At 45.1% G+C, this 72,089-nt stretch overlaps 3 long non-coding RNA genes across 3 annotated transcripts; all 3 read right to left on the reverse strand.

The window, feature by feature from the left end:
* Positions 1–20,981: 20,981 nt before the first annotated feature.
* On the reverse strand, positions 20,982–25,948 carry LOC140693862 (uncharacterized). The gene is made up of 3 exons (XR_012069565.1): positions 25,822–25,948; positions 22,549–22,621; positions 20,982–21,175 (listed from the first exon to the last, which is right to left on the reverse strand). It is a non-coding gene; the product is annotated as an uncharacterized lncRNA (long non-coding RNA).
* A 10,909-nt stretch (positions 25,949–36,857) lies between these two features.
* Positions 36,858–41,781, reverse strand: LOC140693864 (uncharacterized). The gene is made up of 3 exons (XR_012069567.1): positions 41,698–41,781; positions 38,425–38,497; positions 36,858–37,051 (listed from the first exon to the last, which is right to left on the reverse strand). It is a non-coding gene; the product is annotated as an uncharacterized lncRNA (long non-coding RNA).
* A 5,660-nt stretch (positions 41,782–47,441) lies between these two features.
* Positions 47,442–52,386, reverse strand: LOC140693863 (uncharacterized). The gene is made up of 3 exons (XR_012069566.1): positions 52,282–52,386; positions 49,009–49,081; positions 47,442–47,635 (listed from the first exon to the last, which is right to left on the reverse strand). It is a non-coding gene; the product is annotated as an uncharacterized lncRNA (long non-coding RNA).
* Positions 52,387–72,089: the final 19,703 nt, after the last annotated feature.

The raw sequence follows: 72,089 nt of genomic DNA on the forward strand, positions 1-72,089 counted from the left end.
CCTGACGTCTGCAAGAGAAGAGATGGCCGAGATGATCAAAACGCTCCTGTTCTTGGAAGAGGTCATGGGAATCCACACTTCCCAAGGGGCCTTCCCAAGCCATTCAGACCAGAATTCACCAAGCCCAGGTAAGCCTTTTCCCAGGTTTGGGCCTAGCTAGCAAGCACTTGCCTTCCCTCCCCTCCACACAGGCATCCATTTTGAAGGATCAGTAGCTGAGCTGCAATGAAGCCATTACGAGTAAAACAAGCCCCTCCTAGAATCAGAGTTCCTCCAGCTTCACACTCTGTGAACAACAGTGAACTCCTTAAAGGTCCAATAAACTTGGCTGAAATAGATAGGAATTGAATACTTAGCTCACACCTAGAAACGATGGCCTTCCGCTAGATTCAGCAAATGTTGTGCTTATGTCTTCCCTGGGGTGAAGGGAGTGTGGTAAGAGAGGGGAATCTGACTGAACTTGAATCTGTATTAGGCCTCAATTTTTCAAGACAGTATAGGTAAATAGTACAAGTCAGAAAGAGAACTGTACTGTAAAAGTCGCCAATGATATAAAAGACACAGCTTATGTGGATCGTCTTTCACTTGAGTCAAGCCCCCGTGGGCACTATATCATGCGGGTGCAGACTTGGTTGCGTTAAATGGCTTTACCCAACATGATCGGATGATTAAGCGTTCTCATCACTGATAGAAGAACACCTGGTTCTCCATAGACTAGCATAATTGCAGCAGGGTTCTCCTAGCTAGAATGCCTCTAGGTGCTTTTGGATTCAAACCTAAATGTATATATTTGGTTTCTTTCCTCTTGTACTTTCCTAGAGAGGGATGTTACCCCTTGAAATGCCAATATTGGCCAGTAGGTGTCATTGGGAGTAAAGGGCACCAATGCACAAGTGTATCCAAGTTTGGGGGTTATTTCAAGTTTCCAATAGTTATTTCATGGTTCCTGTTGGTTTCGGAGGCTTCAACCGTAAAGAGCCGACATGAACCCTTTAACAGTTTGGACTGCCAATTTGCATTCTATCTGTCTAGGTTTTCCGTCGAGCTGACAAAATGTTACCAAAATTGACAAGTCTGGCTTCTAGGTCGATTGAGTGTGTTTCAAAAAATAACTTCATTTTCGTATAACTCCCAAAACATGTAAATGAATTCTTTTAAACTTCTTAAAGACTGCAAATGAGATATCAACACAATGTCAAAACAGGTGTATTCGGACCATCCCTCCCACCACGGCTGTATAGAAACAAAGAGCTAAGCAAATATCACATTTCTGTGAAATGTATCTGGATAGTGTTGATTCATCGATGCCCAGTTGGCAGAGAAGAAGTGCAACCTGCACTCACTCGCTCCCATGAACAGAGCAATGGAAACATCCACTCACCCAGCCCTTGGCACAGGACACTTGCCGAAGAGAGGTCTGTTACTTCCAAAGACAGGATGAGGCCTCAGGACACCTGGAAGCAGGAGAAGGCAAAGCAGGAAATGGAATCCAGTGAGGGTCTGACCCCTGGTGATGGAGCAACAAGGGTGAAACTCTGTTTAACTTGGACGCACACTCTCAAGCGGACAGGAGACATGGGATAGAAGGTGATGTGCTGAGATTTACAAGAGTGCACAGCAGATGCTTGGCTGACAGAACTCAAAGAAACCAGCGCAAAATATCCCCACAGTTGATTCGGAGTCCAAGATCCCAGCTGCCACATTTGAGGTAGCAGAGGCAACGTTCTGTGAGGGATAGGGCTACGAATGATGGCACACGCTGAGTCTCAGGGATCTGGAGTGCATTGTGGGATGTGGTGGGTCGAATCAAGAGAGCAAACCAAAATGTGTACCAATGATAAAGCATCAAAACTGGTCACGTGGTTGAGATTACCAATATGTCCCATGGCCACACCCAGTGCATCTGCAGGACCAGGGACCAATTGGGCATTTTGCCAATAGAGCACGTGTGGGGCTGAATCAGAGATATCGTTCATCTGGTCTGAGGGATCCAGGGGGCCTTGGTTTTGAAATCAGAATGAAAAGCCTTAGGATCTGCTACATTCATAACCTGGGCTGGGATTATGGTTTGGTTTGAGGCACAGGATGCGCAACAGCTGTGTGGTTGCCTTCGTGCACCCGTGCCACAAGGATGAGAGGACAAGGAAGAGTGGTCCAAGTCCACAGCGTTAGAAGAGGAAGCATTACCTACAGCATTATCTCCCTAAAGCGGATGCTACATTTTGGATGGCACCAGCACGGTACGGCACCGAGGACACCAAGGTAGGTCTGCGGGATCATTCCAGCAGGCCCTGATATGTGACATCCATAGATATGCTTCCACTGGTGTTTCTGTAGACAGAGAAGCTCTGAGAAGAACTGCTTTCATTGGGACATTCCCGTGGAACTACAAAGCACAAGCGCACTCTCAGTTTGCTGTTTTGGAAACACTCCAAAATGACATAGAGCAGAATGCAGAGCTGAGAACCTTTAAAAGCTTCATTTCCACAAGAGGAAGTGTCCTGCGCACTTTCAGAATTGTGAGATAAGCATTATCAAAATGAAGTTATGCAAATCGAAATAGTATTGGTTTTTCATCAAAACTAATGCAACAACAGCAATTGGAGATATACCAGACAACACACACAGGAACACGATATGGCATCAATGTCTAGGAGAAATTGTCCGCACAGAAATCCCATGGAATTGCGTAGAGCCAAAAGTCTAAAATTTTCACTTAACAAAGCCCTAGAAGTCCACATTACATACCTGATATTACCTGAGCAGTAGAGGTGAAGAATACAGTAAAAGAAACAGGAAGTACCATTTTCAGTTCCAAAGATATTGAAGGCCCAAAAGATAAGCTTTCAAACAACTAGACTGCAAAACGCTATCCAGACCATGTGTTGAAAATGGAGGTCAGGAAATCACTGAAAAACAACAGTGTCTCAGAATCACATAAGGCAGAATACCGGAAAAGGGGAAGAGAAAGTCTAAAGACGAGCCAAAAAATATCAGGAAACTCAATGGATGTGATAATATCAGGGCTAAAATTTAGTCGTAAGCAGACTAGATAATGCAGAGGGACGCGTGAATGACTGTGAAGACATGGGATCAGAAAAACCTCGGTCAGAAGCAGACATAGGAAAGCAAGTGCAAAGCAATGTAAACATTGCTGTTGAACCCTGGGTTAAGACAGGGCATGAAAGACTAGAATTCATAAGGGTCCCAGATGGAAAAGCAAGAGATAAGGAAACAAAAAATGTCTGAAAATTTATCTGTAGAAAAATCAGATTGAAACTTCCTGAAAGCCAAGAAAGAATCATGTATGCGAATTCAGGAATTACACAGCATCCAAAGGAGGTGGAATCCCAATAGACCTACCAGCAGCTGTATGATTCAAATCAACAAAGCTCACGAATATCACAGTGATTTAAAATGCACCTGGAGGAAACAACATAGTCACAAGGGAACCTCAAGAGGGGATTCAGCTGATATCTCGGCAGCAATATTGCAGGAGAGGGAGGAGTGCCAGGACACAGACCATATCCTGAATGGCCAAATGCTGCCACCTAGGGGAGCCTATGCCACATGACCGCCAGTCCTAATAACGGCAGAGCTAGAAAATTCCACAAACCGGCAAATCTTAAAAGAATTCAGCAGTTCAAAACTTATCCTACAAGAATGGTTGAGAAATCTACCCTGAATAGAAAAGCAGCAAGATGAAATGGAAAGAAGAAACCATTATTGGAAATGCAAGAAGAGCATGAGTGGCAAAGAAGAAACAAGAAGAAGGCAAGGAGGACATCAAAACCCTAAAGATGGGAGAGGGAAGCAGGAAATCATAGGTGATTGGAAGCACTCTCTTAAGTGAATCAGCTTATTTGACTCTCTGTTTCAAGCTTAAGGAGAGATGCATGGCCTGTCGTGTTTGCAATACAAGCGAGAAGCAGACCAACAAAGAATCAAACCAACAAACAAACACCAAAATGGTACGGTTGGCTGATATTTACCAAGGGAACCATGATTATTCAAAAGAAAATACTTAAGGTGATGTCAAGGATCATTCAGCATGCATCGACCCATTATCGCGGCTTGCATGTACTCAGCACACTTGTATTCGGAGGCGTGCATTCATATTCGTAAATTTTGATTCATAAGAACATATCGTGACCTAACCCTAATGCCGATTTGGAATCAAATGGATTCCTAGTCCGTGATGTAGACTTGTATGTCTTCCAACAGGAAGAAGGAATGCCATATTCTAGGCTACGTAGAGAAGAATTGTAAGAAGCCTATAACAAAGGCAAGTAGCTCTGCCAAAGTGTACTAAGAGCAAAAGAGACTGACAGCAAAGTGCACATTGGGGTTGGTTTCATTTCTTGGAATTTCAGCCCCCATGAAACCAATGGATCCATGTCCTGAGAGTGCGGGTGTTTCAGCAGAAATCAGGCGACGCATATGTATTCCGGGTGTACGGATATTATAGGAACATAAGTCTCCTTTAGTGGGTCTCTGTGTACTGTGAACTGTTAGAAAGTTTAAAGACGTGTGAAACCATCAACTGAAAAGGGACACACTTCCCTCCATTGGTACTGTGCATAGAGATCTGAACAAAAGGAAAGAGGGAAGAAGAAAGGCCCATGGGACGCTAGTGGGTAGAATCACATTTACCTTAGGAACTTCTCGTCGGATGCAGCCCCTCCCCCAACACTGACAAGATGCAGCAGCCATTGGGGATGGCAGTTAGCGGTTGGATTCCAGGTGGAATGTTGGTGTGTACCGCGAGGCTTGTTGTGGCTGTTGGATCCTAGGTAACCGGGCAGAGTTCTGTGGGTGGATCAGTGTGATGGAGGGGCTGCCGCCCTCTGTGGAGCTTGGCTTAGGTGTTTGGTCCGGGAAGCTGTGTAAGTTCGAGATACTGCTGCTGCCCAAAGACCTGAGGTCACAGGTCAGTTTCCAGAACCTGAAAGGGCAGACAGTGGAAGATCTGCCTGTCATCAGCTTACTGGTGAGGCTCCGAGGTACTTTCAGACTTGCCCAGTCCTGGTGAAGTCAACTTTAGGGGAGACACGAAGAGAAGCTGGCCGAAAAGCTGGCTGAACGGATTGAGGAGAGATGCGAACACATGGATGAGAGATGTTCTGCTACAATGGAGAATACTGGCGTGGAGACAGCTGTAGAGGATACCAGGCTCAAAAGACATTCATGAGACATATTGAACCTCGCTGATACTGGCAGAAACATACGGAGTGCCAACGTGGACTTGAGGAAGTTCCTCAATTCTCTTCTCCAAGAACGGGTCCAAGGTCCCTGACGTCTGCAAGAGAAGAGATGGCCGAGATGATCAAAACGCTCCTGTTCTTGGAAGAGGTCATGGGAATCCACACTTCCCAAGGGGCCTTCCCAAGCCATTCAGACCAGAATTCACCAAGCCCAGGTAAGCCTTTTCCCAGGTTTGGGCCTAGCTAGCAAGCACTTGCCTTCCCTCCCCTCCACACAGGCATCCATTTTGAAGGATCAGTAGCTGAGCTGCAATGAAGCCATTACGAGTAAAACAAGCCCCTCCTAGAATCAGAGTTCCTCCAGCTTCACACTCTGTGAACAACAGTGAACTCCTTAAAGGTCCAATAAACTTGGCTGAAATAGATAGGAATTGAATACTTAGCTCACACCTAGAAACGATGGCCTTCCGCTAGATTCAGCAAATGTTGTGCTTATGTCTTCCCTGGGGTGAAGGGAGTGTGGTAAGAGAGGGGAATCTGACTGAACTTGAATCTGTATTAGGCCTCAATTTTTCAAGACAGTATAGGTAAATAGTACAAGTCAGAAAGAGAACTGTACTGTAAAAGTCGCCAATGATATAAAAGACACAGCTTATGTGGATCGTCTTTCACTTGAGTCAAGCCCCCGTGGGCACTATATCATGCGGGTGCAGACTTGGTTGCGTTAAATGGCTTTACCCAACATGATCGGATGATTAAGCGTTCTCATCACTGATAGAAGAACACCTGGTTCTCCATAGACTAGCATAATTGCAGCAGGGTTCTCCTAGCTAGAATGCCTCTAGGTGCTTTTGGATTCAAACCTAAATGTATATATTTGGTTTCTTTCCTCTTGTATTTACCTAGAGAGGGATGTTACCCCTTGAAATGCCAATATTGGCCAGTAGGTGTCATTGGGAGTAAAGGGCACCAATGCACAAGTGTATCCAAGTTTGGGGGTTATTTCAAGTTTCCAATAGTTATTTCATGGTTCCTGTTGGTTTCGGAGGCTTCAACCGTAAAGAGCCGACATGAACCCTTTAACAGTTTGGACTGCCAATTTGCATTCTATCTGTCTAGGTTTTCCGTCGAGCTGACAAAATGTTACCAAAATTGACAAGTCTGGCTTCTAGGTCGATTGAGTGTGTTTCAAAAAATAACTTCATTTTCATATAACTCCCAAAACATGTAAATGAATTCTTTTAAACTTCTTAAAGACTGCAAATGAGATATCAACACAATGTCCAAACAGGTGTATTCGGACCATCCCTCCCACCACGGCTGTATAGAAACAAAGAGCTAAGCAAATATCACATTTCTGTGAAATGTATCTGGATAGTGTTGATTCATCGATGCCCAGTTGGCAGAGAAGAAGTGCAACCTGCACTCACTCGCTCCCATGAACAGAGCAATGGAAACATCCACTCACCCAGCCCTTGGCACAGGACACTTGCCGAAGAGAGGTCTGTTACTTCCAAAGACAGGATGAGGCCTCAGGACACCTGGAAGCAGGAGAAGGCAAAGCAGGAAATGGAATCCAGTGAGGGTCTGACCCCTGGTGATGGAGCAACAAGGGTGAAACTCTGTTTAACTTGGACGCACACTCTCAAGCGGACAGGAGACATGGGATAGAAGGTGATGTGCTGAGATTTACAAGAGTGCACAGCAGATGCTTGGCTGACAGAACTCAAAGAAACCAGCGCAAAATATCCCCACAGTTGATTCGGAGTCCAAGATCCCAGCTGCCACATTTGAGGTAGCAGAGGCAACGTTCTGTGAGGGATAGGGCTACGAATGATGGCACACGCTGAGTCTCAGGGATCTGGAGTGCATTGTGGGATGTGGTGGGTCGAATCAAGAGAGCAAACCAAAATGTGTACCAATGATAAAGCATCAAAACTGGTCACGTGGTTGAGATTACCAATATGTCCCATGGCCACACCCAGTGCATCTGCAGGACCAGGGACCAATTGGGCATTTTGCCAATAGAGCACGTGTGGGGCTGAATCAGAGATATCGTTCATCTGGTCTGAGGGATCCAGGGGGCCTTGGTTTTGAAATCAGAATGAAAAGCCTTAGGATCTGCTACATTCATAACCTGGGCTGGGATTATGGTTTGGTTTGAGGCACAGGATGCGCAACAGCTGTGTGGTTGCCTTCGTGCACCCGTGCCACAAGGATGAGAGGACAAGGAAGAGTGGTCCAAGTCCACAGCGTTAGAAGAGGAAGCATTACCTACAGCATTATCTCCCTAAAGCGGATGCTACATTTTGGATGGCACCAGCACGGTACGGCACCGAGGACACCAAGGTAGGTCTGCGAGATCATTCCAGCAGGCCCTGATATGTGACATCCATAGATATGCTTCCACTGGTGTTTCTGTAGACAGAGAAGCTCTGAGAAGAACTGCTTTCATTGGGACATTCCCGTGGAACTACAAAGCACAAGCGCACTCTCAGTTTGCTGTTTTGGAAACACTCCAAAACGACATAGAGCAGAATGCAGAGCTGAGAACCTTTAAAAGCTTCATTTCCACAAGAGGAAGTGTCCTGCGCACTTTCAGAATTGTGAGATAAGCATTATCAAAATGAAGTTATGCAAATCGAAATAGTATTGGTTTTTCATCAAAACTAATGCAACAACAGCAATTGGAGATATACCAGACAACACACACAGGAACACGATATGGCATCAATGTCTAGGAGAAATTGTCCGCACAGAAATCCCATGGAATTGCGTAGAGCCAAAAGTCTAAAATTTTCACTTAACAAAGCCCTAGAAGTCCACATTACATACCTGATATTACCTGAGCAGTAGAGGTGAAGAAGTACAGTAAAAGAAACAGGAAGTACCATTTTCAGTTCCAAAGATATTGAAGGCCCAAAAGATAAGCTTTCAAACAACTAGACTGCAAAACGCTATCCAGACCATGTGTTGAAAATGGAGGTCAGGAAATCACTGAAAAACAACAGTGTCTCAGAATCACATAAGGCAGAATACCGGAAAAGGGGAAGAGAAAGTCTAAAGACGAGCCAAAAAATATCAGGAAACTCAATGGATGTGATAATATCAGGGCTAAAATTTAGTCGTAAGCAGACTAGATAATGCAGAGGGACGCGTGAATGACTGTGAAGACATGGGATCAGAAAAACCTCGGTCAGAAGCAGACATAGGAAAGCAAGTGCAAAGCAATGTAAACATTGCTGTTGAACCCTGGGTTAAGACAGGGCATGAAAGACTAGAATTCATAAGGGTCCCAGATGGAAAAGCAAGAGATAAGGAAACAAAAAATGTCTGAAAATTTATCTGTAGAAAAATCAGATTGAAACTTCCTGAAAGCCAAGAAAGAATCATGTATGCGAATTCAGGAATTACACAGCATCCAAAGGAGGTGGAATCCCAATAGACCTACCAGCAGCTGTATGATTCAAATCAACAAAGCTCACGAATATCACAGTGATTTAAAATGCACCTGGAGGAAACAACATAGTCACAAGGGAACCTCAAGAGGGGATTCAGCTGATATCTCGGCAGCAATATTGCAGGAGAGGGAGGAGTGCCAGGACACAGACCATATCCTGAATGGCCAAATGCTGCCACCTAGGGGAGCCTATGCCACATGACCGCCAGTCCTAATAACGGCAGAGCTAGAAAATTCCACAAACCGGCAAATCTTAAAAGAATTCAGCAGTTCAAAACTTATCCTACAAGAATGGTTAAGAAATCTACCCTGAATAGAAAAGCAGCAAGATGAAATGGAAAGAAGAAACCATTATTGGAAATGCAAGAAGAGCATGAGTGGCAAAGAAGAAACAAGAAGAAGGCAAGGAGGACATCAAAACCCTAAAGATGGGAGAGGGAAGCAGGAAATCATAGGTGATTGGAAGCACTCTCTTAAGTGAATCAGCTTATTTGACTCTCTGTTTCAAGCTTAAGGAGAGATGCATGGCCTGTCGTGTTTGCAATACAAGCGAGAAGCAGACCAACAAAGAATCAAACCAACAAACAAACACCAAAATGGTACGGTTGGCTGATATTTACCAAGGGAACCATGATTATTCAAAAGAAAATACTTAAGGTGATGTCAAGGATCATTCAGCATGCATCGACCCATTATCGCGGCTTGCATGTACTCAGCACACTTGTATTCGGAGGCGTGCATTCATATTCGTAAATTTTGATTCATAAGAACATATCGTGACCTAACCCTAATGCCGATTTGGAATCAAATGGATTCCTAGTCCGTGATGTAGACTTGTATGTCTTCCAACAGGATGAAGGAATGCCATATTCTAGGCTACGTAGAGAAGAATTGTAAGAAGCCTATAACAAAGGCAAGTAGCTCTGCCAAAGTGTACTAAGAGCAAAAGAGACTGACAGCAAAGTGCACATTGGGGTTGGTTTCATTTCTTGGAATTTCAGCCCCCATGAAACCAATGGATCCATGTCCTGAGAGTGCGGGTGTTTCAGCAGAAATCAGGCGACGCATATGTATTCCGGGTGTACGGATATTATAGGAACATAAGTCTCCTTTAGTGGGTCTCTGTGTACTGTGAACTGTTAGAAAGTTTAAAGACGTGTGAAACCATCAACTGAAAAGGGACACACTTCCCTCCATTGGTACTGTGCATAGAGATCTGAACAAAAGGAAAGAGGGAAGAAGAAAGGCCCATGGGACGCTAGTGGGTAGAATCACATTTACCTTAGGAACTTCTCGTCGGATGCAGCCCCTCCCCCAACACTGACAAGATGCAGCAGCCATTGGGGATGGCAGTTAGCGGTTGGATTCCAGGTGGAATGTTGGTGTGTACCGCGAGGCTTGTTGTGGCTGTTGGATCCTAGGTAACCGGGCAGAGTTCTGTGGGTGGATCAGTGTGATGGAGGGGCTGCCGCCCTCTGTGGAGCTTGGCTTAGGTGTTTGGTCCGGGAAGCTGTGTAAGTTCGAGATACTGCTGCTGCCCAAAGACCTGAGGTCACAGGTCAGTTTCCAGAACCTGAAAGGGCAGACAGTGGAAGATCTGCCTGTCATCAGCTTACTGGTGAGGCTCCGAGGTACTTTCAGACTTGCCCAGTCCTGGTGAAGTCAACTTTAGGGGAGACACGAAGAGAAGCTGGCCGAAAAGCTGGCTGAACGGATTGAGGAGAGATGCGAACACATGGATGAGAGATGTTCTGCTACAATGGAGAATACTGGCGTGGAGACAGCTGTAGAGGATACCAGGCTCAAAAGACATTCATGAGACATATTGAACCTCGCTGATACTGGCAGAAACATACGGAGTGCCAACGTGGACTTGAGGAAGTTCCTCAATTCTCTTCTCCAAGAACGGGTCCAAGGTCCCTGACGTCTGCAAGAGAAGAGATGGCCGAGATGATCAAAACGCTCCTGTTCTTGGAAGAGGTCATGGGAATCCACACTTCCCAAGGGGCCTTCCCAAGCCATTCAGACCAGAATTCACCAAGCCCAGGTAAGCCTTTTCCCAGGTTTGGGCCTAGCTAGCAAGCACTTGCCTTCCCTCCCCTCCACACAGGCATCCATTTTGAAGGATCAGTAGCTGAGCTGCAATGAAGCCATTACGAGTAAAACAAGCCCCTCCTAGAATCAGAGTTCCTCCAGCTTCACACTCTGTGAACAACAGTGAACTCCTTAAAGGTCCAATAAACTTGGCTGAAATAGATAGGAATTGAATACTTAGCTCACACCTAGAAACGATGGCCTTCCGCTAGATTCAGCAAATGTTGTGCTTATGTCTTCCCTGGGGTGAAGGGAGTGTGGTAAGAGAGGGGAATCTGACTGAACTTGAATCTGTATTAGGCCTCAATTTTTCAAGACAGTATAGGTAAAGAGTACAAGTCAGAAAGAGAACTGTACTGTAAAAGTCGCCAATGATATAAAAGACACAGCTTATGTGGATCGTCTTTCACTTGAGTCAAGCCCCCGTGGGCACTATATCATGCGGGTGCAGACTTGGTTGCGTTAAATGGCTTTACCCAACATGATCGGATGATTAAGCGTTCTCATCACTGATAGAAGAACACCTGGTTCTCCATAGACTAGCATAATTGCAGCAGGGTTCTCCTAGCTAGAATGCCTCTAGGTGCTTTTGGATTCAAACCTAAATGTATATATTTGGTTTCTTTCCTCTTGTATTTACCTAGAGAGGGATGTTACCCCTTGAAATGCCAATATTGGCCAGTAGGTGTCATTGGGAGTAAAGGGCACCAATGCACAAGTGTATCCAAGTTTGGGGGTTATTTCAAGTTTCCAATAGTTATTTCATGGTTCCTGTTGGTTTCGGAGGCTTCAACCGTAAAGAGCCGACATGAACCCTTTAACAGTTTGGACTGCCAATTTGCATTGTATCTGTCTAGGTTTTCCGTCGAGCTGACAAAATGTTACCAAAATTGACAAGTCTGGCTTCTAGGTCGATTGAGTGTGTTTCAAAAAATAACTTCATTTCCGTATAACTCCCAAAACATGTAAATGAATTCTTTTAAACTTCTTAAAGACTGCAAATGAGATATCAACACAATGTCAAAACAGGTGTATTCGGACCATCCCTCCCACCACGGCTGTATAGAAACAAAGAGCTAAGCAAATATCACATTTCTGTGAAATGTATCTGGATAGTGTTGATTCATCGATGCCCAGTTGGCAGAGAAGAAGTGCAACCTGCACTCACTCGCTCCCATGAACAGAGCAATGGAAACATCCACTCACCCAGCCCTTGGCACAGGACACTTGCCGAAGAGAGGTCTGTTACTTCCAAAGACAGGATGAGGCCTCAGGACACCTGGAAGCAGGAGAAGGCAAAGCAGGAAATGGAATCCAGTGAGGGTCTGACCCCTGGTGATGGAGCAACAAGGGTGAAACTCTGTTTAACTTGGACGCACACTCTCAAGCGGACAGGAGACATGGGATAGAAGGTGATGTGCTGAGATTTACAAGAGTGCACAGCAGATGCTTGGCTGACAGAACTCAAAGAAACCAGCGCAAAATATCCCCACAGTTGATTCGGAGTCCAAGATCCCAGCTGCCACATTTGAGGTAGCAGAGGCAACGTTCTGTGAGGGATAGGGCTACGAATGATGGCACACGCTGAGTCTCAGGGATCTGGAGTGCATTGTGGGATGTGGTGGGTCGAATCAAGAGAGCAAACCAAAATGTGTACCAATGATAAAGCATCAAAACTGGTCACGTGGTTGAGATTACCAATATGTCCCATGGCCACACCCAGTGCATCTGCAGGACCAGGGACCAATTGGGCATTTTGCCAATAGAGCACGTGTGGGGCTGAATCAGAGATATCGTTCATCTGGTCTGAGGGATCCAGGGGGCCTTGGTTTTGAAATCAGAATGAAAAGCCTTAGGATCTGCTACATTCATAACCTGGGCTGGGATTATGGTTTGGTTTGAGGCACAGGATGCGCAACAGCTGTGTGGTTGCCTTCGTGCACCCGTGCCACAAGGATGAGAGGACAAGGAAGAGTGGTCCAAGTCCACAGCGTTAGAAGAGGAAGCATTACCTACAGCATTATCTCCCTAAAGCGGATGCTACATTTTGGATGGCACCAGCACGGTACGGCACCGAGGACACCAAGGTAGGTCTGCGGGATCATTCCAGCAGGCCCTGATATGTGACATCCATAGATATGCTTCCACTGGTGTTTCTGTAGACAGAGAAGCTCTGAGAAGAACTGCTTTCATTGGGACATTCCCGTGGAACTACAAAGCACAAGCGCACTCTCAGTTTGCTGTTTTGGAAACACTCCAAAATGACCTAGAGCAGAATGCAGAGCTGAGAACCTTTAAAAGCTTCATTTCCACAAGAGGAAGTGTCCTGCGCACTTTCAGAATTGTGAGATAAGCATTATCAAAATGAAGTTATGCAAATCGAAATAGTATTGGTTTTTCATCAAAACTAATGCAACAACAGCAATTGGAGATATACCAGACAACACACACAGGAACACGATATGGCATCAATGTCTAGGAGAAATTGTCCGCACAGAAATCCCATGGAATTGCGTAGAGCCAAAAGTCTAAAATTTTCACTTAACAAAGCCCTAGAAGTCCACATTACATACCTGATATTACCTGAGCAGTAGAGGTGAAGAAGTACAGTAAAAGAAACAGGAAGTACCATTTTCAGTTCCAAAGATATTGAAGGCCCAAAAGATAAGCTTTCAAACAACTAGACTGCAAAACGCTATCCAGACCATGTGTTGAAAATGGAGGTCAGGAAATCACTGAAAAACAACAGTGTCTCAGAATCACATAAGGCAGAATACCGGAAAAGGGGAAGAGAAAGTCTAAAGACGAGCCAAAAAATATCAGGAAACTCAATGGATGTGATAATATCAGGGCTAAAATTTAGTCGTAAGCAGACTAGATAATGCAGAGGGACGCGTGAATGACTGTGAAGACATGGGATCAGAAAAACCTCGGTCAGAAGCAGACATAGGAAAGCAAGTGCAAAGCAATGTAAACATTGCTGTTGAACCCTGGGTTAAGACAGGGCATGAAAGACTAGAATTCATAAGGGTCCCAGATGGAAAAGCAAGAGATAAGGAAACAAAAAATGTCTGAAAATTTATCTGTAGGAAAATCAGACTGAAACTTCCTGAAAGCCAAGAAAGAATCATGTATGCGAATTCAGGAATTACACAGCATCCAAAGGAGGTGGAATCCCAATAGACCTACCAGCAGCTGTATGATTCAAATCAACAAAGCTCACGAATATCACAGTGATTTAAAATGCACCTGGAGGAAACAACATCGTCACAAGGGAACCTCAAGAGGGGATTCAGCTGATATCTCGGCAGCAATATTGCAGGAGAGGGAGGAGTGCCAGGACACAGACCATATCCTGAATGGCCAAATGCTGCCACCTAGGGGAGCCTATGCCACATGACCGCCAGTCCTAATAACGGCAGAGCTAGAAAATTCCACAAACCGGCAAATCTTAAAAGAATTCAGCAGTTCAAAACTTATCCTACAAGAATGGTTGAGAAATCTACCCTGAATAGAAAAGCAGCAAGATGAAATGGAAAGAAGAAACCATTATTGGAAATGCAAGAAGAGCAGGAGTGGCAAAGAAGAAACAAGAAGAAGGGAAGGAGGACATCAAAACCCTAAAGATGGGAGAGGGAAGCAGGAAATCATAGGTGATTGGAAGCACTCTCTTAAGTGAATCAGCTTATTTGACTCTCTGTTTCAAGCTTAAGGAGAGATGCATGGCCTGTCGTGTTTGCAATACAAGCGAGAAGCAGACCAACAAAGAATCAAACCAACAAACAAACACCAAAATGGTACGGTTGGCTGATATTTACCAAGGGAACCATGATTATTCAAAAGAAAATACTTAAGGTGATGTCAAGGATCATTCAGCATGCATCGACCCATTATCGCGGCTTGCATGTACTCAGCACACTTGTATTCGGAGGCGTGCATTCATATTCGTAAATTTTGATTCATAAGAACATAGCGTGACCTAACCCTAATGCCGATTTGGAATCAAATGGATTCCTAGTCCGTGATGTAGACTTGTATGTCTTCCAACAGGATGAAGGAATGCCATATTCTAGGCTACGTAGAGAAGAATTGTAAGAAGCCTATAACAAAGGCAAGTAGCTCTGCCAAAGTGTACTAAGAGCAAAAGAGACTGACAGCAAAGTGCACATTGGGGTTGGTTTCATTTCTTGGAATTTCAGCCCCCATGAAACCAATGGATCCATGTCCTGAGAGTGCGGGTGTTTCAGCAGAAATCAGGCGACGCATATGTATTCCGGGTGTACGGATATTATAGGAACATAAGTCTCCTTTAGTGGGTCTCTGTGTACTGTGAACTGTTAGAAAGTTTAAAGACGTGTGAAACCATCAACTGAAAAGGGACACACTTCCCTCCATTGGTACTGTGCATAGAGATCTGAACAAAAGGAAAGAGGGAAGAAGAAAGGCCCATGGGACGCTAGTGGGTAGAATCACATTTACCTTAGGAACTTCTCGTCGGATGCAGCCCCTCCCCCAACACTGACAAGATGCAGCAGCCATTGGGGATGGCAGTTAGCGGTTGGATTCCAGGTGGAATGTTGGTGTGTACCGCGAGGCTTGTTGTGGCTGTTGGATCCTAGGTAACCGGGCAGAGTTCTGTGGGTGGATCAGTGTGATGGAGGGGCTGCCGCCCTCTGTGGAGCTTGGCTTAGGTGTTTGGTCCGGGAAGCTGTGTAAGTTCGAGATACTGCTGCTGCCCAAAGACCTGAGGTCACAGGTCAGTTTCCAGAACCTGAAAGGGCAGACAGTGGAAGATCTGCCTGTCATCAGCTTACTGGTGAGGCTCCGAGGTACTTTCAGACTTGCCCAGTCCTGGTGAAGTCAACTTTAGGGGAGACACGAAGAGAAGCTGGCCGAAAAGCTGGCTGAACGGATTGAGGAGAGATGCGAACACATGGATGAGAGATGTTCTGCTACAATGGAGAATACTGGCGTGGAGACAGCTGTAGAGGATACCAGGCTCAAAAGACATTCATGAGACATATTGAACCTCGCTGATACTGGCAGAAACATACGGAGTGCCAACGTGGACTTGAGGAAGTTCCTCAATTCTCTTCTCCAAGAACGGGTCCAAGGTCCCTGACGTCTGCAAGAGAAGAGATGGCAGAGATGATCAAAACGCTCCTGTTCTTGGAAGAGGTCATGGGAATCCACACTTCCCAAGGGGCCTTCCCAAGCCATTCAGACCAGAATTCACCAAGCCCAGGTAAGCCTTTTCCCAGGTTTGGGCCTAGCTAGCAAGCACTTGCCTTCCCTCCCCTCCACACAGGCATCCATTTTGAAGGATCAGTAGCTGAGCTGCAATGAAGCCATTACGAGTAAAACAAGCCCCTCCTAGAATCAGAGTTCCTCCAGCTTCACACTCTGTGAACAACAGTGAACTCCTTAAAGGTCCAATAAACTTGGCTGAAATAGATAGGAATTGAATACTTAGCTCACACCTAGAAATGATGGCCTTCCGCTAGATTCAGCAAATGTTGTGTTTATGTCTTCCCTGGGGTGAAGGGAGTGTGGTAAGAGAGGGGAATCTGACTGAACTTGAATCTGTATTAGGCCTCAATTTTTCAAGACAGTATAGGTAAAGAGTACAAGTCAGAAAGAGAACTGTACTGTAAAAGTCGCCAATGATATAAAAGACACAGCTTATGTGGATCGTCTTTCACTTGAGTCAAGCCCCCGTGGGCACTATATCATGCGGGTGCAGACTTGGTTGCGTTAAATGGCTTTACCCAACATGATCGGATGATTAAGCGTTCTCATCACTGATAGAAGAACACCTGGTTCTCCATAGACTAGCATAATTGCAGCAGGGTTCTCCTAGCTAGAATGCCTCTAGGTGCTTTTGGATTCAAACCTAAATGTATATATTTGGTTTCTTTCCTCTTGTATTTTCCTAGAGAGGGATGTTACCCCTTGAAATGCCAATATTGGCCAGTAGGTGTCATTGGGAGTAAAGGGCACCAATGCACAAGTGTATCCAAGTTTGGGGGTTATTTCAAGTTTCCAATAGTTATTTCATAGTTCCTGTTGGTTTCGGAGGCTTCAACCGTAAAGAGCCGACATGAACCCTTTAACAGTTTGGACTGCCAATTTACATTCTATCTGTCTAGGTTTTCCGTCGAGCTGACAAAATGTTACCAAAATTGACAAGTCTGGCTTCTAGGTCGATTGAGTGTGTTTCAAAAAATAACTTCATTTCCGTATAACTCCCAAAACATGTAAATGAATTCTTTTAAACTTCTTAAAGACTGCAAATGAGATATCAACACAATGTCAAAACAGGTGTATTCGGACCATCCCTCCCACCACGGCTGTATAGAAACAAAGAGCTAAGCAAATATCACATTTCTGTGAAATGTATCTGGATAGTGTTGATTCATCGATGCCCAGTTGGCAGAGAAGAAGTGCAACCTGCACTCACTCGCTCCCATGAACAGAGCAATGGAAACATCCACTCACCCAGCCCTTGGCACAGGACACTTGCCGAAGAGAGGTCTGTTACTTCCAAAGACAGGATGAGGCCTCAGGACACCTGGAAGCAGGAGAAGGCAAAGCAGGAAATGGAATCCAGTGAGGGTCTGACCCCTGGTGATGGAGCAACAAGGGTGAAACTCTGTTTAACTTGGACGCACACTCTCAAGCGGACAGGAGACATGGGATAGAAGGTGATGTGCTGAGATTTACAAGAGTGCACAGCAGATGCTTGGCTGACAGAACTCAAAGAAACCAGCGCAAAATATCCCCACAGTTGATTCGGAGTCCAAGATCCCAGCTGCCACATTTGAGGTAGCAGAGGCAACGTTCTGTGAGGGATAGGGCTACGAATGATGGCACACGCTGAGTCTCAGGGATCTGGAGTGCATTGTGGGATGTGGTGGGTCGAATCAAGAGAGCAAACCAAAATGTGTACCAATGATAAAGCATCAAAACTGGTCACGTGGTTGAGATTACCAATATGTCCCATGGCCACACCCAGTGCATCTGCAGGACCAGGGACCAATTGGGCATTTTGCCAATAGAGCACGTGTGGGGCTGAATCAGAGATATCGTTCATCTGGTCTGAGGGATCCAGGGGGCCTTGGTTTTGAAATCAGAATGAAAAGCCTTAGGATCTGCTACATTCATAACCTGGGCTGGGATTATGGTTTGGTTTGAGGCACAGGATGCGCAACAGCTGTGTGGTTGCCTTCGTGCACCCGTGCCACAAGGATGAGAGGACAAGGAAGAGTGGTCCAAGTCCACAGCGTTAGAAGAGGAAGCATTACCTACAGCATTATCTCCCTAAAGCGGATGCTACATTTTGGATGGCACCAGCACGGTACGGCACCGAGGACACCAAGGTAGGTCTGCGGGATCATTCCAGCAGGCCCTGATATGTGACATCCATAGATATGCTTCCACTGGTGTTTCTGTAGACAGAGAAGCTCTGAGAAGAACTGCTTTCATTGGGACATTCCCGTGGAACTACAAAGCACAAGCGCACTCTCAGTTTGCTGTTTTGGAAACACTCCAAAACGACATAGAGCAGAATGCAGAGCTGAGAACCTTTAAAAGCTTCATTTCCACAAGAGGAAGTGTCCTGCGCACTTTCAGAATTGTGAGATAAGCATTATCAAAATGAAGTTATGCAAATCGAAATAGTATTGGTTTTTCATCAAAACTAATGCAACAACAGCAATTGGAGATATACCAGACAACACACACAGGAACACGATATGGCATCAATGTCTAGGAGAAATTGTCCGCACAGAAATCCCATGGAATTGCGTAGAGCCAAAAGTCTAAAATTTTCACTTAACAAAGCCCTAGAAGTCCACATTACATACCTGATATTACCTGAGCAGTAGAGGTGAAGAAGTACAGTAAAAGAAACAGGAAGTACCATTTTCAGTTCCAAAGATATTGAAGGCCCAAAAGATAAGCTTTCAAACAACTAGACTGCAAAACGCTATCCAGACCATGTGTTGAAAATGGAGGTCAGGAAATCACTGAAAAACAACAGTGTCTCAGAATCACATAAGGCAGAATACCGGAAAAGGGGAAGAGAAAGTCTAAAGACGAGCCAAAAAATATCAGGAAACTCAATGGATGTGATAATATCAGGGCTAAAATTTAGTCGTAAGCAGACTAGATAATGCAGAGGGACGCGTGAATGACTGTGAAGACATGGGATCAGAAAAACCTCGGTCAGAAGCAGACATAGGAAAGCAAGTGCAAAGCAATGTAAACATTGCTGTTGAACCCTGGGTTAAGACAGGGCATGAAAGACTAGAATTCATAAGGGTCCCAGATGGAAAAGCAAGAGATAAGGAAACAAAAAATGTCTGAAAATTTATCTGTAGAAAAATCAGACTGAAACTTCCTGAAAGCCAAGAAAGAATCATGTATGCGAATTCAGGAATTACACAGCATCCAAAGGAGGTGGAATCCCAATAGACCTACCAGCAGCTGTATGATTCAAATCAACAAAGCTCACGAATATCACAGTGATTTAAAATGCACCTGGAGGAAACAACATAGTCACAAGGGAACCTCAAGCGGGGATTCAGCTGATATCTCGGCAGCAATATTGCAGGAGAGGGAGGAGTGCCAGGACACAGACCATATCCTGAATGGCCAAATGCTGCCACCTAGGGGAGCCTATGCCACATGACCGCCAGTCCTAATAACGGCAGAGCTAGAAAATTCCACAAACCGGCAAATCTTAAAAGAATTCAGCAGTTCAAAACTTATCCTACAAGAATGGTTGAGAAATCTACCCTGAATAGAAAAGCAGCAAGATGAAATGGAAAGAAGAAACCATTATTGGAAATGCAAGAAGAGCAGGAGTGGCAAAGAAGAAACAAGAAGAAGGCAAGGAGGACATCAAAACCCTAAAGATGGGAGAGGGAAGCAGGAAATCATAGGTGATTGGAAGCACTCTCTTAAGTGAATCAGCTTATTTGACTCTCTGTTTCAAGCTTAAGGAGAGATGCATGGCCTGTCGTGTTTGCAATACAAGCGAGAAGCAGACCAACAAAGAATCAAACCAACAAACAAACACCAAAATGGTACGGTTGGCTGATATTTACCAAGGGAACCATGATTATTCAAAAGAAAATACTTAAGGTGATGTCAAGGATCATTCAGCATGCATCGACCCATTATCGCGGCTTGCATGTACTCAGCACACTTGTATTCGGAGGCGTGCATTCATATTCGTAAATTTTGATTCATAAGAACATAGCGTGACCTAACCCTAATGCCGATTTGGAATCAAATGGATTCCTAGTCCGTGATGTAGACTTGTATGTCTTCCAACAGGATGAAGGAATGCCATATTCTAGGCTACGTAGAGAAGAATTGTAAGAAGCCTATAACAAAGGCAAGTAGCTCTGCCAAAGTGTACTAAGAGCAAAAGAGACTGACAGCAAAGTGCACATTGGGGTTGGTTTCATTTCTTGGAATTTCAGCCCCCATGAAACCAATGGATCCATGTCCTGAGAGTGCGGGTGTTTCAGCAGAAATCAGGCGACGCATATGTATTCCGGGTGTACGGATATTATAGGAACATAAGTCTCCTTTAGTGGGTCTCTGTGTACTGTGAACTGTTAGAAAGTTTAAAGACGTGTGAAACCATCAACTGAAAAGGGACACACTTCCCTCCATTGGTACTGTGCATAGAGATCTGAACAAAAGGAAAGAGGGAAGAAGAAAGGCCCATGGGACGCTAGTGGGTAGAATCACATTTACCTTAGGAACTTCTCGTCGGATGCAGCCCCTCCCCCAACACTGACAAGATGCAGCAGCCATTGGGGATGGCAGTTAGCGGTTGGATTCCAGGTGGAATGTTGGTGTGTACCGCGAGGCTTGTTGTGGCTGTTGGATCCTAGGTAACCGGGCAGAGTTCTGTGGGTGGATCAGTGTGATGGAGGGGCTGCCGCCCTCTGTGGAGCTTGGCTTAGGTGTTTGGTCCGGGAAGCTGTGTAAGTTCGAGATACTGCTGCTGCCCAAAGACCTGAGGTCACAGGTCAGTTTCCAGAACCTGAAAGGGCAGACAGTGGAAGATCTGCCTGTCATCAGCTTACTGGTGAGGCTCCGAGGTACTTTCAGACTTGCCCAGTCCTGGTGAAGTCAACTTTAGGGGAGACACGAAGAGAAGCTGGCCGAAAAGCTGGCTGAACGGATTGAGGAGAGATGCGAACACATGGATGAGAGATGTTCTGCTACAATGGAGAATACTGGCGTGGAGACAGCTGTAGAGGATACCAGGCTCAAAAGACACTCATGAGACATATTGAACCTCGCTGATACTGGCAGAAACATACGGAGTGCCAACGTGGACTTGAGGAAGTTCCTCAATTCTCTTCTCCAAGAACGGGTCCAAGGTCCCTGACGTCTGCAAGAGAAGAGATGGCAGAGATGATCAAAACGCTCCTGTTCTTGGAAGAGGTCATGGGAATCCACACTTCCCAAGGGGCCTTCCCAAGCCATTCAGACCAGAATTCACCAAGCCCAGGTAAGCCTTTTCCCAGGTTTGGGCCTAGCTAGCAAGCACTTGCCTTCCCTCCCCTCCACACAGGCATCCATTTTGAAGGATCAGTAGCTGAGCTGCAATGAAGCCATTACGAGTAAAACAAGCCCCTCCTAGAATCAGAGTTCCTCCAGCTTCACACTCTGTGAACAACAGTGAACTCCTTAAAGGTCCAATAAACTTGGCTGAAATAGATAGGAATTGAATACTTAGCTCACACCTAGAAACGATGGCCTTCCGCTAGATTCAGCAAATGTTGTGCTTATGTCTTCCCTGGGGTGAAGGGAGTGTGGTAAGAGAGGGGAATCTGACTGAACTTGAATCTGTATTAGGCCTCAATTTTTCAAGACAGTATAGGTAAAGAGTACAAGTCAGAAAGAGAACTGTACTGTAAAAGTCGCCAATGATATAAAAGACACAGCTTATGTGGATCGTCTTTCACTTGAGTCAAGCCCCCGTGGGCACTATATCATGCGGGTGCAGACTTGGTTGCGTTAAATGGCTTTACCCAACATGATCGGATGATTAAGCGTTCTCATCACTGATAGAAGAACACCTGGTTCTCCATAGACTAGCATAATTGCAGCAGGGTTCTCCTAGCTAGAATGCCTCTAGGTGCTTTTGGATTCAAACCTAAATGTATATATTTGGTTTCTTTCCTCTTGTATTTTCCTAGAGAGGGATGTTACCCCTTGAAATGCCAATATTGGCCAGTAGGTGTCATTGGGAGTAAAGGGCACCAATGCACAAGTGTATCCAAGTTTGGGGGTTATTTCAAGTTTCCAATAGTTATTTCATGGTTCCTGTTGGTTTCGGAGGCTTCAACCGTAAAGAGCCGACATGAACCCTTTAACAGTTTGGACTGCCAATTTGCATTCTATCTGTCTAGGTTTTCCGTCGAGCTGACAAAATGTTACCAAAATTGACAAGTCTGGCTTCTAGGTCGATTGAGTGTGTTTCAAAAAATAACTTCATTTCCGTATAACTCCCAAAACATGTAAATGAATTCTTTTAAACTTCTTAAAGACTGCAAATGAGATATCAACACAATGTCAAAACAGGTGTATTCGGACCATCCCTCCCACCACGGCTGTATAGAAACAAAGAGCTAAGCAAATATCACATTTCTGTGAAATGTATCTGGATAGTGTTGATTCATCGATGCCCAGTTGGCAGAGAAGAAGTGCAACCTGCACTCACTCGCTCCCATGAACAGAGCAATGGAAACATCCACTCACCCAGCCCTTGGCACAGGACACTTGCCGAAGAGAGGTCTGTTACTTCCAAAGACAGGATGAGGCCTCAGGACACCTGGAAGCAGGAGAAGGCAAAGCAGGAAATGGAATCCAGTGAGGGTCTGACCCCTGGTGATGGAGCAACAAGGGTGAAACTCTGTTTAACTTGGACGCACACTCTCAAGCGGACAGGAGACATGGGATAGAAGGTGATGTGCTGAGATTTACAAGAGTGCACAGCAGATGCTTGGCTGACAGAACTCAAAGAAACCAGCGCAAAATATCCCCACAGTTGATTCGGAGTCCAAGATCCCAGCTGCCACATTTGAGGTAGCAGAGGCAACGTTCTGTGAGGGATAGGGCTACGAATGATGGCACACGCTGAGTCTCAGGGATCTGGAGTGCATTGTGGGATGTGGTGGGTCGAATCAAGAGAGCAAACCAAAATGTGTACCAATGATAAAGCATCAAAACTGGTCACGTGGTTGAGATTACCAATATGTCCCATGGCCACACCCAGTGCATCTGCAGGACCAGGGACCAATTGGGCATTTTGCCAATAGAGCACGTGTGGGGCTGAATCAGAGATATCGTTCATCTGGTCTGAGGGATCCAGGGGGCCTTGGTTTTGAAATCAGAATGAAAAGCCTTAGGATCTGCTACATTCATAACCTGGGCTGGGATTATGGTTTGGTTTGAGGCACAGGATGCGCAACAGCTGTGTGGTTGCCTTCGTGCACCCGTGCCACAAGGATGAGAGGACAAGGAAGAGTGGTCCAAGTCCACAGCGTTAGAAGAGGAAGCATTACCTACAGCATTATCTCCCTAAAGCGGATGCTACCTTTTGGATGGCACCAGCACGGTACGGCACCGAGGACACCAAGGTAGGTCTGCGGGATCATTCCAGCAGGCCCTGATATGTGACATCCATAGATATGCTTCCACTGGTGTTTCTGTAGACAGAGAAGCTCTGAGAAGAACTGCTTTCATTGGGACATTCCCGTGGAACTACAAAGCACAAGCGCACTCTCAGTTTGCTGTTTTGGAAACACTCCAAAATGACCTAGAGCAGAATGCAGAGCTGAGAACCTTTAAAAGCTTCATTTCCACAAGAGGAAGTGTCCTGCGCACTTTCAGAATTGTGAGATAAGCATTATCAAAATGAAGTTATGCAAATCGAAATAGTATTGGTTTTTCATCAAAACTAATGCAACAACAGCAATTGGAGATATACCAGACAACACACACAGGAACACGATATGGCATCAATGTCTAGGAGAAATTGTCCGCACAGAAATCCCATGGAATTGCGTAGAGCCAAAAGTCTAAAATTTTCACTTAACAAAGCCCTAGAAGTCCACATTACATACCTGATATTACCTGAGCAGTAGAGGTGAAGAAGTACAGTAAAAGAAACAGGAAGTACCATTTTCAGTTCCAAAGATATTGAAGGCCCAAAAGATAAGCTTTCAAACAACTAGACTGCAAAACGCTATCCAGACCATGTGTTGAAAATGGAGGTCAGGAAATCACTGAAAAACAACAGTGTCTCAGAATCACATAAGGCAGAATACCGGAAAAGGGGAAGAGAAAGTCTAAAGACGAGCCAAAAAATATCAGGAAACTCAATGGATGTGATAATATCAGGGCTAAAATTTAGTCGTAAGCAGACTAGATAATGCAGAGGGACGCGTGAATGACTGTGAAGACATGGGATCAGAAAAACCTCGGTCAGAAGCAGACATAGGAAAGCAAGTGCAAAGCAATGTAAACATTGCTGTTGAACCCTGGGTTAAGACAGGGCATGAAAGACTAGAATTCATAAGGGTCCCAGATGGAAAAGCAAGAGATAAGGAAACAAAAAATGTCTGAAAATTTATCTGTAGAAAAATCAGACTGAAACTTCCTGAAAGCCAAGAAAGAATCATGTATGCGAATTCAGGAATTACACAGCATCCAAAGGAGGTGGAATCCCAATAGACCTACCAGCAGCTGTATGATTCAAATCAACAAAGCTCACGAATATCACAGTGATTTAAAATGCACCTGGAGGAAACAACATAGTCACAAGGGAACCTCAAGAGGGGATTCAGCTGATATCTCGGCAGCAATATTGCAGGAGAGGGAGGAGTGCCAGGACACAGACCATATCCTGAATGGCCAAATGCTGCCACCTAGGGGAGCCTATGCCACATGACCGCCAGTCCTAATAACGGCAGAGCTAGAAAATTCCACAAACCGGCAAATCTTAAAAGAATTCAGCAGTTCAAAACTTATCCTACAAGAATGGTTGAGAAATCTACCCTGAATAGAAAAGCAGCAAGATGAAATGGAAAGAAGAAACCATTATTGGAAATGCAAGAAGAGCATGAGTGGCAAAGAAGAAACAAGAAGAAGGCAAGGAGGACATCAAAACCCTAAAGATGGGAGAGGGAAGCAGGAAATCATAGGTGATTGGAAGCACTCTCTTAAGTGAATCAGCTTATTTGACTCTCTGTTTCAAGCTTAAGGAGAGATGCATGGCCTGTCGTGTTTGCAATACAAGCGAGAAGCAGACCAACAAAGAATCAAACCAACAAACAAACACCAAAATGGTACGGTTGGCTGATATTTACCAAGGGAACCATGATTATTCAAAAGAAAATACTTAAGGTGATGTCAAGGATCATTCAGCATGCATCGACCCATTATCGCGGCTTGCATGTACTCAGCACACTTGTATTCGGAGGCGTGCATTCATATTCGTAAATTTTGATTCATAAGAACATAGCGTGACCTAACCCTAATGCCGATTTGGAATCAAATGGATTCCTAGTCCGTGATGTAGACTTGTATGTCTTCCAACAGGATGAAGGAATGCCATATTCTAGGCTACGTAGAGAAGAATTGTAAGAAGCCTATAACAAAGGCAAGTAGCTCTGCCAAAGTGTACTAAGAGCAAAAGAGACTGACAGCAAAGTGCACATTGGGGTTGGTTTCATTTCTTGGAATTTCAGCCCCCATGAAACCAATGGATCCATGTCCTGAGAGTGCGGGTGTTTCAGCAGAAATCAGGCGACGCATATGTATTCCGGGTGTACGGATATTATAGGAACATAAGTCTCCTTTAGTGGGTCTCTGTGTACTGTGAACTGTTAGAAAGTTTAAAGACGTGTGAAACCATCAACTGAAAAGGGACACACTTCCCTCCATTGGTACTGTGCATAGAGATCTGAACAAAAGGAAAGAGGGAAGAAGAAAGGCCCATGGGACGCTAGTGGGTAGAATCACATTTACCTTAGGAACTTCTCGTCGGATGCAGCCCCTCCCCCAACACTGACAAGATGCAGCAGCCATTGGGGATGGCAGTTAGCGGTTGGATTCCAGGTGGAATGTTGGTGTGTACCGCGAGGCTTGTTGTGGCTGTTGGATCCTAGGTAACCGGGCAGAGTTCTGTGGGTGGATCAGTGTGATGGAGGGGCTGCCGCCCTCTGTGGAGCTTGGCTTAGGTGTTTGGTCCGGGAAGCTGTGTAAGTTCGAGATACTGCTGCTGCCCAAAGACCTGAGGTCACAGGTCAGTTTCCAGAACCTGAAAGGGCAGACAGTGGAAGATCTGCCTGTCATCAGCTTACTGGTGAGGCTCCGAGGTACTTTCAGACTTGCCCAGTCCTGGTGAAGTCAACTTTAGGGGAGACACGAAGAGAAGCTGGCCGAAAAGCTGGCTGAACGGATTGAGGAGAGATGCGAACACATGGATGAGAGATGTTCTGCTACAATGGAGAATACTGGCGTGGAGACAGCTGTAGAGGATACCAGGCTCAAAAGACATTCATGAGACATATTGAACCTCGCTGATACTGGCAGAAACATACGGAGTGCCAACGTGGACTTGAGGAAGTTCCTCAATTCTCTTCTCCAAGAACGGGTCCAAGGTCCCTGACGTCTGCAAGAGAAGAGATGGCAGAGATGATCAAAACGCTCCTGTTCTTGGAAGAGGTCATGGGAATCCACACTTCCCAAGGGGCCTTCCCAAGCCATTCAGACCAGAATTCACCAAGCCCAGGTAAGCCTTTTCCCAGGTTTGGGCCTAGCTAGCAAGCACTTGCCTTCCCTCCCCTCCACACAGGCATCCATTTTGAAGGATCAGTAGCTGAGCTGCAATGAAGCCATTACGAGTAAAACAAGCCCCTCCTAGAATCAGAGTTCCTCCAGCTTCACACTCTGTGAACAACAGTGAACTCCTTAAAGGTCCAATAAACTTGGCTGAAATAGATAGGAATTGAATACTTAGCTCACACCTAGAAACGATGGCCTTCCGCTAGATTCAGCAAATGTTGTGCTTATGTCTTCCCTGGGGTGAAGGGAGTGTGGTAAGAGAGGGGAATCTGACTGAACTTGAATCTGTATTAGGCCTCAATTTTTCAAGACAGTATAGGTAAAGAGTACAAGTCAGAAAGAGAACTGTACTGTAAAAGTCGCCAATGATATAAAAGACACAGCTTATGTGGATCGTCTTTCACTTGAGTCAAGCCCCCGTGGGCACTATATCATGCGGGTGCAGACTTGGTTGCGTTAAATGGCTTTACCCAACATGATCGGATGATTAAGCGTTCTCATCACTGATAGAAGAACACCTGGTTCTCCATAGACTAGCATAATTGCAGCAGGGTTCTCCTAGCTAGAATGCCTCTAGGTGCTTTTGGATTCAAACCTAAATGTATATATTTGGTTTCTTTCCTCTTGTATTTACCTAGAGAGGGATGTTACCCCTTGAAATGCCAATATTGGCCAGTAGGTGTCATTGGGAGTAAAGGGCACCAATGCACAAGTGTATCCAAGTTTGGGGGTTATTTCAAGTTTCCAATAGTTATTTCATGGTTCCTGTTGGTTTCGGAGGCTTCAACCGTAAAGAGCCGACATGAACCCTTTAACAGTTTGGACTGCCAATTTGCATTCTATCTGTCTAGGTTTTCCGTCGAGCTGACAAAATGTTACCAAAATTGACAAGTCTGGCTTCTAGGTCGATTGAGTGTGTTTCAAAAAATAACTTCATTTCCGTATAACTCCCAAAACATGTAAATGAATTCTTTTAAACTTCTTAAAGACTGCAAATGAGATATCAACACAATGTCAAAACAGGTGTATTCGGACCATCCCTCCCACCACGGCTGTATAGAAACAAAGAGCTAAGCAAATATCACATTTCTGTGAAATGTATCTGGATAGTGTTGATTCATCGATGCCCAGTTGGCAGAGAAGAAGTGCAACCTGCACTCACTCGCTCCCATGAACAGAGCAATGGAAACATCCACTCACCCAGCCCTTGGCACAGGACACTTGCCGAAGAGAGGTCTGTTACTTCCAAAGACAGGATGAGGCCTCAGGACACCTGGAAGCAGGAGAATGCAAAGCAGGAAATGGAATCCAGTGAGGGTCTGACCCCTGGTGATGGAGCAACAAGGGTGAAACTCTGTTTAACTTGGATGCACACTCTCAAGCGGACAGGAGACATGGGATAGAAGGTGATGTGCTGAGATTTACAAGAGTGCACAGCAGATGCTTGGCTGACAGAACTCAAAGAAACCAGCGCAAAATATCCCCACAGTTGATTCGGAGTCCAAGATCCCAGCTGCCACATTTGAGGTAGCAGAGGCAACGTTCTGTGAGGGATAGGGCTACGAATGATGGCACACGCTGAGTCTCAGGGATCTGGAGTGCATTGTGGGATGTGGTGGGTCGAATCAAGAGAGCAAACCAAAATGTGTACCAATGATAAAGCATCAAAACTGGTCACGTGGTTGAGATTACCAATATGTCCCATGGCCACACCCAGTGCATCTGCAGGACCAGGGACCAATTGGGCATTTTGCCAATAGAGCACGTGTGGGGCTGAATCAGAGATATCGTTCATCTGGTCTGAGGGATCCAGGGGGCCTTGGTTTTGAAATCAGAATGAAAAGCCTTAGGATCTGCTACATTCATAACCTGGGCTGGGATTATGGTTTGGTTTGAGGCACAGGATGCGCAACAGCTGTGTGGTTGCCTTCGTTCACCCGTGCCACAAGGATGAGAGGACAAGGAAGAGTGGTCCAAGTCCACAGCGTTAGAAGAGGAAGCATTACCTACAGCATTATCTCCCTAAAGCGGATGCTACATTTTGGATGGCACCAGCACGGTACGGCACCGAGGACACCAAGGTAGGTCTGCGGGATCATTCCAGCAGGCCCTGATATGTGACATCCATAGATATGCTTCCACTGGTGTTTCTGTAGACAGAGAAGCTCTGAGAAGAACTGCTTTCATTGGGACATTCCCGTGGAACTACAAAGCACAAGCGCACTCTCAGTTTGCTGTTTTGGAAACACTCCAAAATGACCTAGAGCAGAATGCAGAGCTGAGAACCTTTAAAAGCTTCATTTCCACAAGAGCAAGTGTCCTGCGCACTTTCAGAATTGTGAGATAAGCATTATCAAAATGAAGTTATGCAAATCGAAATAGTATTGGTTTTTCATCAAAACTAACGCAACAACAGCAATTGGAGATATACCAGACAACACACACAGGAACACGATATGGCATCAATGTCTAGGAGAAATTGTCCGCACAGAAATCCCATGGAATTGCGTAGAGCCAAAAGTCTAAAATTTTCACTTAACAAAGCCCTAGAAATCCACATTACATACCTGATATTACCTGAGCAGTAGAGGTGAAGAAGTACAGTAAAAGAAACAGGAAGTACCATTTTCAGTTCCAAAGATATTGAAGGCCCAAAAGATAAGCTTTCAAACAACTAGACTGCAAAACGCTATCCAGACCATGTGTTGAAAATGGAGGTCAGGAAATCACTGAAAAACAACAGTGTCTCAGAATCACATAAGGCAGAATACCGGAAAAGGGGAAGAGAAAGTCTAAAGACGAGCCAAAAAATATCAGGAAACTCAATGGATGTGATAATATCAGGGCTAAAATTTAGTCGTAAGCAGACTAGATAATGCAGAGGGACGCGTGAATGACTGTGAAGACATGGGATCAGAAAAACCTCGGTCAGAAGCAGACATAGGAAAGCAAGTGCAAAGCAATGTAAACATTGCTGTTGAACCCTGGGTTAAGACAGGGCATGAAAGACTAGAATTCATAAGGGTCCCAGATGGAAAAGCAAGAGATAAGGAAACAAAAAATGTCTGAAAATTTATCTGTAGAAAAATCAGACTGAAACTTCCTGAAAGCCAAGAAAGAATCATGTATGCGAATTCAGGAATTACACAGCATCCAAAGGAGGTGGAATCCCAATAGACCTACCAGCAGCTGTATGATTCAAATCAACAAAGCTCACGAATATCACAGTGATTTAAAATGCACCTGGAGGAAACAACATAGTCACAAGGGAACCTCAAGAGGGGATTCAGCTGATATCTCGGCAGCAATATTGCAGGAGAGGGAGGAGTGCCAGGACACAGACCATATCCTGAATGGCCAAATGCTGCCACCTAGGGGAGCCTATGCCACATGACCGCCAGTCCTAATAACGGCAGAGCTAGAAAATTCCACAAACCGGCAAATCTTAAAAGAATTCAGCAGTTCAAAACTTATCCTACAAGAATGGTTGAGAAATCTACCCTGAATAGAAAAGCAGCAAGATGAAATGGAAAGAAGAAACCATTATTGGAAATGCAAGAAGAGCATGAGTGGCAAAGAAGAAACAAGAAGAAGGCAAGGAGGACATCAAAACCCTAAAGATGGGAGAGGGAAGCAGGAAATCATAGGTGATTGGAAGCACTCTCTTAAGTGAATCAGCTTATTTGACTCTCTGTTTCAAGCTTAAGGAGAGATGCATGGCCTGTCGTGTTTGCAATACAAGCGAGAAGCAGACCAACAAAGAATCAAACCAACAAACAAACACCAAAATGGTACGGTTGGCTGATATTTACCAAGGGAACCATGATTATTCAAAAGAAAATACTTAAGGTGATGTCAAGGATCATTCAGCATGCATCGACCCATTATCGCGGCTTGCATGTACTCAGCACACTTGTATTCGGAGGCGTGCATTCATATTCGTAAATTTTGATTCATAAGAACATATCGTGACCTAACCCTAATGCCGATTTGGAATCAAATGGATTCCTAGTCCGTGATGTAGACTTGTATGTCTTCCAACAGGATGAAGGAATGCCATATTCTAGGCTACGTAGAGAAGAATTGTAAGAAGCCTATAACAAAGGCAAGTAGCTCTGCCAAAGTGTACTAAGAGCAAAAGAGACTGACAGCAAAGTGCACATTGGGGTTGGTTTCATTTCTTGGAATTTCAGCCCCCATGAAACCAATGGATCCATGTCCTGAGAGTGCGGGTGTTTCAGCAGAAATCAGGCGACGCATATGTATTCCGGGTGTACGGATATTATAGGAACATAAGTCTCCTTTAGTGGGTCTCTGTGTACTGTGAACTGTTAGAAAGTTTAAAGACGTGTGAAACCATCAACTGAAAAGGGACACACTTCCCTCCATTGGTACTGTGCATAGAGATCTGAACAAAAGGAAAGAGGGAAGAAGAAAGGCCCATGGGACGCTAGTGGGTAGAATCACATTTACCTTAGGAACTTCTCGTCGGATGCAGCCCCTCCCCCAACACTGACAAGATGCAGCAGCCATTGGGGATGGCAGTTAGCGGTTGGATTCCAGGTGGAATGTTGGTGTGTACCGCGAGGCTTGTTGTGGCTGTTGGATCCTAGGTAACCGGGCAGAGTTCTGTGGGTGGATCAGTGTGATGGAGGGGCTGCCGCCCTCTGTGGAGCTTGGCTTAGGTGTTTGGTCCGGGAAGCTGTGTAAGTTCGAGATACTGCTGCTGCCCAAAGACCTGAGGTCACAGGTCAGTTTCCAGAACCTGAAAGGGCAGACAGTGGAAGATCTGCCTGTCATCAGCTTACTGGTGAGGCTCCGAGGTACTTTCAGACTTGCCCAGTCCTGGTGAAGTCAACTTTAGGGGAGACACGAAGAGAAGCTGGCCGAAAAGCTGGCTGAACGGATTGAGGAGAGATGCGAACACATGGATGAGAGATGTTCTGCTACAATGGAGAATACTGGCGTGGAGACAGCTGTAGAGGATACCAGGCTCAAAAGACATTCATGAGACATATTGAACCTCGCTGATACTGGCAGAAACATACGGAGTGCCAACGTGGACTTGAGGAAGTTCCTCAATTCTCTTCTCCAAGAACGGGTCCAAGGTCCCTGACGTCTGCAAGAGAAGAGATGGCCGAGATGATCAAAACGCTCCTGTTCTTGGAAGAGGTCATGGGAATCCACACTTCCCAAGGGGCCTTCCCAAGCCATTCAGACCAGAATTCACCAAGCCCAGGTAAGCCTTTTCCCAGGTTTGGGCCTAGCTAGCAAGCACTTGCCTTCCCTCCCCTCCACACAGGCATCCATTTTGAAGGATCAGTAGCTGAGCTGCAATGAAGCCATTACGAGTAAAACAAGCCCCTCCTAGAATCAGAGTTCCTCCAGCTTCACACTCTGTGAACAACAGTGAACTCCTTAAAGGTCCAATAAACTTGGCTGAAATAGATAGGAATTGAATACTTAGCTCACACCTAGAAACGATGGCCTTCCGCTAGATTCAGCAAATGTTGTGCTTATGTCTTCCCTGGGGTGAAGGGAGTGTGGTAAGAGAGGGGAATCTGACTGAACTTGAATCTGTATTAGGCCTCAATTTTTCAAGACAGTATAGGTAAAGAGTACAAGTCAGAAAGAGAACTGTACTGTAAAAGTCGCCAATGATATAAAAGACACAGCTTATGTGGATCGTCTTTCACTTGAGTCAAGCCCCCGTGGGCACTATATCATGCGGGTGCAGACTTGGTTGCGTTAAATGGCTTTACCCAACATGATCGGATGATTAAGCGTTCTCATCACTGATAGAAGAACACCTGGTTCTCCATAGACTAGCATAATTGCAGCAGGGTTCTCCTAGCTAGAATATCTCTAGGTGCTTTTGGATTCAAACCTAAATGTATATATTTGGTTTCTTTCCTCTTGTATTTACCTAGAGAGGGATGTTACCCCTTGAAATGCCAATATTGGCCAGTAGGTGTCATTGGGAGTAAAGGGCACCAATGCACAAGTGTATCCAAGTTTGGGGGTTATTTCAAGTTTCCAATAGTTATTTCATGGTTCCTGTTGGTTTCGGAGGCTTCAACCGTAAAGAGCCGACATGAACCCTTTAACAGTTTGGACTGCCAATTTGCATTCTATCTGTCTAGGTTTTCCGTCGAGCTGACAAAATGTTACCAAAATTGACAAGTCTGGCTTCTAGGTCGATTGAGTGTGTTTCAAAAAATAACTTCATTTCCGTATAACTCCCAAAACATGTAAATGAATTCTTTTAAACTTCTTAAAGACTGCAAATGAGATATCAACACAATGTCAAAACAGGTGTATTCGGACCATCCCTCCCACCACGGCTGTATAGAAACAAAGAGCTAAGCAAATATCACATTTCTGTGAAATGTATCTGGATAGTGTTGATTCATCGATGCCCAGTTGGCAGAGAAGAAGTGCAACCTGCACTCACTCGCTCCCATGAACAGAGCAATGGAAACATCCACTCACCCAGCCCTTGGCACAGGACACTTGCCGAAGAGAGGTCTGTTACTTCCAAAGACAGGATGAGGCCTCAGGACACCTGGAAGCAGGAGAAGGCAAAGCAGGAAATGGAATCCAGTGAGGGTCTGACCCCTGGTGATGGAGCAACAAGGGTGAAACTCTGTTTAACTTGGACGCACACTCTCAAGCGGACAGGAGACATGGGATAGAAGGTGATGTGCTGAGATTTACAAGAGTGCACAGCAGATGCTTGGCTGACAGAACTCAAAGAAACCAGCGCAAAATATCCCCACAGTTGATTCGGAGTCCAAGATCCCAGCTGCCACATTTGAGGTAGCAGAGGCAACGTTCTGTGAGGGATAGGGCTACGAATGATGGCACACGCTGAGTCTCAGGGATCTGGAGTGCATTGTGGGATGTGGTGGGTCGAATCAAGAGAGCAAACCAAAATGTGTACCAATGATAAAGCATCAAAACTGGTCACGTGGTTGAGATTACCAATATGTCCCATGGCCACACCCAGTGCATCTGCAGGACCAGGGACCAATTGGGCATTTTGCCAATAGAGCACGTGTGGGGCTGAATCAGAGATATCGTTCATCTGGTCTGAGGGATCCAGGGGGCCTTGGTTTTGAAATCAGAATGAAAAGCCTTAGGATCTGCTACATTCATAACCTGGGCTGGGATTATGGTTTGGTTTGAGGCACAGGATGCGCAACAGCTGTGTGGTTGCCTTCGTGCACCCGTGCCACAAGGATGAGAGGACAAGGAAGAGTGGTCCAAGTCCACAGCGTTAGAAGAGGAAGCATTACCTACAGCATTATCTCCCTAAAGCGGATGCTACATTTTGGATGGCACCAGCACGGTACGGCACCGAGGACACCAAGGTAGGTCTGCGGGATCATTCCAGCAGGCCCTGATATGTGACATCCATAGATATGCTTCCACTGGTGTTTCTGTAGACAGAGAAGCTCTGAGAAGAACTGCTTTCATTGGGACATTCCCGTGGAACTACAAAGCACAAGCGCACTCTCAGTTTGCTGTTTTGGAAACACTCCAAAACGACATAGAGCAGAATGCAGAGCTGAGAACCTTTAAAAGCTTCATTTCCACAAGAGGAAGTGTCCTGCGCACTTTCAGAATTGTGAGATAAGCATTATCAAAATGAAGTTATGCAAATCGAAATAGTATTGGTTTTTCATCAAAACTAATGCAACAACAGCAATTGGAGATATACCAGACAACACACACAGGAACACGATATGGCATCAATGTCTAGGAGAAATTGTCCGCACAGAAATCCCATGGAATTGCGTAGAGCCAAAAGTCTAAAATTTTCACTTAACAAAGCCCTAGAAGTCCACATTACATACCTGATATTACCTGAGCAGTAGAGGTGAAGAAGTACAGTAAAAGAAACAGGAAGTACCATTTTCAGTTCCAAAGATATTGAAGGCCCAAAAGATAAGCTTTCAAACAACTAGACTGCAAAACGCTATCCAGACCATGTGTTGAAAATGGAGGTCAGGAAATCACTGAAAAACAACAGTGTCTCAGAATCACATAAGGCAGAATACCGGAAAAGGGGAAGAGAAAGTCTAAACACGAGCCAAAAAATATCAGGAAACTCAATGGATGTGATAATATCAGGGCTAAAATTTAGTCGTAAGCAGACTAGATAATGCAGAGGGACGCGTGAATGACTGTGAAGACATGGGATCAGAAAAACCTCGGTCAGAAGCAGACATAGGAAAGCAAGTGCAAAGCAATGTAAACATTGCTGTTGAACCCTGGGTTAAGACAGGGCATGAAAGACTAGAATTCATAAGGGTCCCAGATGGAAAAGCAAGAGATAAGGAAACAAAAAATGTCTGAAAATTTATCTGTAGAAAAATCAGACTGAAACTTCCTGAAAGCCAAGAAAGAATCATGTATGCAAATTCAGGAATTACACAGCATCCAAAGGAGGTGGAATCCCAATAGACCTACCAGCAGCTGTATGATTCAAATCAACAAAGCTCACGAATATCACAGTGATTTAAAATGCACCTGGAGGAAACAACATAGTCACAAGGGAACCTCAAGCGGGGATTCAGCTGATATCTCGGCAGCAATATTGCAGGAGAGGGAGGAGTGCCAGGACACAGACCATATCCTGAATGGCCAAATGCTGCCACCTAGGGGAGCCTATGCCACATGACCGCCAGTCCTAATAACGGCAGAGCTAGAAAATTCCACAAACCGGCAAATCTTAAAAGAATTCAGCAGTTCAAAACTTATCCTACAAGAATGGTTGAGAAATCTACCCTGAATAGAAAAGCAGCAAGATGAAATGGAAAGAAGAAACCATTATTGGAAATGCAAGAAGAGCATGAGTGGCAAAGAAGAAACAAGAAGAAGGCAAGGAGGACATCAAAACCCTAAAGATGGGAGAGGGAAGCAGGAAATCATAGGTGATTGGAAGCACTCTCTTAAGTGAATCAGCTTATTTGACTCTCTGTTTCAAGCTTAAGGAGAGATGCATGGCCTGTCGTGTTTGCAATACAAGCGAGAAGCAGACCAACAAAGAATCAAACCAACAAACAAACACCAAAATGGTACGGTTGGCTGATATTTACCAAGGGAACCATGATTATTCAAAAGAAAATACTTAAGGTGATGTCAAGGATCATTCAGCATGCATCGACCCATTATCGCGGCTTGCATGTACTCAGCACACTTGTATTCGGAGGCGTGCATTCATATTCGTAAATTTTGATTCATAAGAACATAGCGTGACCTAACCCTAATGCCGATTTGGAATCAAATGGATTCCTAGTCCGTGATGTAGACTTGTATGTCTTCCAACAGGATGAAGGAATGCCATATTCTAGGCTACGTAGAGAAGAATTGTAAGAAGCCTATAACAAAGGCAAGTAGCTCTGCCAAAGTGTACTAAGAGCAAAAGAGACTGACAGCAAAGTGCACATTGGGGTTGGTTTCATTTCTTGGAATTTCAGCCCCCATGAAACCAATGGATCCATGTCCTGAGAGTGCGGGTGTTTCAGCAGAAATCAGGCGACGCATATGTATTCCGGGTGTACGGATATTATAGGAACATAAGTCTCCTTTAGTGGGTCTCTGTGTACTGTGAACTGTTAGAAAGTTTAAAGACGTGTGAAACCATCAACTGAAAAGGGACACACTTCCCTCCATTGGTACTGTGCATAGAGATCTGAACAAAAGGAAAGAGGGAAGAAGAAAGGCCCATGGGACGCTAGTGGGTAGAATCACATTTACCTTAGGAACTTCTCGTCGGATGCAGCCCCTCCCCCAACACTGACAAGATGCAGCAGCCATTGGGGATGGCAGTTAGCGGTTGGATTCCAGGTGGAATGTTGGTGTGTACCGCGAGGCTTGTTGTGGCTGTTGGATCCTAGGTAACCGGGCAGAGTTCTGTGGGTGGATCAGTGTGATGGAGGGGCTGCCGCCCTCTGTGGAGCTTGGCTTAGGTGTTTGGTCCGGGAAGCTGTGTAAGTTCGAGATACTGCTGCTGCCCAAAGACCTGAGGTCACAGGTCAGTTTCCAGAACCTGAAAGGGCAGACAGTGGAAGATCTGCCTGTCATCAGCTTACTGGTGAGGCTCCGAGGTACTTTCAGACTTGCCCAGTCCTGGTGAAGTCAACTTTAGGGGAGACACGAAGAGAAGCTGGCCGAAAAGCTGGCTGAACGGATTGAGGAGAGATGCGAACACATGGATGAGAGATGTTCTGCTACAATGGAGAATACTGGCGTGGAGACAGCTGTAGAGGATACCAGGCTCAAAAGACACTCATGAGACATATTGAACCTCGCTGATACTGGCAGAAACATACGGAGTGCCAACGTGGACTTGAGGAAGTTCCTCAATTCTCTTCTCCAAGAACGGGTCCAAGGTCCCTGACGTCTGCAAGAGAAGAGATGGCAGAGATGATCAAAACGCTCCTGTTCTTGGAAGAGGTCATGGGAATCCACACTTCCCAAGGGGCCTTCCCAAGCCATTCAGACCAGAATTCACCAAGCCCAGGTAAGCCTTTTCCCAGGTTTGGGCCTAGCTAGCAAGCACTTGCCTTCCCTCCCCTCCACACAGGCATCCATTTTGAAGGATCAGTAGCTGAGCTGCAATGAAGCCATTACGAGTAAAACAAGCCCCTCCTAGAATCAGAGTTCCTCCAGCTTCACACTCTGTGAACAACAGTGAACTCCTTAAAGGTCCAATAAACTTGGCTGAAATAGATAGGAATTGAATACTTAGCTCACACCTAGAAACGATGGCCTTCCGCTAGATTCAGCAAATGTTGTGCTTATGTCTTCCCTGGGGTGAAGGGAGTGTGGTAAGAGAGGGGAATCTGACTGAACTTGAATCTGTATTAGGCCTCAATTTTTCAAGACAGTATAGGTAAAGAGTACAAGTCAGAAAGAGAACTGTACTGTAAAAGTCGCCAATGATATAAAAGACACAGCTTATGTGGATCGTCTTTCACTTGAGTCAAGCCCCCGTGGGCACTATATCATGCGGGTGCAGACTTGGTTGCGTTAAATGGCTTTACCCAACATGATCGGATGATTAAGCGTTCTCATCACTGATAGAAGAACACCTGGTTCTCCATAGACTAGCATAATTGCAGCAGGGTTCTCCTAGCTAGAATGCCTCTAGGTGCTTTTGGATTCAAACCTAAATGTATATATTTGGTTTCTTTCCTCTTGTATTTTCCTAGAGAGGGATGTTACCCCTTGAAATGCCAATATTGGCCAGTAGGTGTCATTGGGAGTAAAGGGCACCAATGCACAAGTGTATCCAAGTTTGGGGGTTATTTCAAGTTTCCAATAGTTATTTCATGGTTCCTGTTGGTTTCGGAGGCTTCAACCGTAAAGAGCCGACATGAACCCTTTAACAGTTTGGACTGCCAATTTGCATTGTATCTGTCTAGGTTTTCCGTCGAGCTGACAAAATGTTACCAAAATTGACAAGTCTGGCTTCTAGGTCGATTGAGTGTGTTTCAAAAAATAACTTCATTTCCGTATAACTCCCAAAACATGTAAATGAATTCTTTTAAACTTCTTAAAGACTGCAAATGAGATATCAACACAATGTCAAAACAGGTGTATTCGGACCATCCCTCCCACCACGGCTGTATAGAAACAAAGAGCTAAGCAAATATCACATTTCTGTGAAATGTATCTGGATAGTGTTGATTCATCGATGCCCAGTTGGCAGAGAAGAAGTGCAACCTGCACTCACTCGCTCCCATGAACAGAGCAATGGAAACATCCACTCACCCAGCCCTTGGCACAGGACACTTGCCGAAGAGAGGTCTGTTACTTCCAAAGACAGGATGAGGCCTCAGGACACCTGGAAGCAGGAGAAGGCAAAGCAGGAAATGGAATCCAGTGAGGGTCTGACCCCTGGTGATGGAGCAACAAGGGTGAAACTCTGTTTAACTTGGACGCACACTCTCAAGCGGACAGGAGACATGGGATAGAAGGTGATGTGCTGAGATTTACAAGAGTGCACAGCAGATGCTTGGCTGACAGAACTCAAAGAAACCAGTGCAAAATATCCCCACAGTTGATTCGGAGTCCAAGATCCCAGCTGCCACATTTGAGGTAGCAGAGGCAACGTTCTGTGAGGGATAGGGCTACGAATGATGGCACACGCTGAGTCTCAGGGATCTGGAGTGCATTGTGGGATGTGGTGGGTCGAATCAAGAGAGCAAACCAAAATGTGTACCAATGATAAAGCATCAAAACTGGTCACGTGGTTGAGATTACCAATATGTCCCATGGCCACACCCAGTGCATCTGCAGGACCAGGGACCAATTGGGCATTTTGCCAATAGAGCACGTGTGGGGCTGAATCAGAGATATCGTTCATCTGGTCTGAGGGATCCAGGGGGCCTTGGTTTTGAAATCAGAATGAAAAGCCTTAGGATCTGCTACATTCATAACCTGGGCTGGGATTATGGTTTGGTTTGAGGCACAGGATGCGCAACAGCTGTGTGGTTGCCTTCGTGCACCCGTGCCACAAGGATGAGAGGACAAGGAAGAGTGGTCCAAGTCCACAGCGTTAGAAGAGGAAGCATTACCTACAGCATTATCTCCCTAAAGCGGATGCTACCTTTTGGATGGCACCAGCACGGTACGGCACCGAGGACACCAAGGTAGGTCTGCGGGATCATTCCAGCAGGCCCTGATATGTGACATCCTTAGATATGCTTCCACTGGTGTTTCTGTAGACAGAGAAGCTCTGAGAAGAACTGCTTTCATTGGGACATTCCCGTGGAACTACAAAGCACAAGCGCACTCTCAGTTTGCTGTTTTGGAAACACTCCAAAATGACCTAGAGCAGAATGCAGAGCTGAGAACCTTTAAAAGCTTCATTTCCACAAGAGGAAGTGTCCTGCGCACTTTCAGAATTGTGAGATAAGCATTATCAAAATGAAGTTATGCAAATCGAAATAGTATTGGTTTTTCATCAAAACTAATGCAACAACAGCAATTGGAGATATACCAGACAACACACACAGGAACACGATATGGCATCAATGTCTAGGAGAAATTGTCCGCACAGAAATCCCATGGAATTGCGTAGAGCCAAAAGTCTAAAATTTTCACTTAACAAAGCCCTAGAAGTCCACATTACATACCTGATATTACCTGAGCAGTAGAGGTGAAGAAGTACAGTAAAAGAAACAGGAAGTACCATTTTCAGTTCCAAAGATATTGAAGGCCCAAAAGATAAGCTTTCAAACAACTAGACTGCAAAACGCTATCCAGACCATGTGTTGAAAATGGAGGTCAGGAAATCACTGAAAAACAACAGTGTCTCAGAATCACATAAGGCAGAATACCGGAAAAGGGGAAGAGAAAGTCTAAAGACGAGCCAAAAAATATCAGGAAACTCAATGGATGTGATAATATCAGGGCTAAAATTTAGTCGTAAGCAGACTAGATAATGCAGAGGGACGCGTGAATGACTGTGAAGACATGGGATCAGAAAAACCTCGGTCAGAAGCAGACATAGGAAAGCAAGTGCAAAGCAATGTAAACATTGCTGTTGAACCCTGGGTTAAGACAGGGCATGAAAGACTAGAATTCATAAGGGTCCCAGATGGAAAAGCAAGAGATAAGGAAACAAAAAATGTCTGAAAATTTATCTGTAGAAAAATCAGACTGAAACTTCCTGAAAGCCAAGAAAGAATCATGTATGCGAATTCAGGAATTACACAGCATCCAAAGGAGGTGGAATCCCAATAGACCTACCAGCAGCTGTATGATTCAAATCAACAAAGCTCACGAATATCACAGTGATTTAAAATGCACCTGGAGGAAACAACATAGTCACAAGGGAACCTCAAGAGGGGATTCAGCTGATATCTCGGCAGCAATATTGCAGGAGAGGGAGGAGTGCCAGGACACAGACCATATCCTGAATGGCCAAATGCTGCCACCTAGGGGAGCCTATGCCACATGACCGCCAGTCCTAATAACGGCAGAGCTAGAAAATTCCACAAACCGGCAAATCTTAAAAGAATTCAGCAGTTCAAAACTTATCCTACAAGAATGGTTAAGAAATCTACCCTGAATAGAAAAGCAGCAAGATGAAATGGAAAGAAGAAACCATTATTGGAAATGCAAGAAGAGCATGAGTGGCAAAGAAGAAACAAGAAGAAGGCAAGGAGGACATCAAAACCCTAAAGATGGGAGAGGGAAGCAGGAAATCATAGGTGATTGGAAGCACTCTCTTAAGTGAATCAGCTTATTTGACTCTCTGTTTCAAGCTTAAGGAGAGATGCATGGCCTGTCGTGTTTGCAATACAAGCGAGAAGCAGACCAACAAAGAATCAAACCAACAAACAAACACCAAAATGGTACGGTTGGCTGATATTTACCAAGGGAACCATGATTATTCAAAAGAAAATACTTAAGGTGATGTCAAGGATCATTCAGCATGCATCGACCCATTATCGCGGCTTGCATGTACTCAGCACACTTGTATTCGGAGGCGTGCATTCATATTCGTAAATTTTGATTCATAAGAACATATCGTGACCTAACCCTAATGCCGATTTGGAATCAAATGGATTCCTAGTCCGTGATGTAGACTTGTATGTCTTCCAACAGGATGAAGGAATGCCATATTCTAGGCTACGTAGAGAAGAATTGTAAGAAGCCTATAACAAAGGCAAGTAGCTCTGCCAAAGTGTACTAAGAGCAAAAGAGACTGACAGCAAAGTGCACATTGGGGTTGGTTTCATTTCTTGGAATTTCAGCCCCCATGAAACCAATGGATCCATGTCCTGAGAGTGCGGGTGTTTCAGCAGAAATCAGGCGACGCATATGTATTCCGGGTGTACGGATATTATAGGAACATAAGTCTCCTTTAGTGGGTCTCTGTGTACTGTGAACTGTTAGAAAGTTTAAAGACGTGTGAAACCATCAACTGAAAAGGGACACACTTCCCTCCATTGGTACTGTGCATAGAGATCTGAACAAAAGGAAAGAGGGAAGAAGAAAGGCCCATGGGACGCTAGTGGGTAGAATCACATTTACCTTAGGAACTTCTCGTCGGATGCAGCCCCTCCCCCAACACTGACAAGATGCAGCAGCCATTGGGGATGGCAGTTAGCGGTTGGATTCCAGGTGGAATGTTGGTGTGTACCGCGAGGCTTGTTGTGGCTGTTGGATCCTAGGTAACCGGGCAGAGTTCTGTGGGTGGATCAGTGTGATGGAGGGGCTGCCGCCCTCTGTGGAGCTTGGCTTAGGTGTTTGGTCCGGGAAGCTGTGTAAGTTCGAGATACTGCTGCTGCCCAAAGACCTGAGGTCACAGGTCAGTTTCCAGAACCTGAAAGGGCAGACAGTGGAAGATCTGCCTGTCATCAGCTTACTGGTGAGGCTCCGAGGTACTTTCAGACTTGCCCAGTCCTGGTGAAGTCAACTTTAGGGGAGACACGAAGAGAAGCTGGCCGAAAAGCTGGCTGAACGGATTGAGGAGAGATGCGAACACATGGATGAGAGATGTTCTGCTACAATGGAGAATACTGGCGTGGAGACAGCTGTAGAGGATACCAGGCTCAAAAGACATTCATGAGACATATTGAACCTCGCTGATACTGGCAGAAACATACGGAGTGCCAACGTGGACTTGAGGAAGTTCCTCAATTCTCTTCTCCAAGAACGGGTCCAAGGTCCCTGACGTCTGCAAGAGAAGAGATGGCCGAGATGATCAAAACGCTCCTGTTCTTGGAAGAGGTCATGGGAATCCACACTTCCCAAGGGGCCTTCCCAAGCCATTCAGACCAGAATTCACCAAGCCCAGGTAAGCCTTTTCCCAGGTTTGGGCCTAGCTAGCAAGCACTTGCCTTCCCTCCCCTCCACACAGGCATCCATTTTGAAGGATCAGTAGCTGAGCTGCAATGAAGCCATTACGAGTAAAACAAGCCCCTCCTAGAATCAGAGTTCCTCCAGCTTCACACTCTGTGAACAACAGTGAACTCCTTAAAGGTCCAATAAACTTGGCTGAAATAGATAGGAATTGAATACTTAGCTCACACCTAGAAACGATGGCCTTCCGCTAGATTCAGCAAATGTTGTGCTTATGTCTTCCCTGGGGTGAAGGGAGTGTGGTAAGAGAGGGGAATCTGACTGAACTTGAATCTGTATTAGGCCTCAATTTTTCAAGACAGTATAGGTAAAGAGTACAAGTCAGAAAGAGAACTGTACTGTAAAAGTCGCCAATGATATAAAAGACACAGCTTATGTGGATCGTCTTTCACTTGAGTCAAGCCCCCGTGGGCACTATATCATGCGGGTGCAGACTTGGTTGCGTTAAATGGCTTTACCCAACATGATCGGATGATTAAGCGTTCTCATCACTGATAGAAGAACACCTGGTTCTCCATAGACTAGCATAATTGCAGCAGGGTTCTCCTAGCTAGAATGCCTCTAGGTGCTTTTGGATTCAAACCTAAATGTATATATTTGGTTTCTTTCCTCTTGTATTTACCTAGAGAGGGATGTTACCCCTTGAAATGCCAATATTGGCCAGTAGGTGTCATTGGGAGTAAAGGGCACCAATGCACAAGTGTATCCAAGTTTGGGGGTTATTTCAAGTTTCCAATAGTTATTTCATGGTTCCTGTTGGTTTCGGAGGCTTCAACCGTAAAGAGCCGACATGAACCCTTTAACAGTTTGGACTGCCAATTTGCATTGTATCTGTCTAGGTTTTCCGTCGAGCTGACAAAATGTTACCAAAATTGACAAGTCTGGCTTCTAGGTCGATTGAGTGTGTTTCAAAAAATAACTTCATTTCCGTATAACTCCCAAAACATGTAAATGAATTCTTTTAAACTTCTTAAAGACTGCAAATGAGATATCAACACAATGTCAAAACAGGTGTATTCGGACCATCCCTCCCACCACGGCTGTATAGAAACAAAGAGCTAAGCAAATATCACATTTCTGTGAAATGTATCTGGATAGTGTTGATTCATCGATGCCCAGTTGGCAGAGAAGAAGTGCAACCTGCACTCACTCGCTCCCATGAACAGAGCAATGGAAACATCCACTCACCCAGCCCTTGGCACAGGACACTTGCCGAAGAGAGGTCTGTTACTTCCAAAGACAGGATGAGGCCTCAGGACACCTGGAAGCAGGAGAAGGCAAAGCAGGAAATGGAATCCAGTGAGGGTCTGACCCCTGGTGATGGAGCAACAAGGGTGAAACTCTGTTTAACTTGGACGCACACTCTCAAGCGGACAGGAGACATGGGATAGAAGGTGATGTGCTGAGATTTACAAGAGTGCACAGCAGATGCTTGGCTGACAGAACTCAAAGAAACCAGCGCAAAATATCCCCACAGTTGATTCGGAGTCCAAGATCCCAGCTGCCACATTTGAGGTAGCAGAGGCAACGTTCTGTGAGGGATAGGGCTACGAATGATGGCACACGCTGAGTCTCAGGGATCTGGAGTGCATTGTGGGATGTGGTGGGTCGAATCAAGAGAGCAAACCAAAATGTGTACCAATGATAAAGCATCAAAACTGGTCACGTGGTTGAGATTACCAATATGTCCCATGGCCACACCCAGTGCATCTGCAGGACCAGGGACCAATTGGGCATTTTGCCAATAGAGCACGTGTGGGGCTGAATCAGAGATATCGTTCATCTGGTCTGAGGGATCCAGGGGGCCTTGGTTTTGAAATCAGAATGAAAAGCCTTAGGATCTGCTACATTCATAACCTGGGCTGGGATTATGGTTTGGTTTGAGGCACAGGATGCGCAACAGCTGTGTGGTTGCCTTCGTGCACCCGTGCCACAAGGATGAGAGGACAAGGAAGAGTGGTCCAAGTCCACAGCGTTAGAAGAGGAAGCATTACCTACAGCATTATCTCCCTAAAGCGGATGCTACATTTTGGATGGCACCAGCACGGTACGGCACCGAGGACACCAAGGTAGGTCTGCGGGATCATTCCAGCAGGCCCTGATATGTGACATCCATAGATATGCTTCCACTGGTGTTTCTGTAGACAGAGAAGCTCTGAGAAGAACTGCTTTCATTGGGACATTCCCGTGGAACTACAAAGCACAAGCGCACTCTCAGTTTGCTGTTTTGGAAACACTCCAAAATGACCTAGAGCAGAATGCAGAGCTGAGAACCTTTAAAAGCTTCATTTCCACAAGAGGAAGTGTCCTGTGCACTTTCAGAATTGTGAGATAAGCATTATCAAAATGAAGTTATGCAAATCGAAATAGTATTGGTTTTTCATCAAAACTAATGCAACAACAGCAATTGGAGATATACCAGACAACACACACAGGAACACGATATGGCATCAATGTCTAGGAGAAATTGTCCGCACAGAAATCCCATGGAATTGCGTAGAGCCAAAAGTCTAAAATTTTCACTTAACAAAGCCCTAGAAGTCCACATTACATACCTGATATTACCTGAGCAGTAGAGGTGAAGAAGTACAGTAAAAGAAACAGGAAGTACCATTTTCAGTTCCAAAGATATTGAAGGCCCAAAAGATAAGCTTTCAAACAACTAGACTGCAAAACGCTATCCAGACCATGTGTTGAAAATGGAGGTCAGGAAATCACTGAAAAACAACAGTGTCTCAGAATCACATAAGGCAGAATACCGGAAAAGGGGAAGAGAAAGTCTAAAGACGAGCCAAAAAATATCAGGAAACTCAATGGATGTGATAATATCAGGGCTAAAATTTAGTCGTAAGCAGACTAGATAATGCAGAGGGACGCGTGAATGACTGTGAAGACATGGGATCAGAAAAACCTCGGTCAGAAGCAGACATAGGAAAGCAAGTGCAAAGCAATGTAAACATTGCTGTTGAACCCTGGGTTAAGACAGGGCATGAAAGACTAGAATTCATAAGGGTCCCAGATGGAAAAGCAAGAGATAAGGAAACAAAAAATGTCTGAAAATTTATCTGTAGAAAAATCAGACTGAAACTTCCTGAAAGCCAAGAAAGAATCATGTATGCGAATTCAGGAATTACACAGCATCCAAAGGAGGTGGAATCCCAATAGACCTACCAGCAGCTGTATGATTCAAATCAACAAAGCTCACGAATATCACAGTGATTTAAAATGCACCTGGAGGAAACAACATAGTCACAAGGGAACCTCAAGCGGGGATTCAGCTGATATCTCGGCAGCAATATTGCAGGAGAGGGAGGAGTGCCAGGACACAGACCATATCCTGAATGGCCAAATGCTGCCACCTAGGGGAGCCTATGCCACATGACCGCCAGTCCTAATAACGGCAGAGCTAGAAAATTCCACAAACCGGCAAATCTTAAAAGAATTCAGCAGTTCAAAACTTATCCTACAAGAATGGTTGAGAAATCTACCCTGAATAGAAAAGCAGCAAGATGAAATGGAAAGAAGAAACCATTATTGGAAATGCAAGAAGAGCATGAGTGGCAAAGAAGAAACAAGAAGAAGGCAAGGAGGACATCAAAACCCTAAAGATGGGAGAGGGAAGCAGGAAATCATAGGTGATTGGAAGCACTCTCTTAAGTGAATCAGCTTATTTGACTCTCTGTTTCAAGCTTAAGGAGAGATGCATGGCCTGTCGTGTTTGCAATACAAGCGAGAAGCAGACCAACAAAGAATCAAACCAACAAACAAACACCAAAATGGTACGGTTGGCTGATATTTACCAAGGGAACCATGATTATTCAAAAGAAAATACTTAAGGTGATGTCAAGGATCATTCAGCATGCATCGACCCATTATCGCGGCTTGCATGTACTCAGCACACTTGTATTCGGAGGCGTGCATTCATATTCGTAAATTTTGATTCATAAGAACATAGCGTGACCTAACCCTAATGCCGATTTGGAATCAAATGGATTCCTAGTCCGTGATGTAGACTTGTATGTCTTCCAACAGGATGAAGGAATGCCATATTCTAGGCTACGTAGAGAAGAATTGTAAGAAGCCTATAACAAAGGCAAGTAGCTCTGCCAAAGTGTACTAAGAGCAAAAGAGACTGACAGCAAAGTGCACATTGGGGTTGGTTTCATTTCTTGGAATTTCAGCCCCCATGAAACCAATGGATCCATGTCCTGAGAGTGCGGGTGTTTCAGCAGAAATCAGGCGACGCATATGTATTCCGGGTGTACGGATATTATAGGAACATAAGTCTCCTTTAGTGGGTCTCTGTGTACTGTGAACTGTTAGAAAGTTTAAAGACGTGTGAAACCATCAACTGAAAAGGGACACACTTCCCTCCATTGGTACTGTGCATAGAGATCTGAACAAAAGGAAAGAGGGAAGAAGAAAGGCCCATGGGACGCTAGTGGGTAGAATCACATTTACCTTAGGAACTTCTCGTCGGATGCAGCCCCTCCCCCAACACTGACAAGATGCAGCAGCCATTGGGGATGGCAGTTAGCGGTTGGATTCCAGGTGGAATGTTGGTGTGTACCGCGAGGCTTGTTGTGGCTGTTGGATCCTAGGTAACCGGGCAGAGTTCTGTGGGTGGATCAGTGTGATGGAGGGGCTGCCGCCCTCTGTGGAGCTTGGCTTAGGTGTTTGGTCCGGGAAGCTGTGTAAGTTCGAGATACTGCTGCTGCCCAAAGACCTGAGGTCACAGGTCAGTTTCCAGAACCTGAAAGGGCAGACAGTGGAAGATCTGCCTGTCATCAGCTTACTGGTGAGGCTCCGAGGTACTTTCAGACTTGCCCAGTCCTGGTGAAGTCAACTTTAGGGGAGACACGAAGAGAAGCTGGCCGAAAAGCTGGCTGAACGGATTGAGGAGAGATGCGAACACATGGATGAGAGATGTTCTGCTACAATGGAGAATACTGGCGTGGAGACAGCTGTAGAGGATACCAGGCTCAAAAGACACTCATGAGACATATTGAACCTCGCTGATACTGGCAGAAACATACGGAGTGCCAACGTGGACTTGAGGAAGTTCCTCAATTCTCTTCTCCAAGAACGGGTCCAAGGTCCCTGACGTCTGCAAGAGAAGAGATGGCAGAGATGATCAAAACGCTCCTGTTCTTGGAAGAGGTCATGGGAATCCACACTTCCCAAGGGGCCTTCCCAAGCCATTCAGACCAGAATTCACCAAGCCCAGGTAAGCCTTTTCCCAGGTTTGGGCCTAGCTAGCAAGCACTTGCCTTCCCTCCCCTCCACACAGGCATCCATTTTGAAGGATCAGTAGCTGAGCTGCAATGAAGCCATTACGAGTAAAACAAGCCCCTCCTAGAATCAGAGTTCCTCCAGCTTCACACTCTGTGAACAACAGTGAACTCCTTAAAGGTCCAATAAACTTGGCTGAAATAGATAGGAATTGAATACTTAGCTCACACCTAGAAACGATGGCCTTCCGCTAGATTCAGCAAATGTTGTGCTTATGTCTTCCCTGGGGTGAAGGGAGTGTGGTAAGAGAGGGGAATCTGACTGAACTTGAATCTGTATTAGGCCTCAATTTTTCAAGACAGTATAGGTAAAGAGTACAAGTCAGAAAGAGAACTGTACTGTAAAAGTCGCCAATGATATAAAAGACACAGCTTATGTGGATCGTCTTTCACTTGAGTCAAGCCCCCGTGGGCACTATATCATGCGGGTGCAGACTTGGTTGCGTTAAATGGCTTTACCCAACATGATCGGATGATTAAGCGTTCTCATCACTGATAGAAGAACACCTGGTTCTCCATAGACTAGCATAATTGCAGCAGGGTTCTCCTAGCTAGAATGCCTCTAGGTGCTTTTGGATTCAAACCTAAATGTATATATTTGGTTTCTTTCCTCTTGTATTTTCCTAGAGAGGGATGTTACCCCTTGAAATGCCAATATTGGCCAGTAGGTGTCATTGGGAGTAAAGGGCACCAATGCACAAGTGTATCCAAGTTTGGGGGTTATTTCAAGTTTCCAATAGTTATTTCATGGTTCCTGTTGGTTTCGGAGGCTTCAACCGTAAAGAGCCGACATGAACCCTTTAACAGTTTGGACTGCCAATTTGCATTCTATCTGTCTAGGTTTTCCGTCGAGCTGACAAAATGTTACCAAAATTGACAAGTCTGGCTTCTAGGTCGATTGAGTGTGTTTCAAAAAATAACTTCATTTCCGTATAACTCCCAAAACATGTAAATGAATTCTTTTAAACTTCTTAAAGACTGCAAATGAGATATCAACACAATGTCAAAACAGGTGTATTCGGACCATCCCTCCCACCACGGCTGTATAGAAACAAAGAGCTAAGCAAATATCACATTTCTGTGAAATGTATCTGGATAGTGTTGATTCATCGATGCCCAGTTGGCAGAGAAGAAGTGCAACCTGCACTCACTCGCTCCCATGAACAGAGCAATGGAAACATCCACTCACCCAGCCCTTGGCACAGGACACTTGCCGAAGAGAGGTCTGTTACTTCCAAAGACAGGATGAGGCCTCAGGACACCTGGAAGCAGGAGAAGGCAAAGCAGGAAATGGAATCCAGTGAGGGTCTGACCCCTGGTGATGGAGCAACAAGGGTGAAACTCTGTTTAACTTGGACGCACACTCTCAAGCGGACAGGAGACATGGGATAGAAGGTGATGTGCTGAGATTTACAAGAGTGCACAGCAGATGCTTGGCTGACAGAACTCAAAGAAACCAGCGCAAAATATCCCCACAGTTGATTCGGAGTCCAAGATCCCAGCTGCCACATTTGAGGTAGCAGAGGCAACGTTCTGTGAGGGATAGGGCTACGAATGATGGCACACGCTGAGTCTCAGGGATCTGGAGTGCATTGTGGGATGTGGTGGGTCGAATCAAGAGAGCAAACCAAAATGTGTACCAATGATAAAGCATCAAAACTGGTCACGTGGTTGAGATTACCAATATGTCCCATGGCCACACCCAGTGCATCTGCAGGACCAGGGACCAATTGGGCATTTTGCCAATAGAGCACGTGTGGGGCTGAATCAGAGATATCGTTCATCTGGTCTGAGGGATCCAGGGGGCCTTGGTTTTGAAATCAGAATGAAAAGCCTTAGGATCTGCTACATTCATAACCTGGGCTGGGATTATGGTTTGGTTTGAGGCACAGGATGCGCAACAGCTGTGTGGTTGCCTTCGTGCACCCGTGCCACAAGGATGAGAGGACAAGGAAGAGTGGTCCAAGTCCACAGCGTTAGAAGAGGAAGCATTACCTACAGCATTATCTCCCTAAAGCGGATGCTACATTTTGGATGGCACCAGCACGGTACGGCACCGAGGACACCAAGGTAGGTCTGCGGGATCATTCCAGCAGGCCCTGATATGTGACATCCATAGATATGCTTCCACTGGTGTTTCTGTAGACAGAGAAGCTCTGAGAAGAACTGCTTTCATTGGGACATTCCCGTGGAACTACAAAGCACAAGCGCACTCTCAGTTTGCTGTTTTGGAAACACTCCAAAATGACCTAGAGCAGAATGCAGAGCTGAGAACCTTTAAAAGCTTCATTTCCACAAGAGGAAGTGTCCTGCGCACTTTCAGAATTGTGAGATAAGCATTATCAAAATGAAGTTATGCAAATCGAAATAGTATTGGTTTTTCATCAAAACTAATGCAACAACAGCAATTGGAGATATACCAGACAACACACACAGGAACACGATATGGCATCAATGTCTAGGAGAAATTGTCCGCACAGAAATCCCATGGAATTGCGTAGAGCCAAAAGTCTAAAATTTTCACTTAACAAAGCCCTAGAAGTCCACATTACATACCTGATATTACCTGAGCAGTAGAGGTGAAGAAGTACAGTAAAAGAAACAGGAAGTACCATTTTCAGTTCCAAAGATATTGAAGGCCCAAAAGATAAGCTTTCAAACAACTAGACTGCAAAACGCTATCCAGACCATGTGTTGAAAATGGAGGTCAGGAAATCACTGAAAAACAACAGTGTCTCAGAATCACATAAGGCAGAATACCGGAAAAGGGGAAGAGAAAGTCTAAAGACGAGCCAAAAAATATCAGGAAACTCAATGGATGTGATAATATCAGGGCTAAAATTTAGTCGTAAGCAGACTAGATAATGCAGAGGGACGCGTGAATGACTGTGAAGACATGGGATCAGAAAAACCTCGGTCAGAAGCAGACATAGGAAAGCAAGTGCAAAGCAATGTAAACATTGCTGTTGAACCCTGGGTTAAGACAGGGCATGAAAGACTAGAATTCATAAGGGTCCCAGATGGAAAAGCAAGAGATAAGGAAACAAAAAATGTCTGAAAATTTATCTGTAGAAAAATCAGACTGAAACTTCCTGAAAGCCAAGAAAGAATCATGTATGCGAATTCAGGAATTACACAGCATCCAAAGGAGGTGGAATCCCAATAGACCTACCAGCAGCTGTATGATTCAAATCAACAAAGCTCACGAATATCACAGTGATTTAAAATGCACCTGGAGGAAACAACATAGTCACAAGGGAACCTCAAGCGGGGATTCAGCTGATATCTCGGCAGCAATATTGCAGGAGAGGGAGGAGTGCCAGGACACAGACCATATCCTGAATGGCCAAATGCTGCCACCTAGGGGAGCCTATGCCACATGACCGCCAGTCCTAATAACGGCAGAGCTAGAAAATTCCACAAACCGGCAAATCTTAAAAGAATTCAGCAGTTCAAAACTAATCCTACAAGAATGGTTGAGAAATCTACCCTGAATAGAAAAGCAGCAAGATGAAATGGAAAGAAGAAACCATTATTGGAAATGCAAGAAGAGCATGAGTGGCAAAGAAGAAACAAGAAGAAGGCAAGGAGGACATCAAAACCCTAAAGATGGGAGAGGGAAGCAGGAAATCATAGGTGATTGGAAGCACTCTCTTAAGTGAATCAGCTTATTTGACTCTCTGTTTCAAGCTTAAGGAGAGATGCATGGCCTGTCGTGTTTGCAATACAAGCGAGAAGCAGACCAACAAAGAATCAAACCAACAAACAAACACCAAAATGGTACGGTTGGCTGATATTTACCAAGGGAACCATGATTATTCAAAAGAAAATACTTAAGGTGATGTCAAGGATCATTCAGCATGCATCGACCCATTATCGCGGCTTGCATGTACTCAGCACACTTGTATTCGGAGGCGTGCATTCATATTCGTAAATTTTGATTCATAAGAACATAGCGTGACCTAACCCTAATGCCGATTTGGAATCAAATGGATTCCTAGTCCGTGATGTAGACTTGTATGTCTTCCAACAGGATGAAGGAATGCCATATTCTAGGCTACGTAGAGAAGAATTGTAAGAAGCCTATAACAAAGGCAAGTAGCTCTGCCAAAGTGTACTAAGAGCAAAAGAGACTGACAGCAAAGTGCACATTGGGGTTGGTTTCATTTCTTGGAATTTCAGCCCCCATGAAACCAATGGATCCATGTCCTGAGAGTGCGGGTGTTTCAGCAGAAATCAGGCGACGCATATGTATTCCGGGTGTACGGATATTATAGGAACATAAGTCTCCTTTAGTGGGTCTCTGTGTACTGTGAACTGTTAGAAAGTTTAAAGACGTGTGAAACCATCAACTGAAAAGGGACACACTTCCCTCCATTGGTACTGTGCATAGAGATCTGAACAAAAGGAAAGAGGGAAGAAGAAAGGCCCATGGGACGCTAGTGGGTAGAATCACATTTACCTTAGGAACTTCTCGTCGGATGCAGCCCCTCCCCCAACACTGACAAGATGCAGCAGCCATTGGGGATGGCAGTTAGCGGTTGGATTCCAGGTGGAATGTTGGTGTGTACCGCGAGGCTTGTTGTGGCTGTTGGATCCTAGGTAACCGGGCAGAGTTCTGTGGGTGGATCAGTGTGATGGAGGGGCTGCCGCCCTCTGTGGAGCTTGGCTTAGGTGTTTGGTCCGGGAAGCTGTGTAAGTTCGAGATACTGCTGCTGCCCAAAGACCTGAGGTCACAGGTCAGTTTCCAGAACCTGAAAGGGCAGACAGTGGAAGATCTGCCTGTCATCAGCTTACTGGTGAGGCTCCGAGGTACTTTCAGACTTGCCCAGTCCTGGTGAAGTCAACTTTAGGGGAGACACGAAGAGAAGCTGGCCGAAAAGCTGGCTGAACGGATTGAGGAGAGATGCGAACACATGGATGAGAGATGTTCTGCTACAATGGAGAATACTGGCGTGGAGACAGCTGTAGAGGATACCAGGCTCAAAAGACATTCATGAGACATATTGAACCTCGCTGATACTGGCAGAAACATACGGAGTGCCAACGTGGACTTGAGGAAGTTCCTCAATTCTCTTCTCCAAGAACGGGTCCAAGGTCCCTGACGTCTGCAAGAGAAGAGATGGCCGAGATGATCAAAACGCTCCTGTTCTTGGAAGAGGTCATGGGAATCCACACTTCCCAAGGGGCCTTCCCAAGCCATTCAGACCAGAATTCACCAAGCCCAGGTAAGCCTTTTCCCAGGTTTGGGCCTAGCTAGCAAGCACTTGCCTTCCCTCCCCTCCACACAGGCATCCATTTTGAAGGATCAGTAGCTGAGCTGCAATGAAGCCATTACGAGTAAAACAAGCCCCTCCTAGAATCAGAGTTCCTCCAGCTTCACACTCTGTGAACAACAGTGAACTCCTTAAAGGTCCAATAAACTTGGCTGAAATAGATAGGAATTGAATACTTAGCTCACACCTAGAAACGATGGCCTTCCGCTAGATTCAGCAAATGTTGTGTTTATGTCTTCCCTGGGGTGAAGGGAGTGTGGTAAGAGAGGGGAATCTGACTGAACTTGAATCTGTATTAGGCCTCAATTTTTCAAGACAGTATAGGTAAAGAGTACAAGTCAGAAAGAGAACTGTACTGTAAAAGTCGCCAATGATATAAAAGACACAGCTTATGTGGATCGTCTTTCACTTGAGTCAAGCCCCCGTGGGCACTATATCATGCGGGTGCAGACTTGGTTGCGTTAAATGGCTTTACCCAACATGATCGGATGATTAAGCATTCTCATCACTGATAGAAGAACACCTGGTTCTCCATAGACTAGCATAATTGCAGCAGGGTTCTCCTAGCTAGAATGCCTCTAGGTGCTTTTGGATTCAAACCTAAATGTATATATTTGGTTTCTTTCCTCTTGTATTTACCTAGAGAGGGATGTTACCCCTTGAAATGCCAATATTGGCCAGTAGGTGTCATTGGGAGTAAAGGGCACCAATGCACAAGTGTATCCAAGTTTGGGGGTTATTTCAAGTTTCCAATAGTTATTTCATGGTTCCTGTTGGTTTCGGAGGCTTCAACCGTAAAGAGCCGACATGAACCCTTTAACAGTTTGGACTGCCAATTTGCATTCTATCTGTCTAGGTTTTCCGTCGAGCTGACAAAATGTTACCAAAATTGACAAGTCTGGCTTCTAGGTCGATTGAGTGTGTTTCAAAAAATAACTTCATTTCCGTATAACTCCCAAAACATGTAAATGAATTCTTTTAAACTTCTTAAAGACTGCAAATGAGATATCAACACAATGTCAAAACAGGTGTATTCGGACCATCCCTCCCACCACGGCTGTATAGAAACAAAGAGCTAAGCAAATATCACATTTCTGTGAAATGTATCTGGATAGTGTTGATTCATCGATGCCCAGTTGGCAGAGAAGAAGTGCAACCTGCACTCACTCGCTCCCATGAACAGAGCAATGGAAACATCCACTCACCCAGCCCTTGGCACAGGACACTTGCCGAAGAGAGGTCTGTTACTTCCAAAGACAGGATGAGGCCTCAGGACACCTGGAAGCAGGAGAAGGCAAAGCAGGAAATGGAATCCAGTGAGGGTCTGACCCCTGGTGATGGAGCAACAAGGGTGAAACTCTGTTTAACTTGGACGCACACTCTCAAGCGGACAGGAGACATGGGATAGAAGGTGATGTGCTGAGATTTACAAGAGTGCACAGCAGATGCTTGGCTGACAGAACTCAAAGAAACCAGCGCAAAATATCCCCACAGTTGATTCGGAGTCCAAGATCCCAGCTGCCACATTTGAGGTAGCAGAGGCAACGTTCTGTGAGGGATAGGGCTACGAATGATGGCACACGCTGAGTCTCAGGGATCTGGAGTGCATTGTGGGATGTGGTGGGTCGAATCAAGAGAGCAAACCAAAATGTGTACCAATGATAAAGCATCAAAACTGGTCACGTGGTTGAGATTACCAATATGTCCCATGGCCACACCCAGTGCATCTGCAGGACCAGGGACCAATTGGGCATTTTGCCAATAGAGCACGTGTGGGGCTGAATCAGAGATATCGTTCATCTGGTCTGAGGGATCCAGGGGGCCTTGGTTTTGAAATCAGAATGAAAAGCCTTAGGATCTGCTACATTCATAACCTGGGCTGGGATTATGGTTTGGTTTGAGGCACAGGATGCGCAACAGCTGTGTGGTTGCCTTCGTGCACCCGTGCCACAAGGATGAGAGGACAAGGAAGAGTGGTCCAAGTCCACAGCGTTAGAAGAGGAAGCATTACCTACAGCATTATCTCCCTAAAGCGGATGCTACATTTTGGATGGCACCAGCACGGTACGGCACCGAGGACACCAAGGTAGGTCTGCGGGATCATTCCAGCAGGCCCTGATATGTGACATCCTTAGATATGCTTCCACTGGTGTTTCTGTAGACAGAGAAGCTCTGAGAAGAACTGCTTTCATTGGGACATTCCCGTGGAACTACAAAGCACAAGCGCACTCTCAGTTTGCTGTTTTGGAAACACTCCAAAATGACCTAGAGCAGAATGCAGAGCTGAGAACCTTTAAAAGCTTCATTTCCACAAGAGGAAGTGTCCTGCGCACTTTCAGAATTGTGAGATAAGCATTATCAAAATGAAGTTATGCAAATCGAAATAGTATTGGTTTTTCATCAAAACTAATGCAACAACAGCAATTGGAGATATACCAGACAACACACACAGGAACACGATATGGCATCAATGTCTAGGAGAAATTGTCCGCACAGAAATCCCATGGAATTGCGTAGAGCCAAAAGTCTAAAATTTTCACTTAACAAAGCCCTAGAAGTCCACATTACATACCTGATATTACCTGAGCAGTAGAGGTGAAGAAGTACAGTAAAAGAAACAGGAAGTACCATTTTCAGTTCCAAAGATATTGAAGGCCCAAAAGATAAGCTTTCAAACAACTAGACTGCAAAACGCTATCCAGACCATGTGTTGAAAATGGAGGTCAGGAAATCACTGAAAAACAACAGTGTCTCAGAATCACATAAGGCAGAATACCGGAAAAGGGGAAGAGAAAGTCTAAAGACGAGCCAAAAAATATCAGGAAACTCAATGGATGTGATAATATCAGGGCTAAAATTTAGTCGTAAGCAGACTAGATAATGCAGAGGGACGCGTGAATGACTGTGAAGACATGGGATCAGAAAAACCTCGGTCAGAAGCAGACATAGGAAAGCAAGTGCAAAGCAATGTAAACATTGCTGTTGAACCCTGGGTTAAGACAGGGCATGAAAGACTAGAATTCATATGGGTCGCAGATGGAAAAGCAAGAGATAAGGAAACAAAAAATGTCTGAAAATTTATCTGTAGAAAAATCAGACTGAAACTTCCTGAAAGCCAAGAAAGAATCATGTATGCGAATTCAGGAATTACACAGCATCCAAAGGAGGTGGAATCCCAATAGACCTGCCAGCAGCTGTATGATTCAAATCAACAAAGCTCACGAATATCACAGTGATTTAAAATGCACCTGGAGGAAACAACATAGTCACAAGGGAACCTCAAGAGGGGATTCAGCTGATATCTCGGCAGCAATATTGCAGGAGAGGGAGGAGTGCCAGGACACAGACCATATCCTGAATGGCCAAATGCTGCCACCTAGGGGAGCCTATGCCACATGACCGCCAGTCCTAATAACGGCAGAGCTAGAAAATTCCACAAACCGGCAAATCTTAAAAGAATTCAGCAGTTCAAAACTTATCCTACAAGAATGGTTAAGAAATCTACCCTGAATAGAAAAGCAGCAAGATGAAATGGAAAGAAGAAACCATTATTGGAAATGCAAGAAGAGCATGAGTGGCAAAGAAGAAACAAGAAGAAGGCAAGGAGGACATCAAAACCCTAAAGATGGGAGAGGGAAGCAGGAAATCATAGGTGATTGGAAGCACTCTCTTAAGTGAATCAGCTTATTTGACTCTCTGTTTCAAGCTTAAGGAGAGATGCATGGCCTGTCGTGTTTGCAATACAAGCGAGAAGCAGACCAACAAAGAATCAAACCAACAAACAAACACCAAAATGGTACGGTTGGCTGATATTTACCAAGGGAACCATGATTATTCAAAAGAAAATACTTAAGGTGATGTCAAGGATCATTCAGCATGCATCGACCCATTATCGCGGCTTGCATGTACTCAGCACACTTGTATTCGGAGGCGTGCATTCATATTCGTAAATTTTGATTCATAAGAACATATCGTGACCTAACCCTAATGCCGATTTGGAATCAAATGGATTCCTAGTCCGTGATGTAGACTTGTATGTCTTCCAACAGGATGAAGGAATGCCATATTCTAGGCTACGTAGAGAAGAATTGTAAGAAGCCTATAACAAAGGCAAGTAGCTCTGCCAAAGTGTACTAAGAGCAAAAGAGACTGACAGCAAAGTGCACATTGGGGTTGGTTTCATTTCTTGGAATTTCAGCCCCCATGAAACCAATGGATCCATGTCCTGAGAGTGCGGGTGTTTCAGCAGAAATCAGGCGACGCATATGTATTCCGGGTGTACGGATATTATAGGAACATAAGTCTCCTTTAGTGGGTCTCTGTGTACTGTGAACTGTTAGAAAGTTTAAAGACGTGTGAAACCATCAACTGAAAAGGGACACACTTCCCTCCATTGGTACTGTGCATAGAGATCTGAACAAAAGGAAAGAGGGAAGAAGAAAGGCCCATGGGACGCTAGTGGGTAGAATCACATTTACCTTAGGAACTTCTCGTCGGATGCAGCCCCTCCCCCAACACTGACAAGATGCAGCAGCCATTGGGGATGGCAGTTAGCGGTTGGATTCCAGGTGGAATGTTGGTGTGTACCGCGAGGCTTGTTGTGGCTGTTGGATCCTAGGTAACCGGGCAGAGTTCTGTGGGTGGATCAGTGTGATGGAGGGGCTGCCGCCCTCTGTGGAGCTTGGCTTAGGTGTTTGGTCCGGGAAGCTGTGTAAGTTCGAGATACTGCTGCTGCCCAAAGACCTGAGGTCACAGGTCAGTTTCCAGAACCTGAAAGGGCAGACAGTGGAAGATCTGCCTGTCATCAGCTTACTGGTGAGGCTCCGAGGTACTTTCAGACTTGCCCAGTCCTGGTGAAGTCAACTTTAGGGGAGACACGAAGAGAAGCTGGCCGAAAAGCTGGCTGAACGGATTGAGGAGAGATGCGAACACATGGATGAGAGATGTTCTGCTACAATGGAGAATACTGGCGTGGAGACAGCTGTAGAGGATACCAGGCTCAAAAGACATTCATGAGACATATTGAACCTCGCTGATACTGGCAGAAACATACGGAGTGCCAACGTGGACTTGAGGAAGTTCCTCAATTCTCTTCTCCAAGAACGGGTCCAAGGTCCCTGACGTCTGCAAGAGAAGAGATGGCCGAGATGATCAAAACGCTCCTGTTCTTGGAAGAGGTCATGGGAATCCACACTTCCCAAGGGGCCTTCCCAAGCCATTCAGACCAGAATTCACCAAGCCCAGGTAAGCCTTTTCCCAGGTTTGGGCCTAGCTAGCAAGCACTTGCCTTCCCTCCCCTCCACACAGGCATCCATTTTGAAGGATCAGTAGCTGAGCTGCAATGAAGCCATTACGAGTAAAACAAGCCCCTCCTAGAATCAGAGTTCCTCCAGCTTCACACTCTGTGAACAACAGTGAACTCCTTAAAGGTCCAATAAACTTGGCTGAAATAGATAGGAATTGAATACTTAGCTCACACCTAGAAACGATGGCCTTCCGCTAGATTCAGCAAATGTTGTGCTTATGTCTTCCCTGGGGTGAAGGGAGTGTGGTAAGAGAGGGGAATCTGACTGAACTTGAATCTGTATTAGGCCTCAATTTTTCAAGACAGTATAGGTAAAGAGTACAAGTCAGAAAGAGAACTGTACTGTAAAAGTCGCCAATGATATAAAAGACACAGCTTATGTGGATCGTCTTTCACTTGAGTCAAGCCCCCGTGGGCACTATATCATGCGGGTGCAGACTTGGTTGCGTTAAATGGCTTTACCCAACATGATCGGATGATTAAGCGTTCTCATCACTGATAGAAGAACACCTGGTTCTCCATAGACTAGCATAATTGCAGCAGGGTTCTCCTAGCTAGAATGCCTCTAGGTGCTTTTGGATTCAAACCTAAATGTATATATTTGGTTTCTTTCCTCTTGTATTTACCTAGAGAGGGATGTTACCCCTTGAAATGCCAATATTGGCCAGTAGGTGTCATTGGGAGTAAAGGGCACCAATGCACAAGTGTATCCAAGTTTGGGGGTTATTTCAAGTTTCCAATAGTTATTTCATGGTTCCTGTTGGTTTCGGAGGCTTCAACCGTAAAGAGCCGACATGAACCCTTTAACAGTTTGGACTGCCAATTTGCATTGTATCTGTCTAGGTTTTCCGTCGAGCTGACAAAATGTTACCAAAATTGACAAGTCTGGCTTCTAGGTCGATTGAGTGTGTTTCAAAAAATAACTTCATTTCCGTATAACTCCCAAAACATGTAAATGAATTCTTTTAAACTTCTTAAAGACTGCAAATGAGATATCAACACAATGTCAAAACAGGTGTATTCGGACCATCCCTCCCACCACGGCTGTATAGAAACAAAGAGCTAAGCAAATATCACATTTCTGTGAAATGTATCTGGATAGTGTTGATTCATCGATGCCCAGTTGGCAGAGAAGAAGTGCAACCTGCACTCACTCGCTCCCATGAACAGAGCAATGGAAACATCCACTCACCCAGCCCTTGGCACAGGACACTTGCCGAAGAGAGGTCTGTTACTTCCAAAGACAGGATGAGGCCTCAGGACACCTGGAAGCAGGAGAAGGCAAAGCAGGAAATGGAATCCAGTGAGGGTCTGACCCCTGGTGATGGAGCAACAAGGGTGAAACTCTGTTTAACTTGGACGCACACTCTCAAGCGGACAGGAGACATGGGATAGAAGGTGATGTGCTGAGATTTACAAGAGTGCACAGCAGATGCTTGGCTGACAGAACTCAAAGAAACCAGCGCAAAATATCCCCACAGTTGATTCGGAGTCCAAGATCCCAGCTGCCACATTTGAGGTAGCAGAGGCAACGTTCTGTGAGGGATAGGGCTACGAATGATGGCACACGCTGAGTCTCAGGGATCTGGAGTGCATTGTGGGATGTGGTGGGTCGAATCAAGAGAGCAAACCAAAATGTGTACCAATGATAAAGCATCAAAACTGGTCACGTGGTTGAGATTACCAATATGTCCCATGGCCACACCCAGTGCATCTGCAGGACCAGGGACCAATTGGGCATTTTGCCAATAGAGCACGTGTGGGGCTGAATCAGAGATATCGTTCATCTGGTCTGAGGGATCCAGGGGGCCTTGGTTTTGAAATCAGAATGAAAAGCCTTAGGATCTGCTACATTCATAACCTGGGCTGGGATTATGGTTTGGTTTGAGGCACAGGATGCGCAACAGCTGTGTGGTTGCCTTCGTGCACCCGTGCCACAAGGATGAGAGGACAAGGAAGAGTGGTCCAAGTCCACAGCGTTAGAAGAGGAAGCATTACCTACAGCATTATCTCCCTAAAGCGGATGCTACATTTTGGATGGCACCAGCACGGTACGGCACCGAGGACACCAAGGTAGGTCTGCGGGATCATTCCAGCAGGCCCTGATATGTGACATCCATAGATATGCTTCCACTGGTGTTTCTGTAGACAGAGAAGCTCTGAGAAGAACTGCTTTCATTGGGACATTCCCGTGGAACTACAAAGCACAAGCGCACTCTCAGTTTGCTGTTTTGGAAACACTCCAAAATGACCTAGAGCAGAATGCAGAGCTGAGAACCTTTAAAAGCTTCATTTCCACAAGAGGAAGTGTCCTGCGCACTTTCAGAATTGTGAGATAAGCATTATCAAAATGAAGTTATGCAAATCGAAATAGTATTGGTTTTTCATCAAAACTAATGCAACAACAGCAATTGGAGATATACCAGACAACACACACAGGAACACGATATGGCATCAATGTCTAGGAGAAATTGTCCGCACAGAAATCCCATGGAATTGCGTAGAGCCAAAAGTCTAAAATTTTCACTTAACAAAGCCCTAGAAGTCCACATTACATACCTGATATTACCTGAGCAGTAGAGGTGAAGAAGTACAGTAAAAGAAACAGGAAGTACCATTTTCAGTTCCAAAGATATTGAAGGCCCAAAAGATAAGCTTTCAAACAACTAGACTGCAAAACGCTATCCAGACCATGTGTTGAAAATGGAGGTCAGGAAATCACTGAAAAACAACAGTGTCTCAGAATCACATAAGGCAGAATACCGGAAAAGGGGAAGAGAAAGTCTAAAGACGAGCCAAAAAATATCAGGAAACTCAATGGATGTGATAATATCAGGGCTAAAATTTAGTCGTAAGCAGACTAGATAATGCAGAGGGACGCGTGAATGACTGTGAAGACATGGGATCAGAAAAACCTCGGTCAGAAGCAGACATAGGAAAGCAAGTGCAAAGCAATGTAAACATTGCTGTTGAACCCTGGGTTAAGACAGGGCATGAAAGACTAGAATTCATAAGGGTCCCAGATGGAAAAGCAAGAGATAAGGAAACAAAAAATGTCTGAAAATTTATCTGTAGAAAAATCAGACTGAAACTTCCTGAAAGCCAAGAAAGAATCATGTATGCGAATTCAGGAATTACACAGCATCCAAAGGAGGTGGAATCCCAATAGACCTACCAGCAGCTGTATGATTCAAATCAACAAAGCTCACGAATATCACAGTGATTTAAAATGCACCTGGAGGAAACAACATAGTCACAAGGGAACCTCAAGAGGGGATTCAGCTGATATCTCGGCAGCAATATTGCAGGAGAGGGAGGAGTGCCAGGACACAGACCATATCCTGAATGGCCAAATGCTGCCACCTAGGGGAGCCTATGCCACATGACCGCCAGTCCTAATAACGGCAGAGCTAGAAAATTCCACAAACCGGCAAATCTTAAAAGAATTCAGCAGTTCAAAACTTATCCTACAAGAATGGTTGAGAAATCTACCCTGAATAGAAAAGCAGCAAGATGAAATGGAAAGAAGAAACCATTATTGGAAATGCAAGAAGAGCATGAGTGGCAAAGAAGAAACAAGAAGAAGGCAAGGAGGACATCAAAACCCTAAAGATGGGAGAGGGAAGCAGGAAATCATAGGTGATTGGAAGCACTCTCTTAAGTGAATCAGCTTATTTGACTCTCTGTTTCAAGCTTAAGGAGAGATGCATGGCCTGTCGTGTTTGCAATACAAGCGAGAAGCAGACCAACAAAGAATCAAACCAACAAACAAACACCAAAATGGTACGGTTGGCTGATATTTACCAAGGGAACCATGATTATTCAAAAGAAAATACTTAAGGTGATGTCAAGGATCATTCAGCATGCATCGACCCATTATCGCGGCTTGCATGTACTCAGCACACTTGTATTCGGAGGCGTGCATTCATATTCGTAAATTTTGATTCATAAGAACATATCGTGACCTAACCCTAATGCCGATTTGGAATCAAATGGATTCCTAGTCCGTGATGTAGACTTGTATGTCTTCCAACAGGATGAAGGAATGCCATATTCTAGGCTACGTAGAGAAGAATTGTAAGAAGCCTATAACAAAGGCAAGTAGCTCTGCCAAAGTGTACTAAGAGCAAAAGAGACTGACAGCAAAGTGCACATTGGGGTTGGTTTCATTTCTTGGAATTTCAGCCCCCATGAAACCAATGGATCCATGTCCTGAGAGTGCGGGTGTTTCAGCAGAAATCAGGCGACGCATATGTATTCCGGGTGTACGGATATTATAGGAACATAAGTCTCCTTTAGTGGGTCTCTGTGTACTGTGAACTGTTAGAAAGTTTAAAGACGTGTGAAACCATCAACTGAAAAGGGACACACTTCCCTCCATTGGTACTGTGCATAGAGATCTGAACAAAAGGAAAGAGGGAAGAAGAAAGGCCCATGGGACGCTAGTGGGTAGAATCACATTTACCTTAGGAACTTCTCGTCGGATGCAGCCCCTCCCCCAACACTGACAAGATGCAGCAGCCATTGGGGATGGCAGTTAGCGGTTGGATTCCAGGTGGAATGTTGGTGTGTACCGCGAGGCTTGTTGTGGCTGTTGGATCCTAGGTAACCGGGCAGAGTTCTGTGGGTGGATCAGTGTGATGGAGGGGCTGCCGCCCTCTGTGGAGCTTGGCTTAGGTGTTTGGTCCGGGAAGCTGTGTAAGTTCGAGATACTGCTGCTGCCCAAAGACCTGAGGTCACAGGTCAGTTTCCAGAACCTGAAAGGGCAGACAGTGGAAGATCTGCCTGTCATCAGCTTACTGGTGAGGCTCCGAGGTACTTTCAGACTTGCCCAGTCCTGGTGAAGTCAACTTTAGGGGAGACACGAAGAGAAGCTGGCCGAAAAGCTGGCTGAACGGATTGAGGAGAGATGCGAACACATGGATGAGAGATGTTCTGCTACAATGGAGAATACTGGCGTGGAGACAGCTGTAGAGGATACCAGGCTCAAAAGACATTCATGAGACATATTGAACCTCGCTGATACTGGCAGAAACATACGGAGTGCCAACGTGGACTTGAGGAAGTTCCTCAATTCTCTTCTCCAAGAACGGGTCCAAGGTCCCTGACGTCTGCAAGAGAAGAGATGGCAGAGATGATCAAAACGCTCCTGTTCTTGGAAGAGGTCATGGGAATCCACACTTCCCAAGGGGCCTTCCCAAGCCATTCAGACCAGAATTCACCAAGCCCAGGTAAGCCTTTTCCCAGGTTTGGGCCTAGCTAGCAAGCACTTGCCTTCCCTCCCCTCCACACAGGCATCCATTTTGAAGGATCAGTAGCTGAGCTGCAATGAAGCCATTACGAGTAAAACAAGCCCCTCCTAGAATCAGAGTTCCTCCAGCTTCACACTCTGTGAACAACAGTGAACTCCTTAAAGGTCCAATAAACTTGGCTGAAATAGATAGGAATTGAATACTTAGCTCACACCTAGAAACGATGGCCTTCCGCTAGATTCAGCAAATGTTGTGCTTATGTCTTCCCTGGGGTGAAGGGAGTGTGGTAAGAGAGGGGAATCTGACTGAACTTGAATCTGTATTAGGCCTCAATTTTTCAAGACAGTATAGGTAAAGAGTACAAGTCAGAAAGAGAACTGTACTGTAAAAGTCGCCAATGATATAAAAGACACAGCTTATGTGGATCGTCTTTCACTTGAGTCAAGCCCCCGTGGGCACTATATCATGCGGGTGCAGACTTGGTTGCGTTAAATGGCTTTACCCAACATGATCGGATGATTAAGCATTCTCATCACTGATAGAAGAACACCTGGTTCTCCATAGACTAGCATAATTGCAGCAGGGTTCTCCTAGCTAGAATGCCTCTAGGTGCTTTTGGATTCAAACCTAAATGTATATATTTGGTTTCTTTCCTCTTGTATTTACCTAGAGAGGGATGTTACCCCTTGAAATGCCAATATTGGCCAGTAGGTGTCATTGGGAGTAAAGGGCACCAATGCACAAGTGTATCCAAGTTTGGGGGTTATTTCAAGTTTCCAATAGTTATTTCATGGTTCCTGTTGGTTTCGGAGGCTTCAACCGTAAAGAGCCGACATGAACCCTTTAACAGTTTGGACTGCCAATTTGCATTCTATCTGTCTAGGTTTTCCGTCGAGCTGACAAAATGTTACCAAAATTGACAAGTCTGGCTTCTAGGTCGATTGAGTGTGTTTCAAAAAATAACTTCATTTCCGTATAACTCCCAAAACATGTAAATGAATTCTTTTAAACTTCTTAAAGACTGCAAATGAGATATCAACACAATGTCAAAACAGGTGTATTCGGACCATCCCTCCCACCACGGCTGTATAGAAACAAAGAGCTAAGCAAATATCACATTTCTGTGAAATGTATCTGGATAGTGTTGATTCATCGATGCCCAGTTGGCAGAGAAGAAGTGCAACCTGCACTCACTCGCTCCCATGAACAGAGCAATGGAAACATCCACTCACCCAGCCCTTGGCACAGGACACTTGCCGAAGAGAGGTCTGTTACTTCCAAAGACAGGATGAGGCCTCAGGACACCTGGAAGCAGGAGAAGGCAAAGCAGGAAATGGAATCCAGTGAGGGTCTGACCCCTGGTGATGGAGCAACAAGGGTGAAACTCTGTTTAACTTGGACGCACACTCTCAAGCGGACAGGAGACATGGGATAGAAGGTGATGTGCTGAGATTTACAAGAGTGCACAGCAGATGCTTGGCTGACAGAACTCAAAGAAACCAGCGCAAAATATCCCCACAGTTGATTCGGAGTCCAAGATCCCAGCTGCCACATTTGAGGTAGCAGAGGCAACGTTCTGTGAGGGATAGGGCTACGAATGATGGCACACGCTGAGTCTCAGGGATCTGGAGTGCATTGTGGGATGTGGTGGGTCGAATCAAGAGAGCAAACCAAAATGTGTACCAATGATAAAGCATCAAAACTGGTCACGTGGTTGAGATTACCAATATGTCCCATGGCCACACCCAGTGCATCTGCAGGACCAGGGACCAATTGGGCATTTTGCCAATAGAGCACGTGTGGGGCTGAATCAGAGATATCGTTCATCTGGTCTGAGGGATCCAGGGGGCCTTGGTTTTGAAATCAGAATGAAAAGCCTTAGGATCTGCTACATTCATAACCTGGGCTGGGATTATGGTTTGGTTTGAGGCACAGGATGCGCAACAGCTGTGTGGTTGCCTTCGTGCACCCGTGCCACAAGGATGAGAGGACAAGGAAGAGTGGTCCAAGTCCACAGCGTTAGAAGAGGAAGCATTACCTACAGCATTATCTCCCTAAAGCGGATGCTACCTTTTGGATGGCACCAGCACGGTACGGCACCGAGGACACCAAGGTAGGTCTGCGGGATCATTCCAGCAGGCCCTGATATGTGACATCCATAGATATGCTTCCACTGGTGTTTCTGTAGACAGAGAAGCTCTGAGAAGAACTGCTTTCATTGGGACATTCCCGTGGAACTACAAAGCACAAGCGCACTCTCAGTTTGCTGTTTTGGAAACACTCCAAAATGACCTAGAGCAGAATGCAGAGCTGAGAACCTTTAAAAGCTTCATTTCCACAAGAGGAAGTGTCCTGCGCACTTTCAGAATTGTGAGATAAGCATTATCAAAATGAAGTTATGCAAATCGAAATAGTATTGGTTTTTCATCAAAACTAATGCAACAACAGCAATTGGAGATATACCAGACAACACACACAGGAACACGATATGGCATCAATGTCTAGGAGAAATTGTCCGCACAGAAATCCCATGGAATTGCGTAGAGCCAAAAGTCTAAAATTTTCACTTAACAAAGCCCTAGAAGTCCACATTACATACCTGATATTACCTGAGCAGTAGAGGTGAAGAAGTACAGTAAAAGAAACAGGAAGTACCATTTTCAGTTCCAAAGATATTGAAGGCCCAAAAGATAAGCTTTCAAACAACTAGACTGCAAAACGCTATCCAGACCATGTGTTGAAAATGGAGGTCAGGAAATCACTGAAAAACAACAGTGTCTCAGAATCACATAAGGCAGAATACCGGAAAAGGGGAAGAGAAAGTCTAAAGACGAGCCAAAAAATATCAGGAAACTCAATGGATGTGATAATATCAGGGCTAAAATTTAGTCGTAAGCAGACTAGATAATGCAGAGGGACGCGTGAATGACTGTGAAGACATGGGATCAGAAAAACCTCGGTCAGAAGCAGACATAGGAAAGCAAGTGCAAAGCAATGTAAACATTGCTGTTGAACCCTGGGTTAAGACAGGGCATGAAAGACTAGAATTCATAAGGGTCCCAGATGGAAAAGCAAGAGATAAGGAAACAAAAAATGTCTGAAAATTTATCTGTAGAAAAATCAGACTGAAACTTCCTGAAAGCCAAGAAAGAATCATGTATGCGAATTCAGGAATTACACAGCATCCAAAGGAGGTGGAATCCCAATAGACCTACCAGCAGCTGTATGATTCAAATCAACAAAGCTCACGAATATCACAGTGATTTAAAATGCACCTGGAGGAAACAACATAGTCACAAGGGAACCTCAAGCGGGGATTCAGCTGATATCTCGGCAGCAATATTGCAGGAGAGGGAGGAGTGCCAGGACACAGACCATATCCTGAATGGCCAAATGCTGCCACCTAGGGGAGCCTATGCCACATGACCGCCAGTCCTAATAACGGCAGAGCTAGAAAATTCCACAAACCGGCAAATCTTAAAAGAATTCAGCAGTTCAAAACTTATCCTACAAGAATGGTTAAGAAATCTACCCTGAATAGAAAAGCAGCAAGATGAAATGGAAAGAAGAAACCATTATTGGAAATGCAAGAAGAGCATGAGTGGCAAAGAAGAAACAAGAAGAAGGCAAGGAGGACATCAAAACCCTAAAGATGGGAGAGGGAAGCAGGAAATCATAGGTGATTGGAAGCACTCTCTTAAGTGAATCAGCTTATTTGACTCTCTGTTTCAAGCTTAAGGAGAGATGCATGGCCTGTCGTGTTTGCAATACAAGCGAGAAGCAGACCAACAAAGAATCAAACCAACAAACAAACACCAAAATGGTACGGTTGGCTGATATTTACCAAGGGAACCATGATTATTCAAAAGAAAATACTTAAGGTGATGTCAAGGATCATTCAGCATGCATCGACCCATTATCGCGGCTTGCATGTACTCAGCACACTTGTATTCGGAGGCGTGCATTCATATTCGTAAATTTTGATTCATAAGAACATAGCGTGACCTAACCCTAATGCCGATTTGGAATCAAATGGATTCCTAGTCCGTGATGTAGACTTGTATGTCTTCCAACAGGATGAAGGAATGCCATATTCTAGGCTACGTAGAGAAGAATTGTAAGAAGCCTATAACAAAGGCAAGTAGCTCTGCCAAAGTGTACTAAGAGCAAAAGAGACTGACAGCAAAGTGCACATTGGGGTTGGTTTCATTTCTTGGAATTTCAGCCCCCATGAAACCAATGGATCCATGTCCTGAGAGTGCGGGTGTTTCAGCAGAAATCAGGCGACGCATATGTATTCCGGGTGTACGGATATTATAGGAACATAAGTCTCCTTTAGTGGGTCTCTGTGTACTGTGAACTGTTAGAAAGTTTAAAGACGTGTGAAACCATCAACTGAAAAGGGACACACTTCCCTCCATTGGTACTGTGCATAGAGATCTGAACAAAAGGAAAGAGGGAAGAAGAAAGGCCCATGGGACGCTAGTGGGTAGAATCACATTTACCTTAGGAACTTCTCGTCGGATGCAGCCCCTCCCCCAACACTGACAAGATGCAGCAGCCATTGGGGATGGCAGTTAGCGGTTGGATTCCAGGTGGAATGTTGGTGTGTACCGCGAGGCTTGTTGTGGCTGTTGGATCCTAGGTAACCGGGCAGAGTTCTGTGGGTGGATCAGTGTGATGGAGGGGCTGCCGCCCTCTGTGGAGCTTGGCTTAGGTGTTTGGTCCGGGAAGCTGTGTAAGTTCGAGATACTGCTGCTGCCCAAAGACCTGAGGTCACAGGTCAGTTTCCAGAACCTGAAAGGGCAGACAGTGGAAGATCTGCCTGTCATCAGCTTACTGGTGAGGCTCCGAGGTACTTTCAGACTTGCCCAGTCCTGGTGAAGTCAACTTTAGGGGAGACACGAAGAGAAGCTGGCCGAAAAGCTGGCTGAACGGATTGAGGAGAGATGCGAACACATGGATGAGAGATGTTCTGCTACAATGGAGAATACTGGCGTGGAGACAGCTGTAGAGGATACCAGGCTCAAAAGACATTCATGAGACATATTGAACCTCGCTGATACTGGCAGAAACATACGGAGTGCCAACGTGGACTTGAGGAAGTTCCTCAATTCTCTTCTCCAAGAACGGGTCCAAGGTCCCTGACGTCTGCAAGAGAAGAGATGGCCGAGATGATCAAAACGCTCCTGTTCTTGGAAGAGGTCATGGGAATCCACACTTCCCAAGGGGCCTTCCCAAGCCATTCAGACCAGAATTCACCAAGCCCAGGTAAGCCTTTTCCCAGGTTTGGGCCTAGCTAGCAAGCACTTGCCTTCCCTCCCCTCCACACAGGCATCCATTTTGAAGGATCAGTAGCTGAGCTGCAATGAAGCCATTACGAGTAAAACAAGCCCCTCCTAGAATCAGAGTTCCTCCAGCTTCACACTCTGTGAACAACAGTGAACTCCTTAAAGGTCCAATAAACTTGGCTGAAATAGATAGGAATTGAATACTTAGCTCACACCTAGAAACGATGGCCTTCCGCTAGATTCAGCAAATGTTGTGCTTATGTCTTCCCTGGGGTGAAGGGAGTGTGGTAAGAGAGGGGAATCTGACTGAACTTGAATCTGTATTAGGCCTCAATTTTTCAAGACAGTATAGGTAAAGAGTACAAGTCAGAAAGAGAACTGTACTGTAAAAGTCGCCAATGATATAAAAGACACAGCTTATGTGGATCGTCTTTCACTTGAGTCAAGCCCCCGTGGGCACTATATCATGCGGGTGCAGACTTGGTTGCGTTAAATGGCTTTACCCAACATGATCGGATGATTAAGCGTTCTCATCACTGATAGAAGAACACCTGGTTCTCCATAGACTAGCATAATTGCAGCAGGGTTCTCCTAGCTAGAATGCCTCTAGGTGCTTTTGGATTCAAACCTAAATGTATATATTTGGTTTCTTTCCTCTTGTATTTACCTAGAGAGGGATGTTACCCCTTGAAATGCCAATATTGGCCAGTAGGTGTCATTGGGAGTAAAGGGCACCAATGCACAAGTGTATCCAAGTTTGGGGGTTATTTCAAGTTTCCAATAGTTATTTCATGGTTCCTGTTGGTTTCGGAGGCTTCAACCGTAAAGAGCCGACATGAACCCTTTAACAGTTTGGACTGCCAATTTGCATTCTATCTGTCTAGGTTTTCCGTCGAGCTGACAAAATGTTACCAAAATTGACAAGTCTGGCTTCTAGGTCGATTGAGTGTGTTTCAAAAAATAACTTCATTTCCGTATAACTCCCAAAACATGTAAATGAATTCTTTTAAACTTCTTAAAGACTGCAAATGAGATATCAACACAATGTCAAAACAGGTGTATTCGGACCATCCCTCCCACCACGGCTGTATAGAAACAAAGAGCTAAGCAAATATCACATTTCTGTGAAATGTATCTGGATAGTGTTGATTCATCGATGCCCAGTTGGCAGAGAAGAAGTGCAACCTGCACTCACTCGCTCCCATGAACAGAGCAATGGAAACATCCACTCACCCAGCCCTTGGCACAGGACACTTGCCGAAGAGAGGTCTGTTACTTCCAAAGACAGGATGAGGCCTCAGGACACCTGGAAGCAGGAGAATGCAAAGCAGGAAATGGAATCCAGTGAGGGTCTGACCCCTGGTGATGGAGCAACAAGGGTGAAACTCTGTTTAACTTGGACGCACACTCTCAAGCGGACAGGAGACATGGGATAGAAGGTGATGTGCTGAGATTTACAAGAGTGCACAGCAGATGCTTGGCTGACAGAACTCAAAGAAACCAGCGCAAAATATCCCCACAGTTGATTCGGAGTCCAAGATCCCAGCTGCCACATTTGAGGTAGCAGAGGCAACGTTCTGTGAGGGATAGGGCTACGAATGATGGCACACGCTGAGTCTCAGGGATCTGGAGTGCATTGTGGGATGTGGTGGGTCGAATCAAGAGAGCAAACCAAAATGTGTACCAATGATAAAGCATCAAAACTGGTCACGTGGTTGAGATTACCAATATGTCCCATGGCCACACCCAGTGCATCTGCAGGACCAGGGACCAATTGGGCATTTTGCCAATAGAGCACGTGTGGGGCTGAATCAGAGATATCGTTCATCTGGTCTGAGGGATCCAGGGGGCCTTGGTTTTGAAATCAGAATGAAAAGCCTTAGGATCTGCTACATTCATAACCTGGGCTGGGATTATGGTTTGGTTTGAGGCACAGGATGCGCAACAGCTGTGTGGTTGCCTTCGTTCACCCGTGCCACAAGGATGAGAGGACAAGGAAGAGTGGTCCAAGTCCACAGCGTTAGAAGAGGAAGCATTACCTACAGCATTATCTCCCTAAAGCGGATGCTACATTTTGGATGGCACCAGCACGGTACGGCACCGAGGACACCAAGGTAGGTCTGCGGGATCATTCCAGCAGGCCCTGATATGTGACATCCATAGATATGCTTCCACTGGTGTTTCTGTAGACAGAGAAGCTCTGAGAAGAACTGCTTTCATTGGGACATTCCCGTGGAACTACAAAGCACAAGCGCACTCTCAGTTTGCTGTTTTGGAAACACTCCAAAATGACCTAGAGCAGAATGCAGAGCTGAGAACCTTTAAAAGCTTCATTTCCACAAGAGCAAGTGTCCTGCGCACTTTCAGAATTGTGAGATAAGCATTATCAAAATGAAGTTATGCAAATCGAAATAGTATTGGTTTTTCATCAAAACTAACGCAACAACAGCAATTGGAGATATACCAGACAACACACACAGGAACACGATATGGCATCAATGTCTAGGAGAAATTGTCCGCACAGAAATCCCATGGAATTGCGTAGAGCCAAAAGTCTAAAATTTTCACTTAACAAAGCCCTAGAAATCCACATTACATACCTGATATTACCTGAGCAGTAGAGGTGAAGAAGTACAGTAAAAGAAACAGGAAGTACCATTTTCAGTTCCAAAGATATTGAAGGCCCAAAAGATAAGCTTTCAAACAACTAGACTGCAAAACGCTATCCAGACCATGTGTTGAAAATGGAGGTCAGGAAATCACTGAAAAACAACAGTGTCTCAGAATCACATAAGGCAGAATACCGGAAAAGGGGAAGAGAAAGTCTAAAGACGAGCCAAAAAATATCAGGAAACTCAATGGATGTGATAATATCAGGGCTAAAATTTAGTCGTAAGCAGACTAGATAATGCAGAGGGACGCGTGAATGACTGTGAAGACATGGGATCAGAAAAACCTCGGTCAGAAGCAGACATAGGAAAGCAAGTGCAAAGCAATGTAAACATTGCTGTTGAACCCTGGGTTAAGACAGGGCATGAAAGACTAGAATTCATAAGGGTCCCAGATGGAAAAGCAAGAGATAAGGAAACAAAAAATGTCTGAAAATTTATCTGTAGAAAAATCAGACTGAAACTTCCTGAAAGCCA

The sequence above is a fragment of the Vicugna pacos genome, unplaced genomic scaffold (assembly GCF_048564905.1).
Source record: "Vicugna pacos unplaced genomic scaffold, VicPac4 scaffold_20, whole genome shotgun sequence".
Classification (NCBI taxonomy): Eukaryota; Metazoa; Chordata; class Mammalia; order Artiodactyla; family Camelidae; genus Vicugna; species Vicugna pacos.